Raw genomic sequence first — 72,089 nt, 5'->3', positions numbered from 1 at the left:
GGGAACCAAACTTACTTTTATTTCCCGGGTAATGGGAAACCTTTTTGGTTAATTACTGTTTATACGGATTGCAACTAACGGCACTAAACGAAACTCTATCACTCAAGTCCCTACTACAAATACCGATTAGTCGCCGGGTTAGGCGAACGGGTTATTAGTTGATAGCGCTATTTAGGTGTTTACCAGCCTCACACCGTGCCCTGGTTTGGGACGGTCGTGAACTAATGTACTCAGATATTCGTCAATGATGATAGAACATTGACATCGGGGCATCCTGCGGATACGCAACGGTTACCTAGTGTTCGGTATTGGAAAAACAGTTTAGTCGCTAATTTTTGGGGTAGCTCCCCAGGGCATGTATAAACGGATGAATTAACCGGTGAAACAAGTTTTTGGTAATTAAAACTGGACAACTAGTGAACTCACTCAGCATTATTGTTGACCCCTTACTACATGCTTTGCAGGTAACCAGTGACGAAGGAGCTTGCAGCTTGGGAATGTGTAGTGTCTGTTCACCCTTGTGTTGGGTGTTACCTTATTTTGAATCATGAACTTTGTTTTAAACTACCTTACCTATGCTTCCGCTACTTGTTACTGTTTTGAACTTAAAACTTTAAACTCTGAACTTAATATTTGCTATGCTTATGAATAGTAAGTATTACTTTTGATTTCAACTTAAATGTTCGGTATAATTGGTGGCTGGATCCTGGTCAGTCACGCCCTCGAAGCGGGTGTTATCCGCGGGTGGATTTTGGGGGTGTGACAGATTGGTATCAGAGCCATTGGTTATAGTGAACTTGGTTTTAAAAAGGGAAAAATCTTTTTGGAGAAAACCAGACTATAACCCGTGACTCGTAACGACACTACACTCCAAGTGCAAGGCTCGATACTTTTGACCTCATAGCTCGGACTAGTGTTTACTTGTTTGCTTTATGTTTCCTGATTTACTATACGTACTAGTATGCCTAAAACGGATAGATACACCTCTCTCTTCTATCTCATTCTCGCTACATTACGACATCGCACTCATACTGTGTTTTCTGGTTATGAAGACAATGAGTGGACGCGGAAGAGGAAACATTAACATGACGCAGGCTCAGTTCACTAACCTGCTCAACACAGTGGCTGCGGCTTTCGCAGCTCACCCTATAGGTAAGCTCGTTGTTTTAGGATGTTTAGATCCTACCGCCACATCGACTTTTCGCCTCTAAACCTATACGCTTCGCTTCTCACGAACAGGTCAGCATGCACCTGCGCAACCACCAGTGTGTACTTTCAAAACTTTCATGGATTGCAAGCCTCTCCCTTTCAACGGCACTGAGGGTGCCATAGGCCTTCTACATTGGATTGAGAAAATTGAAGCTGTCTTTGCTGTTTGCGAGTGTCCTCCTGCAAATTGGGTAAAGTTTGCTACTGCTACGCTTGAAGGGAGCGCGCTTTCTTGGTGGAAGGCGCAGATTCAGATGTTTGGGTTAGAAACTGCAAATGCTACTGCGTGGGAGGATTTCAAGGATATGATTAAGGATGAATACTGTCACCGGGATGACATCCACAAGCTTGAGAACGAGTACTATGAGCTCAAGATGGTTGGGTCGGAGATTGAGACCTACACCAAACTGTCTAATGACTATGCTGCTCTTTGCCCAAATATGTCTCGACCTATGTACCGAAGGATCGAGCTGTACATCAAGGGTTTGGCTCCAGAAATTCGAAGCCATGTAACTTCAGCCAACCACACTACCATTCAGCCGATCGTTCGGCTTGCTCACAAACTTACTGATCAGGCCGTAGAGGAGGGCAGGTTGCCCAAAAGGATCAGTGCTACTATTGGAACTTCTAGTGACAGCAAGCGTAAGTGGGAAGGAAGTCAAAGCAAGGATGCTAACCCCACTCAGGCCCCAGCGCAACAAAGGAAAACTGAAAACAACAAAGGCACTCAGCAACAGGGTGGCTACCGGGGAAGCTACCCTAAGTGCAACAAGTGTAACAAGCACCATAATGGGGCATGTAACAAGGGCCAGTGTCAGCGATGCCACAAGATGGGGCACGAAGCCAAGGATTGTAGAAGTCAGTTCCCAGCTAGACAGAATCAGCAACAACCCCAACAGCAACAGCAGCAGGGAAACAACCGGGCATGTTTTAAGTGTGGAGCTGAAGGGCACTTTAAGAAGGATTGCCCTGAACTGAATCAGAACCGTAACAACAATCAGGGAGCTGGGAACAACAATCAGAACAACAATGCTGGGAATGGTGCTAGAGGAAGGGCTTTCGTGATTGGAGCTGGTGAAGCAAGGAATGACCCCAATGTCGTGGCGGGTAAGTTCCTACTCGATGATCGTTATGTTTCTGTGTTATTTGATTCCGGTGCCGATGCTAGTTATGTATCCCTACGTATTAGTAAGAAGCTTAAGCGTCCGCTTTCGTTACTAAGTTCTCCTCATATCGTCGAGTTAGCTAATGGTAGAAACATCGAGGCCTCACATGTTGTCAAAGGCTGCAAACTAGAGTTGTCTGGTCAGACATTTAGTATCGATCTTTTCCCTGTTACTCTTGGAAGCTTCGACGTCGTTATCGGTATGGATTGGTTATCCAAGCATCGCGCTGAGATCCTCTGTCAAGAGAAAGCAGTTCGTATACCTCGCCGTTCTGGCAAACCCCTCATTGTACAAGGTGGCAAAAGTGGAGAAGTCTCCGGCGTTATCTCGTTCTTGAAGGCCCAGAAGTGTTTACGGAAAGGACACACCGCTATCCTAGCACTTGTTACCAACACGCAGGAAAAGGAAAAGAGGATTGAAGACTTTCCAGTAGTGCGCGACTATCCCGAAGTATTTCCTGAGGAATTACCTGGACTCCCTCCCCACCGTCAGGTCGAATTCCAAATCGAGCTAGCTCCCGGAGCAGCGCCTATAGCTCGTGCACCTTATCGACTAGCCCCCGCAGAATTGAAGGAACTCTCTACTCAACTACAGGAACTTTTGGATAAAGGATTTATCCGTCCTAGTTCGTCACCCTGGGGAGCACCGGTACTCTTTGTTAAGAAGAAGGATGGCACGTTCCGAATGTGCATCGATTATCGTGAGTTGAACAAGGTCACCATCAAGAATCGTTACCCTCTCCCTCGAATCGACGATTTGTTTGATCAACTGCAAGGATCGAGCTACTATTCTAAGATTGACTTGCGATCAGGCTACCATCAGCTAAGGGTCCGTAATGAAGACATTTCTAAGACTGCATTCAGAACTCGTTATGGTCATTATGAATTCCTCGTTATGCCCTTTGGAATGACCAACGCCCCTGCGGTGTTCATGGATCTCATGAACCGGGTATGCAAACCCTACCTCGACAAGTTCGTGATTGTGTTTATAGACGACATCTTGATCTACTCGAAAAGTCAGGAAGAGCATGAACAGCACCTACGCCTTATCCTCGAACTCCTTCGCAATGAGCAACTGTATGCCAAGTTCTCGAAATGCGACTTCTGGCTTCGAGAAGTCCATTTCCTTGGGCATGTGGTTAACAAGGATGGAATCCACGTCGACCCTGCAAAGATCGACTCTATAAAGAATTGGCCTACCCCTAAGACTCCCACTGAAGTTCGCCAATTCTTGGGATTGGCAGGTTACTACCGCAGATTCATTCAGGGATTCTCAAAGATCGCTCAGCCTCTCACTACGCTCACACAGAAAGGCGTCACCTACAAGTGGAAAGAAGCACAGGAATCTGCTTTTCAGAGGCTTAAGGATAACCTCTGCAGTGCTCCTATTCTCTCGTTACCTGAAGGAACGGACGACTTTGTGGTGTACTGCGATGCGTCTATTCATGGACTCGGTTGCGTGTTGATGCAACGCGAGAAAGTTATTGCTTACGCCTCTCGACAACTTAAGACACACGAAAGGAACTACACAACGCATGATTTGGAACTGGGAGCAGTGATATTTGCGCTTAAGATATGGAGACATTACCTGTACGGTACCAAGTGCACCATTTACACCGATCACAGGAGTCTCGAGCATATCTTCAAGCAGAAGGAATTAAACATGCGACAACGCCGATGGGTCGAACTTCTGAATGATTATGAATGCGCCATTAAGTATCATCCGGGCAAGGCCAATGTTGTGGCGGATGCCCTCAGCCGGAAGGACACTATACCAAGGCGCGTGCGAGCATTACAACTTACCATCCAGTCTAGTCTTCCTACCCAGATCCGAAATGCTCAGATTGAAGCTCTGAAACCGGAAAACATCAGGGCTGAGTCCCTGCGAGGATCGAGACAGCAACTAGAACAGAAAGAAGACGGCGCCTACTATGTGGCAGGGCGCATTTGGGTCCCACTTTACGGAGATCTACGAGAGCTTGTGATGGACGAAGCTCATAAGTCCCGTTATTCAGTACATCCAGGTGCAGATAAGATGTATCACGACTTAAAAACCACTTACTGGTGGCCTGGCATGAAAGCCCACATAGCAGCCTACGTTGGCAAATGTTTGACCTGCGCAAGAGTCAAGGTCGAGTATCAAAAACCAGCAGGCTTACTCCAGCAACCCGAAATCCCGAAATGGAAATGGGAGCAAATTTCCATGGATTTTGTCACAGGATTACCTAGATCTCAACGCGGGAATGATACTATTTGGGTGATAGTAGATCGATTGACTAAGTCTGCACACTTTCTGGCCATTAAGGAAACAGACAAGTTTTCTACCTTAGCAGAAATCTATTTGAAGGAAGTAGTCTCCAGGCACGGGGTGCCAACTTCTATTATTTCCGACCGAGACGCTCGTTTTACTTCCGAGTTGTGGCAAGCTATGCACAAATCCTTTGGCTCACGTTTGGACATGAGCACCGCTTACCACCCGCAAACGGATGGGCAGTCTGAACGCACCATCCAAACCCTGGAAGACATGCTTAGAGCATGTGTGATCGATTTTGGCAAGAACTGGGAGAAGCATCTACCGCTGGTGGAATTCTCCTACAATAACAGCTATCACACTAGTATTCAGGCGGCACCTTTTGAGGCATTGTACGGTCGTAAATGCCGATCACCCCTCTGCTGGGCGGAAGTCGGTGATAGTCAACTCACAGGCCCAGAACTAGTGGTAGATACAACGGAAAAGATTTCCCAAATCAGGCAACGCATGGCGGCAGCTCGTGACCGTCAGAAAAGCTACGCTGACAAGCGTAGGAAACCGTTAGAATTCCAGGTCGGGGACCGGGTTCTACTTAAAGTCTCACCCTGGAAGGGTGTGGTCCGTTTCGGTAAACGAGGCAAGCTGAATCCACGGTATGTTGGACCATTCGAAATTACCGAGAAAATCGGTAAGGCTGCTTATAGGTTGAACCTGCCTGCAGAGCTGAGTGCAGTGCACAACGTTTTTCACGTATCTAACCTGAAGAAGTGTTTGTCGGATGAAACACTTGTGATTCCTTTTAAGGAACTGACGATTGATGAACAGCTACACTTTACTGAGGAACCGATTGAGATCACGGATCGAGAGATCAAAACCCTCAAACGTAGCCAGATACCCCTTGTGCGAGTTCGTTGGAACTCACGACGCGGCCCAGAGTTTACCTGGGAGCGGGAGGACCAGATGAAGTCCAAGTATCCCCAGTTATTCCCAAACGAAAACCCCAGCACTGAAGCTACAACCGAATTTCGGGACGAAATTCCAAACTAACGGGGGGATGATGTGACACCCCGTTGAAACACGCTAGCTTGGCAGTGGCTGCTTCAACTTTCGGGACGAAAGTTCTTAAAACTTGGGGATAATGTGACACTCGAGGTTTTTCCATTCGAACACCTTGTAATATTTCGTGTGTATATAAATATTATTAAATGGAAACGTGATTTTTTTTGCATGATATGTGATGTATGTATGTAATATATATATATATGAGAGCCGAAACCACGACCCGAGACCATGACTCGCAACCGGGCGGTTGCGAGTGGGCCACTCGGTCTCGAGTGGGCCGTTGAGCCGAAACCGGTTTGGGCCGAAACCCCCCCCCAAGCCCAACTCGTGACCCCCCCCTTGATATATATCCCACCCTTTTCCCCACTTGCTTCATTTTACACACCAACACTTCTTCTAGTCTCTCTCACTAAGAAAACCCTCTACAAACACTACTTCTCTTCTACAAAAATCGGTTCAAGCTTGGAGCAATCGGTAGGAATCTCGGTCAAGAAATCTCGGATCATTCGGACACTTCATCTCCTCGGCTTCTTCCTTTATTTCGGCTCATTCTTCTCCTTCTCAACCGGTTAGTCACCATTATGTGCATAGGACTTATGTTGTGTATATGAACTAAGAAAGGGTTGGTTAGTAGTTTATGCATGATTATTAGGTTGTTTTGTGAATATGTGTTAACATGACTAAAATGACTTGATATTGGTAGTTTACAAGTGTTCATAGCCAACTACACTATGCTTTAAAGTTTCTTGCAAATATGATGTTGATAAACATAAGATTTCGGCTATAGAGTGTAGGTTTCTTTGTTCTTGCATGATGATCTTGTTGATATATGTATTTTTGGTTCATAAAAGTATGATTTTGTTATGGTGAAAACCCTAGAAATTATGAACATAAGAAGAACTTGTTTGAATATGGTTTGAAGGTTCTAAAATGGCAAAGTTTGATCTATATTTACCAATGGGCAGATGAGGAAAAGTGTTAGTGAAATATTATTGGTTGTTTCCTATTATGGGCCTGAATTCTTGGTACAATTTGGACTGTCATATCTGCATCATCACGTGTACATGAAAGTGACAGATTACGACTCGCAATCACGGCTTTCCGACTCGAAACCACACCGTTGCGACTCGCAACCAAAGCATGACAAGTCGAAACCACGAGATTTCGACTCGAGACTACGACGGTTGCGACTCGCAACCAACACGTGACAACTCGAGACCACGGTTGCGACTCGCAACCATAACGTGACAAGCCGAGACCACCTGGTTGCGACTCGAGACCAGCTGGTTGCGAGTGGGCTGTCCATTCTGGTTATTGGGCCAATACGTGTTTAACTTGGGCTAATTGTTGACTGGATTGTATGTTGCTGTATTCTGTTTGACCGTGTTACTGTTAGGGCCGGCCCAATAACCCCATGACTATTTACTTGTATGCTTGATACGTGTTAGTTATGTGTAAGTTTTTACGTGAATGCTTGTATACCGAACCTGACCTATACCGGTAACCATGTTAGGACGTGGTGACCAACGTGATTGACAAGTAACCTAAACCTACCGAGCAACCCAAGGTGAGTTCACAACTTAAAAGCATGCGTCCCGGTGGTTTGGGACACGAGACTAACAACTCTATCCCCTGGTAAAAGGGGATACCATTTACATACCTTCCCTAGTTATTGGGAACCAAACTTACTTTTATTTCCCGGGTAATGGGAAACCTTTTTGGTTAATTACTGTTTATACGGATTGCAACTAACGGCACTAAACGAAACTCTATCACTCAAGTCCCTACTACAAATACCGATTAGTCGCCGGGTTAGGCGAACGGGTTATTAGTTGATAGCGCTATTTAGGTGTTTACCAGCCTCACACCGTGCCCTGGTTTGGGACGGTCGTGAACTAATGTACTCAGATATTCGTCAATGATGATAGAACATTGACATCGGGGCATCCTGCGGATACGCAACGGTTACCTAGTGTTCGGTATTGGAAAAACAGTTTAGTCGCTAATTTTTGGGGTAGCTCCCCAGGGCATGTATAAACGGATGAATTAACCGGTGAAACAAGTTTTTGGTAATTAAAACTGGACAACTAGTGAACTCACTCAGCATTATTGTTGACCCCTTACTGCATGCTTTGCAGGTAACCAGTGACGAAGGAGCTTGCAGCTTGGGAATGTGTAGTGTCTGTTCACCCTTGTGTTGGGTGTTACCTTATTTTGAATCATGAACTTTGTTTTAAACTACCTTACCTATGCTTCCGCTACTTGTTACTGTTTTGAACTTAAAACTTTAAACTCTGAACTTAATATTTGCTATGCTTATGAATAGTAAGTATTACTTTTGATTTCAACTTAAATGTTCGGTATAATTGGTGGCTGGATCCTGGTCAGTCACGCCCTCGAAGCGGGTGTTATCCGCGGGTGGATTTTGGGGGTGTGACAAAATATTTGACACCACGTACCATAAGAGTGCCGAAAGTAAAAAAAATATCAGTATCACTCATGTTTGTGTCAGAAATTACCAACCGTCGGGATCTTACGGCTCTATTTTCAGTAACTGATACTTGGGCACGAGGCGTGTTGAGTGGGCACGGACCCGTGTTCAGCTACTGTCTGACTTAAAACAGGATTGCCAGTACCAAAGATTGGGCACGGGGCGTGTTCAGCGGGCACGGCCCGTGCTGAGTTCGGCAGAAGCTGAAAATTTAAGAAAAATCCTAAAAAAATAGAAAAAAATAAGAAAAACGACTAGGCCGTTGATTCCTAACTTTCTTAAAATCCTTGTGTCCCCTGCAACGGCGCCAAAAACGTGATGTACGTGTGGTGTTATAGGTTTTTATGTATATTTTTAGCCCTTTTTACACGTTAGTGAACTTTTTAAATTTATTAAACAAGATATTTTACTAACACCAAACAGACATATGTGCACCCATCGTGAGCGTAGTATGGTGTTGGTAAGATACCGAGGTCGTCCAAGGACACAAGAGCTTTTAATACCGGTTTATCCTCAACGTCTAATCAAATCAAAAGTTTAGAAAAAGGTTTTAAACAAGAAAATAAAAACTAAAAATGCTGAAAAATAAAAATAAAAGTAAAAACAGATAGACAAGATGAATCACTTGGATCCGACTCGTGTTTAGTGTAACCTTTGATTATTTCCGCACTTTTGCACTTTTTAAGAGATTATCTTAGTTATTGTAGTAGGCCCCTCTTTTGAAGGTGACGTTACCCTCAACCCAGTAGTTTGAGTCAGCAAGGATATAATCCTAAAGGGTTGGATTATTGAAAGATAATTAATTAAGTTATTAATGCGTAATGTGGTAGGCCCCTCTTTTGACGGTGACGTTACCCTCGGCTAAGTAGTCTGAGTCAGTAGGGATATGGTCCTAAATAGCCGGGTTAATCTTTTAATAGTAGTTTACATATGAGGGGATCAAGGAGTTCGGACCCCCGCCATCCAATACCAGTGGGTGTTGAAGGAGGTCCTACTAAAGTTGACCCAAGTCCTTGCAGGATCTATACACTGAACAAGGCAAGACTCTTACCAAACCATTCACTTAACCCCCGACCAGGTAGCCAACATATCTCCATATAGACCGTGGAGATATGAATGGTGAAAATCTTTTATTTTATATAGACAGTAAAATAATGCCAAGACACCAGGGACAAATGATAAGGAGGATTTTGTAATGAGGAAGATCTACTTCAATCCACGTCCTTTCTCCGAGTGTGTCGTTGTTTCAGGTGATGAGGAAGATGTTTGTAAAGATGATGGTGAGCGACGGCCGACGACGGCGTAGACCGTCGGAGCTCCGACTCAGCAGCAGTGGTTATTGCTATTCTTCTTTAGGCATAGTCTAGTTCAAGTTTTGGGATTTCCAGTTCAGTTTTCGCGATTCGGCTTAACTCGGTTTAGTTACGGTTCAAATGGGTCAACACAGTCAGACCCGGTCAACTCACTAGACAACTCGGTCAAATCCGAGTTAACTCGGGTCAACATAGACGACTCAGTTTGACTCAGTGTATTTTGGTTCGACTCAGTCCAACTCGGTCAACTCAGCGAGTCAACTCAGCCGGTCAACTCAGTTTTTCGACACGAGATTTTGGTAAAGTCTTGGCGCGATAAATAATTATGTTATTTTTATAATTTTAATATTACGTGAAAACGAGCTCGAACCGACATGATTATAGTTTACGTTTTATGAAATATTTGGCGAATTTGATATGTTGTTTGAATCTTGATTGAATTTTTAAAAAAATAACGACAACTTGTGTTGTCGGGGGCGTCCAAAAACAGAGGAAACTCTGCCCGTTTTTCGAGAAAATCTGTAAAAATAACGCGTTTTATTATAAAATAAACTATCGGATTCAATTAACCTTTTAGAAAAACAAATACAAACATATAGTTTCTGTCGACGACACTTTACAACTTACGAAAACTACTATTCGGAATTTATTTTAAAGCAAATAAATACAGTTATTATATTTATTTTAAAGCTTGAAAATTCTACAAATCTTTTATAAAAATCAATATAATTACTTATATTGTTTTAGACGACGATAACTTGAATTCGTTATTACAAATAAATATAGTTTATACATTTATTTCGAAAATCAAACAAAACGAAGGCTCTTTTGTAAACTTGAATATAGTTTACATACTATTTCAAATACCAAACGACACGAATTCGTTTTATAAAAATAAATATAGTTTATATATTTATTTCCAATATCGTACAAAACGAATCCTTTTATAAATAAATATAGATGTATATTTATTTCCGACACAAACAAGTCGAATTCTTTTATAAAATAAATATAGTCATATTTATTTTCGAATACGACAACTCGACGATTCTTTTATAAAATAAATATAAATTTTCATATTTATTTTATACGCCTAAATGGTATATACGAATATTTTGACAAAGATCATACGAAACGCGATATATAATACGAGTTTGTTATATATTATTTTCGTGTAAATATTCTTTTATACACGTACGACTTCTCGGGACGACAAGCGATCTTAACGATATATTTATATATTTTGATATAAATATTTATTTACTTTACAATATCTCGAGAATCAAGTCTTTTCAAGACTTGTTAGTTAATATCAACGATAAGCGATAGTTATCAAATATGACCTAATCGTTTCCATTGATTTAACAACTTAATCGTCGAATCGTTCGGTTACGATTCGGTAGAGCTCGATGACACGTAGTTTAGTTACTGCGTTTATTTAGAAACTTATAAGATATTCCGTGTTAGGACTATTGTAGAATGCACGCTAGCGAGTCTCGTCTTGGAAACGACATCACGAAGTCGTAATTAGACTAGCTTCGCACAAGGCAATTCAGGTGAGTTCATAACCCCACCTTTTTTATGGTTTTACATTTTTACAAATGTTTTCGGAGTGGAAAGACATGCACGTTTTGTAGAAACATACAAAGTTTTTTCGATGAGCAAGATGGCATATTTTAGACATAGCACGTTTTGCAAGAACATACGAGGTTTTTGAATGAAAGAAAACTCATATTTCTAAATCACATTATGAATGGATTTCAAGGAACTCAAATGGTTTACAGTTTTATAACTTCAGGGGTGAAATACATGTTACAATTGTTTACAAACGTATTATACATGGTATGGTTAGCTAAGGAAGGTTACTGCTTGATCATGTGAGTGGTGGGTACAACACTTAAGGCCATTAATCCTCGTCGTAGGACCGAGGGACATGAGTGATAGATCTATTTGGGTGTAGCGAGCCCACATCCATGAGGACCAGGGTGGCCCATGAGGTAAGTATATCCACATACTGAAGTCGTGGCAAAATCCACTAGGTTTGAGTTTTCCTGCATCACATCACACATATCAATGGCCTTGCAAACCATTGGTGATCTGTTTTTCCTTGTTTGCTTTCATTCCTGGGTTTTACAAATTACATACCATGTTTTATACAAATTCAAAACATAGGATTATGCGGGCATGAAGTCAAAGTCAGGGTGGGCATTGACGGTTATACAAACTTTACAAATACAAGAGTTTACAAATACATGGTTCTAAGACTCGAATATGGTCTCTAACCGTTGCCGAAAAACAAATAGTCAAAATTTTGTTTTCAAACATACGCTATTGTGGTGTTTCATACACGGTACATAAAACAATTACATACAGTACACAAAATTCTGAGAGTTTAGGAAACATGCATTTAGGACCTTTGGAAGACTTATGTTGAAGTTCATTAAAGGTCATCACGTAGGAACCGCGAATATTAACTCGGGCACACACTATTATCCATATTGTCTATGATATTTTAACTTCCCGAGCAGGCAGCCTACGCATAACAAAACGCTAGTGCACGAGGATACATGGAACTCAAATTTTACGTCAACGGATGTCGGAGTACATCACATCCAACGCGGAACGAAACGCTAGTGCACAGGTATACGTGAAACTTAAGCTATACATCAACGGAGGTTGAAGTACGTCACATACGACCTTCGAGGTGAAGTCACCGAGAAGATACTGTGGAGCGTTTCAGCGATGATGCTAATCCTGTCAGCGCGAAAACTATCGATCAGGAAGCGGCAGTTTGGCGAGCGGTCCTGCAAACGACACGAGTCACGCTAAGGAGAAAACGCATGTCTTCGTATTCACCCCCTTTCTCAGTAACGACGAATACGCTGTGTTCGACATTCCATGGTAATGTCACCTAACAACCGGTCATCACACGCAACCCCAGGTAAAGTCCTCAAATTTCTTTTATTGAAATTTCGACTTTCACATTTACTGAGTAGATTTTCGTATCTCTACTCCTCTTAATGGTCATTGTATCATGATCATTTCTTTCAGTATAGCGAATATTCATTTGCTTCATTTCTTGGAAAACTTATATGTTACACATGCATCGGTTTGTTACGCATGTGGTTTCGTTTCGAATAAGCATTTCATCAAAGTTCAAATATTATTTTGCTAAATCTAATTAATGATTTGTGATTCGAATGACCCGCATTATTGTAATTGTTGGCTCCTTTGTTATCAAGTCAACACATTTTCTTGAAATTTTTTTTCTTTTCAAATTACATATATGGTTTTTTCGTCGTAACCATGCCGAAATTTCCTTTTTGATACATATATATTTATTGTCGGATTGCGCTGAAACCAAGTTCAATTGTTTGAACTTGTCCATTACACATATTTAATTCAAAGCATCAAATGATTTATTGGGAGCATCATATTCAAAATTCGTTTTAACAAGTGTTTCATTTGTTCCGAGTCGAAGTAAACTTGTTTGGCATTCGACTCCATTAAATTGTTTGTTGATTTCGATACCTTGTGGTGGTACTTACACTAATTTGAAGCTTGTGCTAATCTCGTTTACACCTCTCATGCGCGGATTTATTTATTTAACTATCTATTTATTTGTTTTAAATCCGCTTTGATTTATCATAATTAAAGGCGTCTTAACACAATCGTGTGATAAGACAATGGTAGACCAATTCATTTCATATTCTGATGTACCTACTAACGGTTCTTTCATTATCGATCGAATGTTTTGCGATATTCATTGCTTCTTCATCTTTGATCGAAAACAATATTTCCTTGGTGTTCCATCTTCAATTGAAAATCCTTTGATGTTTGGTTGGAACAAACATTCAAATTTGCTTCCTTGGACCTTCAGTTGAATTCAAACACGGTGAAGTTGTTTGATCACCGTTATTATTGAATTACCTCTATCACTACGACACCTTGTGGTGTCGATGTAAACTTGTAGCTTGGGCTAATCATGATCGAGCGTTTCATGCAAAACACAGGTGATACTTGTTCGATCACCTCTATATTCGAATTTTTTCATTCACTACGACACCTTGTGGCGTCGGTATAACTTGCAGCTTGTGCTGATCACGATCGAGCGTTTCATGCAAACTATTACATTTGAGATTGTTGATTCTAAGTTCATCTAGTGGATGTTATTGCTTCTAGAAGTCATTTGCATATTGTGAACGTTCATTTGGAATTCGATTGGTCGAAATTCCTATTTTATTGGACCACTGTTAACTTAGTCACACTAGTGACTGCATCTGTACGTCTCGTTTCCGTTGACATCAAATTCTGAGACGCATTCCTTTTAGCTGTTGGGTTCTTATTGTTGAGGTACGTCCTTGAATTCACATCCTCCAAATAAGTCTGGATTTGATATCATCTTCATTCACTTTGGTATTATTTGTACATATCTACGCATAACATAACTCTAAGGAGTTAACGTAGTCTAAATTTCGAGAACAAAATTTCATTAACAGGGGGAGAATGTGACAACCGATGATTTACGGCACTTAATTTCACGATTAACAGATGTTTAAAACGAAAATAAATAGTGTTTAAGACGCAAATTAACTTAGTTAGGCCTTTGGAGTGCCTAGGAACGCTTATCGGACGCTACAGTGCACATATGGTGATTTTCGGAACAACTGCGCAACGATAAAGATAACGAAGTGACGCCGTACAAAATACTGGCAACACCGTCGATCACGAAGTTTATACATATAACATATACTTATGGATTTCAAACAACACAAACCGCAAACGCGAACGAAAAACGCGAAAACAGTAACGCATCGACAATCAACGGCGAAACGAAAGCAACGGACACGCGTATCACCTTCAGAACTGAAATTTTACGATATAATTAACTTTGTAATTAAATATTATTAACCATAGTCGAAACCGGATTGAAAAACAGTTCAGAAACGACGACCTATGTAATTTACGCGTTTTTAGCGTAACTAACGAGCGTACACGCCTAACAACAATAAAAGACATGATTTTAAGTATTTTTGACCCTAAAACTTCCACAAAGATCGGGCTCAAAAGCGGGTTTCAAGAAAGGATCGGGCCACTAAAAACGCAAGAATTGGGCTCGTGGGCCTTGGGCCCAAGCCCAAAAACCCACAAGCCGAAACTATATATATATATGACTTTAGGGTCATTTAGCTCTCATTCTCAACAAACAGACCAAACAACACACCCTCGTTCTCTCTCACTTTCCGACGGACGCACACCGGCGGCGACTGCCGGTCGGCACGGCGGAGCTCCGGTGAGGTCTTTTTTGGCGCGTGATGGTGCGTAAACCCCCTCCGACACCTGACAAACGCAAACACACACCCTGAACACCCCCCTTTTTTCTGATTATCGGCTGCCACCACCAGATGGTGGTAGAGTACGACGGCGCTACACAGAGAAAAACGGGAGAGAGAGACCGAGTGACGAAGAGAGAGAGAGAACCAGCGGTCGGAGACTCGGACCACCGGTCAGTTCAATTACCTGGCGGTCCCTGTTATTATCTGACGGGTTTTAAACCCCGAGGAGGATGATGATGATTAACGACAACAGACAAGTCCCGGCGAAGGAACTCCGGCGACCGTCAGCAGCGGCGGCGGAGGTGGTGCTCTGTTTCCGACAAAATATTCCGGTAATCGTATCTACTCCTTCCTCTTTCACCTTTTTCTGTTCAGATCTACTTCGATCCACGTCCTTTCTCCGGGTGTGTCGTTGTTTCAGGTGATAAGGAAGATGTTTGCAAAGATGATGGTGAGCGACGGCCGACGACGGCGGAGACCGTCGGAGCTCCGACTTAGTAGCAGTGGTTATTGCTATTCTTCTTTGGGCATAGTCTAGTTCAAGTTTTGGGATTTCCAGTTTAGTTTTCGCGATTCGGTTTGACTCGGTTTAGTTACGGTTCAAATGAGTCAACACAGTCAGACCCGGTCAACTCACTAGACAACTCGGTCAAACCCGAGTTAACTCAGGTCAACATAGACGACTCAGTTCGACTCAGTGTATTTTGGTTCGACGTAGTCCAACTGGGTCAACTCAGCCGATCAACTCAGTTGATTTGGTCAACTCAGTTTTTTGACACGAGATTTTGGTAAAGTCTTGGCGCGATAAATAATTATGTTATTTTTATAATTTTAATATTACGTGAGGTACGTCCTTTTAGCTGTTGGGTTCTTATTGTTGAGGTACGTCCTTGAATTCACATCCTCCAAATAAGTCTGGATTTGATATCATGTTCATTCACTTTGGTACTATTTGTACATATCTACGCATAACATAACTCTAAGGAGTTAACGTAGTCTAAATTTCGAGAACAAAATTTCATTAACAGGGGGAGAATGTGACAACCGGTGATTTATGGCACTTAATTGCACAATTAACAGATGTTTAAAACGAAAATAAATAGTGTTTAAGACGCAGATTAACTTAATTAGGCCTTTGGAGTGCCTAGGAACGCTTATCGGACGCTACAGTGCACATATGGTGATTTTCGGAACAACTGCGCAACGATAAACGATAACGAACTGACACCGTACAAAATACTGGAACACCGTCGATTACGAAGTTTATACATATAACATATACTTATGGATTTCGTATTTCGAAACTATTATGCTTTCAAACAACACAAACCGCAAACGCGAACGAAAAACGCGGAAACAGTAACGCATCGACAATCAACGGCGAAACGAAAGCAACGGAGACGCGTATCACCTTCAAAACTGAAATTTTACGATATAATTAACTTTGTAATTAAATATTATTAACCATAGTCGAAACCGGATTGAAAAACGGTTCAGAAACGACGACCTATGTAATTTACGCGTTTTTAGCGTAACTAACGAGCGTACACGCCTAACAACAATAAAAGACATGATTTTAAGTATTTTTGACCCTAAAACTTTACTATACAATGTTCCACAAAGATCGGGCTCAAAAGCGGGTTTCAAGAAAGGATCGGGCCACTAACAACGCAAGAATTGGACTCGTGGGCCTTGGGCCCAAGCCCAAAAACCCACAAGCCGAAACCAGCATATATATATATATATATGACTTTAGGGTCATTTAGCTCTCATTCTCAACAAACAGACCAAACAACACACCCTCATTCTCTCTCACTTTCCGGCGGACACACACCGGCGGCGACTGCCGGTCGGCACGGCGGAGCTCCGGTGAGGTCTTTTTTGGCGCGTGATGGTGCGTAAACCCCCTCCGACACCCGATAAACGCAAACACACACCCTGAACACCCCCCCTTTTTTCTGATTATCGGCTGCCACCACCAGATGGTGGTAGAGTACGGCGGCGCTACACAGAGAAAAACGGGAGAGGGAGACCGAGTGACGAAGAGAGAGAGAGAGAACCGGCGGTCGGAGACTCGGACCGCCGGTCGGTTTAATTACCTGGCGGTCCCTGTTATTATCTGACGGGTTTTAAACCCCGAGGAGGATGATGATGATTAACGACAACAAACAAGTCCCGGCGAAGGAACTCCGGCGACCGTCAGCAGCGGCGGCGGAGGTGGTGCTCTGTTTCCGACAAAATATTCCGGTAATCGTATCTACTCCTTCCTCTTTCACCTTTTTCTGTTCAGATCTACTTCGATCCACGTCCTTTCTCCGGGTGTGTCGTTGTTTCAGATGATAAGGAAGATGTTTGTAAAGATGATGGTGAGCGACGGCCGACGACGGCGGAGACCGTCGGAGCTCTGACTCAGTAGCAGTGGTTATTGCTATTCTTCTTTGGGCATAGTCTAGTTCAAGTTTTGGGATTTCCGGTTCAGTTTTCGCGATTCGGCTTGACTCGGTTTAGTTACGGTTCAAATGGGTCAACACACTCAGACCCGGTCAACTCACTAGACAACTCGGTCAAACCCGAGTTAACTCAGGTCAACATAGACGACTCAGTTCGACTCAGTGTATTTTGGTTCGACGTAGTCCAACTGGGTCAACTCAGCCGATCAACTCAGTTGATTTGGTCAACTCAATTTTTTGACACGAGATTTTGGTAAAGTCTTGGCGCGATAAATAATTATGTTATTTTTATAATTTTAATATTACGTGATAACGAGCTCGAACCGACATGATTATAGTTTACGTTTTATGAAATATTTGGCGAATTTGATATGTTGTTTGAATCTTGATTGAATTTTAAAAAAAAATAACGACAACTTGTGTTGTCGGGGGCGTCCAAAAACAGAGGAAACTCTGCCCGTTTTTCGAGAAAATCTGTAAAAATAACGCGTCTTATTATAAAATAAACTATCGGATTCAATTAACCTTTTAGAAAAACAAATACAAACATATAGTTTCTGTCGAAGACACTTTACAACTTACGAAAACGACTATTCGGAAATTATTTTAAAGCAAATAAATATAGTTATTATATTTATTTTAAAGCTTGAAAATTCTACAAATCTTTTATAAAAATCTATATAATTACTTATATTGTTTTAGACGACGATAACTTGAATTCGTTATTACAAATAAATATAGTTTATACATTTATCTCGAACATCAAACAAAATGAAGGCTCTTTTGTAAACTTGAATATAGTTTACATATTATTTCAAATACCAAACGACACGAATTCGTTTTATAAAAATAAATATAGTTTATATATATATTTCCAATATCGTACAAAACGAATCCTTTTATAAATAAATATAGCTGTATATTTATTTCTACACAAACAAGTCGAATTCTTTTATAAAATAAATATAGTCATATTTATTTTTGAACACGACAACTCGACGATTCTTTTATAAAATAAATATAACTTTTCATATTTATTTTATACGCCTAAACGGCATATACGAATATTTTGACAAAGAACATACGAAACGCGATATATAATACGAGTTTGTTATATATTATTTTCGTGTAAATATTCTTTTATACACGTACGACTTCTCGGGACGACAAGCGATCTTAACGATATATTTATATATTTTGATATAAATATTTATTTACTTTCAAATATCTCGAGAATCAAGTCTTTTCAAGACTTGTTAGTTATTATGAACGATAAGCGATACTTGTCAAATATGACCTAATCGTTTCCATTGACTTAACAACTTAACCGTCGAATCGTTCGGTTAACGATTTGGTAGAGCTCGATGACACGTAGTTTTGTTACTGCGTTTATTAAAAACTTACAAGATATTCCGTGTTAGGAATATTGTAGAATGCACGCTAGCGAGTCTCGTCTTGGAAACGACATCACGAAGTCGTAATTAGACTAGCTTCGCACAAGGCAATTCAGGTGAGTTCATAACCCAACCTTTTTTATGGTTTTACATTTTTACAAATGTTTTCGGAGTGGAAAGACATGCACGTTTTGTAGAAACATACAAAGTTTTTTCGATGAACAAAGATGGCATATTTTAGACAAAGCAAGTTTTGCAAGAACATACGAGGTTTTTGAATGAACGAAAACTCATATTTCTAAATCACGTTATGAATGGATTTCAAGGAACTCAAACGGTTTACGAATGGTTCATACTAAGGATACCGGTTTTACAAAACAAATGCGTATTTTCGAAATGTGTATGATTTTCATGAGTAAGGACGGGATCGTCCTAGTTTTAGTACGGGGCTGGGTTGGTCTGCGTATGTACAACGAGACAACCCAGTGAGTTTCATGTCCCCCTTTTCTTTTAACTGTTTTCAATTTTATAACTTCGGGGGTGAAATACATGTTACAATTGTTTACAAATGTATTATACATGGTATGGTTGGCTAAGGAAGGTTACTGCTTGATCATGTGAGTGGTGGGTACAACACTTAAGGCCATTAATCCTCGTCGTAGGACCGAGTGACATGAGTGATAGATCTATTTGGGTGTAGCGAGCCTACACCCATGAGGACCAGGGTGGCCCATGAGGTGACTATGTCCACATACTGAAGCCGTGGCAAAATCCGCTAGGTTTGAGTTTTCCTGCATCACGTCACACATATCAATGGCCTTGCAAACCATTGGTGATCTGTTTTTCCTTGTTTGCTTTCATACCAGGGTTTTACAAATTACATACCATGTTTTATACAAATTCAAAGCATAGGATTATGCGGGCATGAAGTCAAAGTCAGGGTGGGCATTGACAGTTATACAAACTTTACAAATACAAGAGTTTACAAATACATGGTTCTACGAACATAATGCGTTACAAATACAAAGTTTCCATATAACTTGACAAGAAAATGATTTGTAAATTCGTTTTCTCAATAATATATCACAAACCGGTGATTTAAACATATTTATTTTAAATCTTTTCCAAAACAAACTATGAACTCGCTCAACTTTATGTTGATTTTTCGCATGTTTCTTTCTCAGGTTACTTTTCGAAGTTATGGCATGGTTGGAATAGGAGAACCATTGGAGATACGAGTACTTAGTGGGCGTTCAATCTTTAGAAGTCTTAGCTTATTTGCTTTCGCTGTGCAATGAAGATACCAGTCCAGTCACGCCAGCTCTGATAATTTCGGGGTGTGACAGATTGGTATCAGAGCTATAGGTTACAGCGAATTAGGTTTCTGTAGAGATACCTAGGCTCTAACCTCACTTTCCTCTGGGACTTAGATTATTAAAACCTGAATACATACAGAAAGCCTAAGACTCAAATATGGTCTCTAACCGTTGCCGAAAAACAAACAGTCAAAATTTTGTTTTCAAACATACGCTATTGTGGTGTTTCATACACGGTACATAAAACAATAACATACAGTACACAAAACTCTGAGAGTTTAGGAAACATGCATTTAGGACCTTTGGAAGACTTATGTTGAAGTTCATTAAAGGTCATCACGTAGGAACCGCGAATATTAACTCGGGAACACACTATTATCCATAGTGTATATGATATTTTAACTTCCCGAGCAGGCAGCCTACGCATAACAAAACGCTAGTGCACGAGGATAGATGGAACTCAAATTTTACGTCAACGGATGTTGGAGTACATCAGATCCAACGCGGAACGAAACGCTAGTGCACAGGTATACGTGAAACTTAAGCTATACATCAACGGAGGTTGAAGTACGTCACATACGACCTTCGAGGTGAAGTCACCGAGAAGACACTGTGGAGTGTTTCAGCGATGATGCTAATCCTGTCAGCGCGAAAACTATCGATCAGGAAGCGGCGGTTTGGCACGCGGTCCTGCAAACGACACGAGTCACGCTAAGGAGAAAACGCATGTCTTTGTATTCCCCCCTTTCTCAGTAGCGATGAATACGCTGTGTTCGACATTCCACGGTAATGTCACCTAACAACCAGTCATCACACGCAACCCCAGGTAAAGTCCTCAAATTTCTTATATTGAAATTTCGACTTTCACATTTACTGAGTAGATTTTCGTATCTCTACTCCTCTTAATGGTCATTGTATCACGATCATTTCTTTCAGTATAGCGAATATTCATTTGCTTCATTTCTTGGAAAATTCATATGTTACACATGCATCGGTTTGTTACGCATGTGGTTTCGTTTCGAATAAGCGGGCATGAGGTCAAAGTCAGGGTGGGCATTGACGGTTATACAAACTTTACAAATACAAGAGTTTAAAAATACATGGTTCTACGAACATAATGCGTTACGAATACAAAGTTTCCATATAACTTGACAAGAAAATGATTTTTAAATTCGTTTTCTCAATAATATATCATAAACCGGTTATTCAAAAAGATTTATTTTAAATCTTTTCCAAAACAAACTATGAACTCGCTCAACTTTATGTTGATTTTTCGCATGTTTCTTTCTCAGATTACTTTTCGAAGTTATGGCACGGTTGGAATAGGAGAACCATTGGAGATACGAGTACTTAGTGGGCGTTCAATCTTTAGAAGTCTTAGCTTATTTGCTTCCGCTGTGCAATGAAGATACCAGTCCAGTCACGCCAGCTCTGATAATTTCGGGGTGTGACAAATTGGTATCAGAGCTATAGGTTACAGTGAATTAGGTTTCTGTAGAGGTACCTAGGCTCTAACCTCACTTTCCTCTGGGGACTTAGATTATTAAAACCTGAATACATACAGAACGCCTAAGACTCGAATATGGTCTCCAACCGTTGCCTAAAAACAAACAGTCAAAATTTTGTTTTCAAACATACGCTATTGTGGTGTTTCATACACGGTACATAAAACAATTACATACATTACACAAAACTCTGAGAGTTTTGGAAACATGCATTTAGGACCTTTGGAAGACTTATGTTGAAGTTCATTAAAGGTCATCACATAGGAACCACGAATATTAACTCGAGCACACACTATTATCCATACTGTATATGATATTTTAACTTCCCGAGCAGGCAGCCTACGCATAACAAAATGCTAGTGCACGAGGATACATGGAACTCAAATTTTACGTCAACGGATGTCGGAGTACATCACATCCAACGCGGAACGAAACGCTAGTGCACAGGTATACGTGAAACTTAAGCTATACATCAACAGAGGTTGAAGTACGTCACATACGACCTTCAAGGTGAAGTCACCGAGAAGACACTGTGGAGCATTTCAGCGATGATGCTAATCCTGTCAGCGCGAAAACTATCGATCAGGAAGCGGCGGTTTGGCACGCGGTCCTGCAAACGACACGAGTCACGCTATGGAGAAAACGCATGTCTTCGTATCCCCCCCTTCTCAGTAACAACGAATACGCTGTGTTCGACATTCCATGGTAATGTCACCTAACAACCGGTTATCACACGCAACCCCTGGTAAAGTCCTCAAATTTCTTTTATTGAAATTTCGACTTTCACATTTACTGAGTAGATTTTCGTATATCTACTCCTCTTAATGGTCATTGTATCACGATCATTTCTTTCAGTATAGCGAATATTCATTTGCTTCATTTCTTGGAAAATTCATATGTTACACATGCATCGGTTTGTTACGCATGTGGTTTCGTTTCGAATAAGCGGGCATGAAGTCAAAGTCAGGGTGGGAATTGACGGTTATACAAACTTTACAAATACAAGAGTTTACAAATACACGGTTCTACGAACATAATGCGTTACAAATACAAAGTTTCCATATAACTTGACAAGAAAATGATTTTTAAATTCGTTTTCTCAATAATATATCACAAACCGGTTATTCAAAAAGATTTATTTTAAATCTTTTCCAAAACAAACTATGAACTCGCTCAACTTTATGTTGATTTTTCGCATGTTTCTTTCTCAGGTTACTTTTCGAAGTTATGGCACGGTTGGAATAGGAGAACCATTGGAGATATGAATACTTAGTGGGCGTTCAATCTTTAGAAGTCTTAGCTTATTTGCTTCCGCTGTGCAATGAAAATACCAGTCCAGTCACGCCAGCTCAGATAATTTCGGGGTGTGACAGACTGGTATCAGAGCTATAGGTTACAGTGAATTAGGTTTCTGTAGAGATACCTAGGCTCTAACCTCACTTTCCTCTGGGGACTTAGATTATTAAAACCTGAATACATACAGAACACCTAAGACTCGAATATGGTCTCCAACCGTTGCCGAAAAACAAACAGTCAAAATTTTGTTTTCAAACATACGCTATTGTGGTGTTTCATACACGGTACATAAAACAATTACATACAGTACACAAAACTCTGAGAGTTTAGGAAACATGCATTTAGGACCTTTGGAAGACTTATGTTGAAGTTCATTAAAGGTCATCACGTAGGAACCGCAAATATTAACTCGGGCACACACTATTATCCATACTGTATATGATATTTTAACTTCCCGAGCAGGCAGCCTACGCATAACAAAACGCTAGTGCACGAGGATACATGGAACTCAAATTTTACGTCAACGGATGTCGGAGTACATCACATCCAACACGGAACGAAACGCTAGTGCACAGGTATACGTGAAACTTAAGCTATAAATCAACGGAGGTTGAAGTACGTCACATACGACCTTCAAGGTGAAGTCACCGAGAAGACACTGTGGAGCGTTTCAGCGATGATGCTAATCCTGTCAGCGTGAAAACTATCGATCGGGAATTTGGCACACGGTCCTACAAACGACACGAGTCACGCTATGGAGAAAACGCATGTCTTCGTATCCCTCCCCCCCTTCTCAGTAACAACGAATACGCTGTGTTTGACATTCCATGGTAATGTCACCTAACAACCGGTCATCACACGCAACCCCAGGTAAAGTCCTCAAATTTCTTTTATTGAAATTTCGACTTTCACATTTACTGAGTAGATTTTCGTATCTCTACTCCTCTTAATGGTCATTGTATCACGTTCATTTCTTTCAGTATAGCGAATATTCATTTGCTTCATTTCTTGGAAAATTCATATGTTACACATGCATCGGTTTGTTACGCATGTGGTTTCGTTTCGAATAAGCGGGCATGAAGTCAAAGTCAGGGTGGGCATTGACGGTTATACAAACTTTACAAATACAAGAGTTTACAAATACATGGTTCTACGAACATAATGCGTTACAAATACAAAGTTTCCATATAACTTGACAAGAAAATGATTTTTAAATTCGTTTTCTCAATAATATATCACAAACCGGTTATTCAAAAAGATTTATTTTAAATCTTTTCCAAAACAAACTATGAACTCGCTCAACTTTATGTTGATTTTTCGAATGTTTCTTTCTCAGGTTACTTTTCGAAGTTATGGCACGGTTGGAATAGGAGAACCATTAGAGATACGAGTACTTAGTGGGCGTTCAATCTTTAGAAGTCTTAGCTTATTTGCTTCCGCTGTGCAATGAAGATACCGGTCCAGTCACGCCAGCTCTGATAATTTCGGGGTGTGACAGATTCACCTTCAACATAAGAAACTAGTTATTAAAGTCATTAATACATAACCAAATAAAAAGTGCGAAAAGATTAAAAATAAAAAGTATTACACTAGACACTTGTCTTCACCAAGTGATGTAAGAGACTTAGGCAAACATGGCCTTTGATTTTCAAGAACTCTTACGATCAATCTTGGATCCCGTGACTACTCACACACTCTATGATGGATGATGGATGATGGTGGTGGATGTGGGTTGTGATGGTGGTGGTGGGTGAGTGAAGTGTGAAAGAGGTGGTTTGCCAAGGGATGGTTTGCAAATGAGCCAAACACCCCTATTTATAGCCTGCACAGAAGCCCGGACACGGCCCCGTGTCCACCCATCTTCTCTTTCTTCATTAAATGCAGTTTGTCTGCATTAGTTGACCACGCCCCTGTGTCTGCTGGGCACGACCCCGTGTGCAGAAGCGTATCTGTACTATCAAGATTTTCCTAGATTCTGCGAATCTTAGAGTTGACCACGGCCCCGTGTCCGTTGGACACGCCCCGATGGTGGGTGATAGAAGCTTCTACAACTTTGTCTTTTCTGCAGACACTTGGGCACGCCCCCGTGCTTATTGAGCACGGGGCGTGTTCAGCCTTCTGTTCTCTTGTTTTTGCTTAGGAAGATGCTGTCGAGGGGTCGGGCATGCCACGTTTATTCCTTTTCTTGTATTTATGTTAGATTTAGCTGCCTTTTTGTTTCTTTTGTTCATTTGAGCTCATTTAATCCTAAAAATACAAAAGGAAGACAAAAACACACTTTTTTCCAACATTAGTACTAAAAAAGGGTTAGTTTGATGCCACATTTGATGTCATTTATATGTTGCATTTTGCACACATCAGTCCACCTCGTAACCATTTCAGTCCCTGTACTTAACAGAATAAATGGATTGAAATGGTTACGAAAGTGAAACTATAGGGACTAAAATGGTTACGAAAGTGAAACCACAGGGATTGAAATCGCAATTTTTAAACTAATGGACTGAAATAGTGATTTTTGACAAACCACGGGGACGAAAACAATAAATAACTCTAGTATAAAATTTAGTCAATTGAAAATTCAGCGGCACATGTCGGAAACTCTTCTCATATTACGAAATAAAAGCTAACGTTATGGGTAAAAAAAATATGAAGAGTAAATTGTCATTTTATTCCTTGAAGTTTGACCAAAATTATCACTTTAGTCCAAATAGTTTTTTGGGTAAATTACTTTTTGAGTCCCTGTGTTTTATGGGTTTTAACTAGTTGAGTCCAAAAGCAAAAAGTTTAACGACCTGAGTCCCCATAAGCATTTTCTTTAATCATTTGAGTCCAAATTTCTAACCCATTTAGAATTTTGTTGTTAAGTTTTGTTAAAAGACCAAATTACCCCTATAATTAAAAAACTTAAAATAAAAACTAATTGGGTAAATCTATAAACGAACTGGTCCATCACAGATTACCCCTTATCTATCTCTCTAAATCTACATCTCTTTCTTTCTCTCTCTAAACTACCTCCATCCCCACCACCGAACCACCATTGCACTACCATCATCCCTACCGCACCATTATCAGCACCACCACACCACCATCATCTTCACCATCGCACGACCATCCCCACCATCGTCCCCACAATCCACCATCGTCCCCACCGCAACACCACCCTCCCGGCCATCGCACCACCATCATCATCCCAGAAACATCATCTGCCAAGCGAAACTCAAAAGTTTACAACCCTCCTCTATCACTCCACGAACCCCTATCAACTGCTGAAACGCTCGTTGGAAAGCCTGCAACTTCGTCGGAAGTTCGAACTCGTCGGACCTCACTTTATCTCTCTTCTCCTTCATATACGAACGGTATAACTTCTCTCAATTTATTGCGTTTGTTAGTGGAGATCAAGACCTTGAAGTTTTTACTGAAATCGTTGACTGGTGTGGGGAATTAATGGGTTAGAGTTTCAGGTTGGGTTATGAGATGAAGAAGATGAGTTTTTGTTCGAGCAGTGGTAACAGGTTCTTGAACAGGATCTTGAATTAGGGTTTTTGTTCAAAACAAGAAAAAATGGGGGGTTTTGTTCGATTCAGGGCCAGGGTTTCGATTTAGTTGCAGGCGCCGTTGCAGGCAGCGTTAGGGTCCGTCGGGGCTTTGGTGGTAGTACGTTGCAGGTGGGTGGTTCAGCGGTGTTGCAGGTGGGTGGCGGCCAGGTGGTTCGGTTGTCGTGACTTTGGTGGTGATTTTGTGGTGGATGATTGTTGCCGGATGCTGACTCCAGAGGTTGGTCTATAAGGTTGGTCAGTTTTAATTGAGTGGTCGGAGGATTGGTGGTCGGAGAATGGGGATGATTAAAAGGATACAGGGGATGGGGTTTTTATAGAGAAGATGTAGAGGGTAATTTGGTCTTTTAACAAAACTTAACAACAAAATTCTAACTGGGTTAGAAATTTGGACTCAAATGGTTAAAGAAAATGCTTATGGGGACTCAGGTCGTTAAACTTTTTGCTTTTGGACTCAACTAGTTAAAACCCATAAAACATAGGGACTCAAAAAGTAATTTACCCTAGTTTTTTTCTTGTCATTTTAGTCTAAATAGTTTTCTTTTCTGCCATTTTAGTTCCTGACTTTTGTCATTTTCATCCAACTCACTAACTACATTCAAAAAAATTAGTTAACTTAGGTGAATTTTGGTCAAAAAATGACAAAAATCAGAGACTAAAATGGCAAAAAAAAACTATTTGGACTAAAATGGCAAGAAAAAAACTATTTTGACTAAAGTGTCATTTTTGGTTAAACCTCAGGGACTAAAATGGCAATTTACTAAAAATGTGAAATATATAGAAAGTTTAATTATCACTAATCATTGGGTTGCGGCACAGCTTGTTGTCAGTTTACCGAAATGAACTGAACCAAAACCGACCAAACATCGGTATCGGTACCTGTAGTTTTTTATTGTTTTTGTTTCCGATAAACTGACATCGTATTACTACCATACACTACCGAACAACATCGGTATTGGTACCTATATTCATTTTTATGCTTTCCGATTTCGATAACGTTTGTTTATAAAATTTTGTCTACAATGATGAACGAATACCGTGGCGATATGAACCATCTATACGAGTCAAACAACATCGGTGTCGGTACCAGTGTTCGTTCTTATCATTTTGATCAGTCAATCTAAAACAAGTGTAGATCTCTATACCAAGTGCATGTGTCGCACCAGTTAATGAACCGAACCGAACCGAACCGAACCAATGTCAATCCGATGCCCGCAATAACATACCGTCACAACTTGCGCTCAAATAATCTGGTATAACATGAATATATCACTAGTTAGTTTTCTACTAGTTTTCTGTATAGTTAGGTAACTAAAAATATGAAAATGTTACAGAATTACAAGTAGGTTACAAAACATGTCGGTGTGAACTACTTGGATTTTATTTTTATGTCATGCAAGAAATGACAATATCTTCAACAATAAATATTCATCCATCTTAATTTCCACAACATCGTACAAGATATAAAGGCTCAATCATATATTTGATTGCGTACGTAGTAGAGCAAAGTTATTAGTAGATCTAAATTGCGAGTCTCTTCTTGCTAGATGTATTTTAGTAAATTTATCCGCCGTTAAAAAAATCTAGATCTACACTCAATATCCCCTCTTTATATCTATGTTACCAGCAGTTCAAAAAAAAAAAATCTATGTTACCAACATTAGAAAGTGCAATCATATGTTCAAATAGATTTAGACCGTCCGATCATAAATGAATGACTGGAATAAATAGAATGCTTTTAAGAACCTAATGATTGTAGTAATAAATCCACAAACTTTTGCATTAATATTCTTAACTAGTGGGAGCCACCCTGTTTTTAGATCCAGAGCCAGCTTTGCGGTTGATACAAGAGACAACCAAAGTTTCCACCATTTACAAAATTAGTTTGCCAAAACATTAATCTTTTTGTTAACAGTAAACTGCCAAAATGGTCCATGAGGTTTGGACACTTTTGTTACTTTAGTACAAAATTCAAACATTTTGAATCTAGGTCCCTGTGGTTTCAATTTTGTTGCCAATTTCATTCAAAAGCAAAATCTGGTCAGATTTTTCAGTTAACATCCAATTTTTTTATCTTTTCCCTCCCTTTTAATGAAGGACAAAATGGTTAGATTTTTTTTAATTTGTTGAAATAAAACATTAAAAGACCACTTTGCTCTTCATTAAAAGAGGAGTAAACTGCCATTTTGGTCCCTGTGGTTTGGTCACTTTTGCCACTTTAGTCCAAAACTCAAACTTTTTGCATCTGGGTCCCTGTGGTTTCAGTTTTATTGCCATTTTGGTCCAAAAATGAAACCAGATCATATTTGTCTTATAAAATCATGCAATTTTGTCATTTTCCTCAGAGGCAAATCAGGTCATATTTGTCTTATAAAATATGGTATTTATTTATAAAAAAGAAATGATCATTTTGCGCATGTGGAAAATGATAAAATAGCAGAATTTTATAAGACAAATATGACCTGGTTTCATTTTTGGACCAAAATGGCAATAAAACTGAAACCACAGGGACCCAGATGCAAAAAAATTGAGTTTTGGACTAAAGTGGCAAAAGTGACCAAACCACAGGGACCAAAATGGCAGTTTACTCTTAAAAGAGAGAAAAGACAAAAGAGCTGGATGTTAGCTGAAAAGTCTGACCAGATTTTGATTTTGGATGAAAAGGTCAACAAAATTGAAACCACATGGACCCAGATTCAAAAGGTTTGAGTTTCGGACTAAAGTGACAAAAGTGAACAAAGCTCAAGGACCATTTTGGCACTTTACTCTTTTGTTAACATAGATGTTTCATTCTTTTTTTTATATTCCCCACATTGGTTACGTATGAAACGTGGTTAATTCTTAGGTATAATTATGAGTTATACTATTTTTGTCACTTGTATCACTGTCTTAAACTAATAAGAATCACAAACAAATTATTTATACAAAGGTTTTTGGATTTATCATAGTAATCACTTGGGTTGTGGTTAATAGTTAAATATGAGAGGTTGTTTGAAAAAGTGAGTATAACACGAGTTGAGTTGGCTTCCCTTGAGGAGGTTGTTTGAAAAAGTAAGCATAACACGAGTTGAGTTGTCTTGACTTGTAATCGTGAGAAAGAACAGAAAAGTGACGTTTTCGACCGGGGAGGTTGGTTCGGGGGGTCGGGCCACCCTGCCCTGCCCCCCCCCCCCCCCGGCCCCCTTTAAAGCTACGACATTGCTGTTTGTATTAAACTTATGTGAGTTGGCTTGTTTATTTTAAGTAATTTTGTATGTAAATAAAAGGTTAGAGGTAGGATCAAATACAAAGTCTTAAAAAAAGTCATAAGGGTATCAGACGGACTCCGATTACCTCATTCAAGCGGCATTGGAATCGTCTTATCGAAATTTATGATATGAGATTTTAGGTTTCGTTTTGGGATGTTTAGTTTTGTAGATTTTAGAATTTTTGTTCAGATCATTGTGTCATTTTATTCATCATTATGTTTTTTCTATATTTGCGTTATTGTGTATTTTTTTCTCGACATTGTATTATATTTTGTGATCTATTATATCTTTGTATACTTAGATTTATAAGATTTTATAGGATAACTTTACCGTAAAAAGTTAATATTAAATTTGTAAAAGTCATAAAAAATTAAAAAGATAAATGATCAAACTACCAATATATAAAGAAACACGAAGGATGTAATTATATCTTAGTAAGCTCAAGCGAACTACCCACAAGTTATATGAAAGTACAAGCAAGCTTTTACAAGTAGGGTTGGTTGATCATGAGCTGATCCGAGCCGAGTTGGGGCAAGCTTGGGTTCGGGTTGGCTTTAAACCGAGATAGCTCGCTTCGGCATGGTTTGGCTCGATTTGAAAAAGAAAATTTAATACATAGCTCTAAAAATTCGGTAGTCTAAAATATTATACAATCCTTCGAAAGAACATATCCAAAATAAGTTCAACATGATACATTACAAGCCAAAATCAAGTTCAACAACACAATGTAAGTTTTAAATATCAACGAAATACAATATTAGTTCATTAGCATGGTAATCAACCTATAAATATGCGATATATATCAAATTACAAGCATAGATACATGTAAAAATAATAAGTTTTTTTTTTGTAATATATTATAATGTATATAAAAATAAAATATATTATAAGTAAAATTAGGGATGTGCATGGGTCGGGTTGGGTCGGTTTTGACTAAAAACGATGTCGGTTATTGGATAACCATAATCATAACCGATCGGTTATGGTGGTTATGGTTATTCGGTTTTGATGGTTATAGCGGGTCGGTTATGGGTGGTTAATCATGTATTTAGCTTAGCTAAAAATAGCTTAATTTTTTTTAACATGGAATAAATTGTTATTGCATATTTGTATATATTAGTATATTACATATTATTAAAAAATACATATAATCTATAATATTAATACCAATTATTATCGAAGATTCAAATAAAGTTATATGATACATTCCATAAATTCAAATAAACATTCAATTAAAACCACAAAATGATATGAAAAACTCATAAGTACTATAAATCTTCAGTCAAAAACATCAAATATTAAAAATATGGTGAAAAGTCCTAAATCCTACTAAGATTTATTACATATCGGTTCGGTTCAGTTATGGTGGGTATGGAAAAAATGATAACCATAACCGACCCGCTACTTTCGGTTTTCAAAAAAACCATTAACCGACCCACCGGTTTTTTATTTGGTTCGGTTTTTTCGGTTCAGTTTTGTCGGTTAATTCGGTTATGGTTCGGTTAATTCGGTTTTTTGCACACCCCTAAGTAAAAATAATCCGAGCTATGAAGCGAGCCAATCCGGCTCGTTACGAGCCAAGTTAGGCTCACTTTCTAACCGGGCCATATCGAGCAAGCTTTTTTCCGAACTAAATTCGAGCGAGCTCCGAGCCACGAGCTTTTTAGACAGCCCTATTTAAAAGTTAGTTACAAACGAGTTATGAAACATAAGTTAGTTGGACATGTAGTTAAAAACATATTAAAACTGAAACATTTATTTTCCTCTATCATAGAATTGCTTGATATTTACTCCTTACACAATGTGTTTGTTGGAGGAAAAAATAGAAGGGCTTTTTTAAGTGAAGTGCCAGAAGTAATAATATGTATGTGTGGGGCTAAACGCTAACGTTATTATTTTAAAGTTGCATGTCTAAATAGAAATTTTGGTAAAGTTTATGATCATTATTATAACTTTTAAACCGTTGGGTACAAAAAAGGAAATCATTGATAGTTGATAGTTGGGCTAACAATATGTGGGTGACCTTGTAGCAGAAATACACCAAATTGTCGGTGGCAGAACTACATATACTATCCTCATAAATAAAATATTTAAAACGTGGTCCTGTAAATTGTGAAAATTATTATTGGTGCAATTACACAAGGTTTTATGAAAAAAAGGTGGTCCTGTAATCTGTAAAAATTGATAATAATTATCTAAGATTTCTTATGATACACGCTTATAACTGATTAGGCCTACAATATCTAAATTGGTAATTACATGGAGTATAATAATATAACGATAATTACATAATAAGATTATTAGATTATATTGTCTTCAGCATAATCTTTATTATCTCTTTATTGGTATGTAAAACTTGTCTTTTCTTTACAAGTTTGGTAATATCGGTCTCTTATAATTTATCAACACCTCATTAACTTTTTAGAAACAAAAACAATATTAAATATATCATTCGTGACAGAAAAGTTTGGTTTTGGGTGGCCAGAGTGACCACTAACATCCCCATGCCTTTTTTGTACTTTAAATCTAGTGCACATACATGTTTTGTTTGCCTTTCATTTAATTTTAACAAACGTAGGTTATTTAATTTATTTTTTTGTTTTTAAAGTTAAGCAAAACAAGATAAGTTAAGATCGGTATCTTACAATATTAAGGTTAAGATGGAGATCGTACAATCCTAATGTCAAGACCAAGATCTTGTAAATGATACACTTTAAACTCCAAACATCTTTTAAAATATTTTAGACAACAAATTGCATATTGTACAAAGTTTTTCAAATACTTATACGATTTTATTTATTCGCTAAAGTATTTTCAAGGGATTTATCTTAATAATGTTTAATGATTTTCACTAGAATACTGTATACATCCATGCAAACTTGCGTTTTTTATGTCATGCACATGTATACATGTGACGTGGCTTACCTTCTTTATTTTTCTAATCTCAAATATACTATATCGACATGTTTAATTTATCTTGTTGTGAAACTAGCCTAATAGCAAACAATAAGAGAAAGGGATGTAGGGAGAAAGGTATATTTCATTGATAGAGATATCCTACAAGAGATACAATGGGAAGTATATATAGGAAAAGAAAACTTGGAGAAGAAGCTAATCTATTTTTTGGTGTTGATAATCATAATATTAATAATATATTTATAACACTCCCCCTTGGTTATCAACTTGATACGCTTGGAGATGCTGCCTCGTTAAAAACCTTGCAAGGAAAACCCAGTGGGACAAAACCTTAGCTAAGGGAAAAAAGAGTGCAGCGCGTATCGTCTCCCCCTGATACTTCTGGATCATGTACGTTGCCTCATTAAAAACCTTACTAAGAAAACCCAATGAGATAAAACTTAGTGAAGGGGAAAAGAGTGCAACTTGTATAATACTCCCCCTCATTTGAACATGTATTCTTCAAGTGACTAGTGCCCATTTTTCTTGAAAGTTGCTCAAAGTTTTTGTAGTCAATGATTTGCCGCTTGATCCCTTAATGTGCAATTCTTTATGTTCGCAATGTTGTATATCTTCATATGAGTCTTCTAGTGCCTCTTCTTTTAAATAAATATCATAAGATCCACAACTGTGATTTGTTACATTCTCTGCATTTACAAAACTAACCAAACTTGTTTTGATAGGTTAGTAAAATATAAATTCATATCTTACATACCTTAGATGTATTGAAATAGATGTTTTCCCATTTCAATATTTCGTCGTTTAACACATGCTATATCAAATCGATAAATACAATAAAGATATATAAAATCATCAACAGATAGCAAGAATTACTAATGCACAATTGCACTTAAAGATGGTACCTCTAGACCAAAAATTTCAATTTCTTTCATATGAAGCTATAACATCCATTTTATATATCAAGTAATTGAACAACCTTTAACGTAGTTAAAGGATAAGCTTTGTCCATAGTAAAACGTGTCAACCTCTTATAGATATAGTTTGATTGATTACACATATACTCGAACTACAGGTCGAGCAATAATTACAATGTCAAGGTCATTCAAAAATTCCCCCTCTAAAAGCTCGACAGTTTTTCTCGATGGTGCCTAGACATCATCACTGTAAACTACGATTATAGTGAACTTTTAGGAGAGGACTTTTGATAAAGATGGATGATATTATCAAACTCATATTACTCTTTATAAGAATATCTCATGAGTTGTATAACACTCAATCCAACTATTATATCCATACTATCTTTTTAAGTTTATAAAGATACATTCATGAGGTTTTGAAATCAATGTTTCAGGCATTTACAATCATTCACTTACTTCTTTCCACTTTGAAAACAATGTATGTGCATACACTCTTTAGGAGTTCTGTAACATAAACCTCCTCATTGATTTCTATATCATATGCAAGGATGTCTTGAACACTTGCTTCATTTGTATAATACATATTGTACCATGCTTATACACTGTACATTGAGATACCATAATCACCAAGTACAGGTTTTCTATGTATGTTTATTGGTGCACAAGAATTACATCCATAAGATGCTTCCACTTAACCTTATAAGCACTTAAATGCTTTAGGATACTCATCAAGAGTTCCAATTATATTCAACGTATACAAATTTGAATCTATATACAACGATCATATCGTTCTCGAGAACTTATTTTACATGATTTTGATAAATTAAATCCTTGATGGACTTTCATGTAAACGTTTAATATCCAGTGATTCATAACTTTCATAAGACACATATCAATTCTCTTCTTATATTACCAGACTAATTAAATATTGGAAAGCCAATACATCCACCACCGGAGAATACGTCTCCTCATAATCAGTCATAGGTCTTTGCGAAAATACTTGTGCCACCAATTTTGCCTTATAACACTTTATTCAATTTTCACATGATTCGCATAAAAGACCCATTTGTATCCAACATATTTTACAACTTCAGTTGTATGGACTGTTGGTCCAGAAACTTTCCATGTTATTAGAGAATTCAACTCTGCCTTATTTGTGTCTTTCCATTTTGGCCAATCATTTATATGTTTTCATTCATAGGCAGATCTTAAATCTTGATCCTCGTCACTTCATCATTTCAAGCGCTATATTATATACAAAAGTATAACGACGTCGATTTTATTTCGATTCCATGTACTTTTAGACATAATACAATTTAATGAGATATCTTTACTTTCAGGTACCTGAGGTCCTTCTTGAACCTTTATGTCTAATGTCTCTTCATGAGACCTTTTTAATATAACCTCGACTTGACCATCTTAATTTGTTGCTCCAACTTTCGAGGAATTTTATTATTGGAATCGACTGGTCTACCACGTTTCAAACGTGCAATAGATTCATTACAAACATGTGGTTGTCCTTCTGGGACACTCATCTTAATTGGAGCATTAGCAGTTGGTATATGTGACATAGTCACCTTTTTAAAGTCAGTGAATGCGTCTGATAATAGATTCGCTAATCTTTATAAATGAGTTATTCTTTGTACTTCTGGTTCACACCTTGAGTTTTGAGGACCAATGATAATTCATACCAACTCATTTCTTTTCCAACTGTTTTTTATCTCCCCCTGATATTGGGAATGTTAATCCATTGAGATGGATATCAATTAATTGAGTCGTAAATAAATATCTCATGAACGGCTCTATTCGTTATCATATATTCCCAACCATCTTTTAAGGTCCCATCATTGTGCGTAGTGGTGGATCATTTTCAACATATACCGCACAACCAAAATCTTAGAAGGGACATTATTGGTTCCTGACCAAAAACCAACTATAATGGGGAGAAATTATTACAACATGTTGGCTTGATGTGAGTTAATGTTATTGCATGTAAAATTACATATACTAAAATAGAAACATGAACTTTTTCTCTCATGATCATTGTTTAGAGATCGTCTTCAACAAAAAACACTTATTTTAGTGATCTTAATAACTTGAAAATAAATTTCACAGTTATAACCGAAATAAATATGCCAATCTGGAACAATGTACTTGCTATATCATTAGCCAAGCCATAAATCACACAATCCTTAGTTGTGTATTCGATAACCATTTAGACGATGCATCGATTTTAAACACTAAATGGTATCATGTTAGGATATGCGTATCCTTTAATCCTTTCCAGAATATTTAGGCATACACACCCTCCTTTATATGGCAAAATATAAACTTTCCCTTGAGAGCAAACGTTACATGTTAATTACCAGCTTGAAGAATCTTTTAGCTCTTCACTATGTTTCACATCATCACTGACTCGGTGTGGTCTAACCGGTCATGCCAGCTAAGTAAATAATCATGATACATAAACTTCTAGTTTATGATCGTATGTGTATTAGTTGCATTATGCGAGAGAACAACGCATTATCATTGCAAACTATCATGTTATATAACTTTTATCCTTTCACATTTTGTTCTCATATAATCACTCCTTTAATTTGCTATTTCTAGTGGTCTATCTCATTATGACCATTATTACAATTCTAATAGTCGGTCTCATTATTAACTTGGCTATCATAACATTCTGATGGTCAATCTCATTATCAACTTGGTTATTATAGCACTTCTGATGATCGATTTCATTATTAACATGACCATCATTACAAAATTTCTTAACTATGTCCATGATCACGACATTTTCCATGATCGTTATATAATATCATTCACTTTTGGGAATGGAATAACAAGAACAAGCTTCATAGCTTTTCATTATTTATTTTCTTAGACATACGAATATAAAGTCATAAAGTCACTTCAAACGTTTCATACCCTTTTAATAATATTGCTACTTCAAGAGCATATTTGAGGTGTGACAACCGAAAATATTTATCCGAGTTTCCCTTGTAATAATCTTCTCTTTGCAATTTTCATAACACCAATAGAGAAGTAATTAGATAGCCGAGTCATATAAGATTTATCAATCTAGCATCTTACGACCTTCTACAACCTGATAATGAGATTCAGGGAGTATGACAATTTAGGTGTTATATCTAGACATATTAACACTCATTCATGATAGTGATAATAAGTCATAACTTTGGTTTAGTTGTTCTCTCAATACTATCTTCATAAATAAATGATATCCTACTAAATATAAGGCATACCATAAAATTATATTATACGATACATGATGATATAACATGTCACCATATAAACGAATTATGATAAAACATTATGAATTTTTTTTCGTGTCAAATTACAAACAAACATATGTAATTTATGTATTAACATATCACAGTCTAATCAATCACAAGTATACTATAAGTTCAAATATAAACACATATAAAAACCAACATAAACGTTGTCTGGTCCGTTCTATTGATAAGAGAAATTTATTCCATATATGTTTAATATTAATATTAGATAAACAACACTTAGTTATCTAAATGGATAGATTTTGAATCATATTTTGATACTCCGTACATATTTAAAAATATTTAAAATCAATATTTTCATATGCACTAATAAAATATTGCATAACGATAACATGTAATAATAAAATATTGTATAACAATAACAAACTATAATTTATGGATTTAAAATATTATTTCCATGTAAATTTTATTTGATAACAATTATTGCTCACAATACCAATATAATCACAAATATTAATATACTGCATGGAGTACATTTTCTTTTCAATCGGTAGTTTATAAATCCAACTTTATGGAAATATTAATTTTATCTATGGATTTAAAATACCTTCTGTTAATTTTAAAAACCACGCATTTATCATAATCTTGGCAAATTCATAATGTGAAAAAGCACTAAACACATCCAACTTTGTACCAACGTTTCCAATCATCCATCATATCTAACATAATCAAACCAAAATTTGATTTGTTGAAAAATAGATATTTTATGAATCTTGATTTAACCCAATATCCTATGTATTTTAGGATTATATTGAAATAATAATTATAAATCTTGATTTAACTCAATATTATATGAATTACACATTATTTTTAGATTTTTTTTTTAGGGAAATTTGACAGCAAATAGTGAAACAAATCTTTAACTAAAACTAAAATTATACAATTACAAAATGGATACTTAATTCAAATTTTAACAAAACTGAAACTTAATTCACATCGTAACTCTAAATTTATAAAACATAGATTATATATAAAATTTACATTAACCCATTCATATTTATTTAACTAATAAGTTAATTAACGTAAAATAAAATTACTTGAAACCTATAATTTAGTTTCGCATTTATTTTAAGGGATGGGTTAGTTTAAGGGAAAAAATATATCATATATATCTTTTTCATAGGGTTTTCCCCTTCCCTTTTATGGCTTTACCCACAACTGCAAGATACCAATAAGAACCTAAACAACGTGATCCACTTTGTTTCTAATCTGCGTATTCATCTGGTGACAAACAAATTAATACATATATAACATCAGAAGTGTGTGATCTTACCTGGATGGATGGAATACTAACCTTAGGGTTTTGCGTTTGGAGTCACCAATAGGGTTGTGTTATGGTATGGTGGCTTATTTGATCCAACTTCAAAAGCAAGTCGTGCTGATAACGTGTTGTGAAACTAGCCTAATAGCAAACAATAAGAGAAAGGGATGTAGGGAGAAAGGTATATTTCATTGATAGAGATATCCTACAAGAGATACAATGGGAAGTATATATAGGAAAAGAAAACTTGGAGAAGAAGCTAATCTATTTTTTGGTGTTGATAACCATAATATTAATAATATATTTATAACATATCTATAAAATTCCAAGTATGTATTTTTGAAACGTGCCTATCCTTATCAATGTATATTACTCAAGACCAAGTTCCGAATAGAAATATACAAGTTATGGAAGCATAAATGTATGTGTCATCAAAGTTGTTTCGGATTTAGTTTTTTATATAAAGTGATGCCATTTACCATTTCGTTTTCTACCAATATAATGTTTACAAAAGTTGAAATGCATCGCTGCGACATGTTATTTTTATCTACAATTCGATAGAAGTTGTACGGGTTAAATATGGTTGATTTGTTTGTACTTCACCATTATGAAGCGAACCTGCCATTGGTACCGGTGTTGTATTTGTTTACGATTTTCTTGACGTGGCGGTATAAAATTCATTGAAAACAGAGGTGTATTCACAAGAGTGTTTTTTTTAATATCATAAGCTATAATATGTGTTGGTACAATAATTGTGGGATGACAAGAGTTCGTTTTTATTGTTTTCAATCAAAGTAAAACATATAAAGTAAAACATATGTTAATATCTTCTAGAGCATATCTGTTTCGGTTACTATACTGGGTGACAATATTGTAAACAAACAATAAAAAGTTAGCCTGGGTATTTATTTTATAAGATTAACATTCAATAACTCAGAAAAAAAATCAATTAAAAGATGGGCCTAACCGGAGAGGGAATGGCCAACCCAATCTAACCTAATGAAGTGGTATCAAGTAGGAACGTTTACGGCCAAACTCGGCTGGTTTAACAAAATTATAGGCCGAACCACTAATTACGGTTTCATATGACAAACCAAACCATTCGGTTTTAACGGCAAATATGGTTGATGAACATAATGCACGGAATAACTGCTTATTTAAATATATATAAGGTTAAATTGCCGTTCCAAAATTCCAAACCGTTACCACCAAAATCACACCGGGGTTTAGTCATATGAATAGTCTATACTCCATAGATTATGTGCCAAAATCAATGCCAACAGTAAATCGAAATACAATGGTTGGAAAAATAATTTCAGAATGATAAAAGGGCAGAAGGAACACTCTGTTACATACAATGTGAGTAAAGCAAGGATGAGAATATGAGCAAAGATTCATCAATGTGGTTTCAAATTCAACCCTATTAAACTACAAAAAAAAATAAAAAACTTGTTGGCAAGTGACAAGCGACGATACACATGAATTGTGAAAATTGTATCCTCTATGGAACAAAAACAACATAAAACGTTGCAAAACACTATTTGCAAAACTAGAATGCAGCTAGAGGATCAAATAATAAGAATAAATAAATTTGAAAAAAAAAATCAGGATCTCTTGACAACGGCAGTTGCAAAGTGGGAATGGTGGTTGAATTCAAAAGAAACCTTAAGTGACGGATCAAGAGACCCTAATCGACTTACAAGATTAAGAGCGATACCGTTGTGTTCGGCAACCTGCTCCAAATGCCGAAGCTCCGCCAACTTGTTTGTGTCATTAGAGAAACTACTCCTCAACTCCTTTGCAATCCTTTGGGCTTCTTTAAAGTAATTACACATAACGAGAGTCTGTGAAATGAATCATTACTGCCTTAATTTATAAATAAAGTTAAATATTTAAAAAATTGTATTTGCAAGCCAACCCCACCTGAACCTCGGGATGGCAATGGGCCAGGTATGGGACCAGTTTTAGACTTTTAGAGCATTCGCATTGGATTCTATCCATATCCATATATTTACAATAAAATCACTACTTTTTCTCTCTTCTTTTCAATTAAATAATATTTTTTCTACCTTTATTATTATTATCTTTCTCTCCTCCACTCACAACCACCTTTAAAAATATTAAAATAATTATAAGGGGTGAACAATGTTTCCCATAGATCTACAGATGACCAGTAACACTCCCATATATTTTCTCTCTCATCCACTCACAACCAGTCCTTATAATATAAGTTCTCACTCGCATAAATATAAGAGATCCATTGTGAATGCTCTTAGTAATACTAGTCCCATACCTCCTTCGCATACCCATTATTAGACCATTACTTGATAGCCATTGGGCTCACGGGTATAGCCGCTTATGACCTTATGTGGTTAAAAGTTAACTATTGAGATGCCCATTACCTAAACCCGATTTTAAACTCACCTAAAAAGCACACTTCTAATGATTCAAAAACTTTCAAAATTTTCAAGTTTCTAACAACTTCCGACACTGTTTATTATACTTTTTAAAGTTAATATAATATAATATACTAATATACTTGATGATGATGATGACTGTGGGTAAATGGATTCGAGTAATTAGACATGTATCACCTAATAATACCACACACATCCCGGAACCGTAAAAAATTTTAACACTAATCCTACACGGTATTATACCTAAATACCTCTCCCAAATGTTTCGGATTCGGGTTTTTTTGCCATAAATACCTGAATGTACTAGGAAATAACGGCTTCTAAACCGACCCCTTTTTAACCGTCCCAATTGGCCCATCTTGCCACCTAAGCAATAAACATTTCCTTTTAACAAGTAATCCTTACATTAAATTGTGCATTGTCAGTGTATTCTCTAAACGAGTAGTATGAAACATGATCAGGAATGCAAGCTTTTTGTAGGTGCTCAAAATGCTGAATGAATCTCTGAGAGAAAAAAAAAAAAAAAAAAAGATAACGAATTCATATTTGTTCATTAAAAACTAAGAGTGAATTTACAAACACTACTTTGCGGTAAACTTAAGAAGCATTCAAAAGAGTGAGTTACCTCTTGCTCAGTATTGAATGGTCCCCGACACTGAAAAACTCCATGTTCATTTCTTAAAGCAGCAATCATCTACAAAAGGGTATTATATTTATGTGACAAAAAGCTGACCGTGTCTCAGAAATTAATATCAGCGAAGTAATAGAATACTACCATTGTCAGGCCTTCAGCAAGATATATATGGCACTGCAGTAACAAAACTGCAGGTGGGATCGATAGATCCTTTGACACATCCTTCATGGATTCCTTTTTCTTCTTTCCCTTTCGCTTACCTGGCAAACATGCTTTAATTGAGATAATTTGTTAAAAATATTGGAAGTTAATCCTAATTAGGTCAATACGTGAAAGTTGAGGATAAACAGTAAGAACGTTGAAAGATAGGTTTAGTTTATTTTGGTATGGTAAAAATATCGGTTCTGATATTATCGGCAGTACTGACCGATATTCACTGATACTTGACCAATATTGACCGTTATTTTGGATGCCTTGGTTGATGTGGACTCGGAGGAAGATGATAGGAACTGAAAATATGATTACATTGAAACAAGAACTAACACGATAGTCGGCCCGATTCGAGATGGGCTAGTCTCCTAAATTATGATTGGAAATCACAATACAAATAAAATATCTAAAAACTAAACAAAACCTAAATATAAAGACTAAATCTAATGGCAGTTATGCCCCACTTCCCTCAATTTCTGGATCATCCAAACTTCCTGAATTTTTGAATACTTTCCCTCCAACCCGTTCAATAACTCTGACCCAACAACTCTGGGTTTGTATCAGAAGATTTCTTGGCTTACAATCAGATCATGTTTCAAATTTTGGCACTTTCGAGTTTTGACTTTTGATATTACTATTAATAATTTCTATGTTTTACGTTTTATATATGTATATATATAAATTCTGCATGATATAAAAATTACCAATATCGCACCGCGATAACCTATATCTCAAATATCTGCCCTTGACCGATATTTGATTTTGGACCGCATTAACTGCGCCACACCCAGTATAATCCCACCTATAGCGAAGCTATTGATTGATAGGGTCTGGGGAGGGTAGGGTGTAGGCAAGCCTTACCTCTATCCTAGGGGATAGAGAGGCTGCTTCCAGTGAGTCCCCCCGGCTCCAAAAACCATAACCAAGACATAAGCTTCTGGAAAAACATATATAAGCACACAACTACTAAAAAAGGTGGAAAGAAAAATAATAAAAATAAACACATAAATAAATAAGTATTTGTCAGTAAAACTACGGCACCGGGAATAGGTGAAAACTTATAAAAAGCTATATCACACCTCATAGAAACTGAAAAATTAAACTCATAAGACAAGAACCTAAACCAAAAACCCGGCCAAACTCTTAAAAGTCCTTAACCTTAATCCTATGTCTCCACGAAGTTTTGTCCTCAACCATGTCCTCAAAGAGGTGCAAATCTAGCAAATCTTGCCTAATCCGCTCATCCCAAGTCATTTTCGGCCTGCCTCTACTCCTCCTTCCATCTACAGTGAGTGTTTCAACTATTCTAATCGGGTCTGTCGTTTGCCTCCTCTTGACATGCCAAACCATCTCAATCTCCCCTCCCTTATCTTGTCTGAAATACTAACAACTCCTGATCTTTCCCTAAAAACCTCATTTCTTATCTTGTCCAACCTAGTATGCCTACACATCCATCTTAGCATCCTCATCTCTGCTACCTCTAGCTTTCGTGCATGAATTTTCTTGATGACCCAACAATCTGTTCTGTATAACATAAAAGGTCTAATTGCAACCCTATAAAATTTCCCTTTTAATTTATCAGGGAACCTCTTGTCGCACAATACCCCTGTGGTTGCTCTCCACCTACACCATCCAACCTGGTTACGGTGAGCTACGTCACTGTCTATCTCTCTGTTACTCTGAACAAACGATCCTAAATACTTGAACTTAGTTGCCTGTGGAACCACCTGGCCCTCAATGGTGATCCGAGTGTCATGCTCATCGCCTGCTCCACTAAAATCACAGTAAAGGTGGTCTTAGAGCGACTTATCCTCAAACCTTTGCATTCTAAGGCTACATGCCATTCTTCTAACCTCGCATTCAAGCTCTGTTTACTTTCTTCTATCAGCACAATATCGTCTGCAAAAAGCAAGCACCACGGAACTGACTCCTGAACTATGTTGTCAGAGGCGCAAGGCGCACTCAAGGCGCATAGGCCTCGCCTGGAGCCTAGGCGCAAGGCACTTAAAAAGCGAGGGTTTTTTTAAGTGAGGCGCATAGTATACAAATACCATTTTTAGGGGTTCTAGACATCTTTAAACTTGTTTAGGGCTAGTTTAATATTAAGCATTGACAATTATTACATTAATATTGTTGTACATATATAACAAAATCTATATTTATATAATACATATATATAGGAAAAGTAAAAGTTGTTAAAAAATAAGACAACAAAATCTAAACAAGTCAAAATTTGAAAGTAAATAATAATAAATTATAGCAAAACAGTATATTATGGATATAGGAAATGAAATCGTATATTTAATGTATTAAAAAGAAAGAGCAAAGAAAAAGAAAAGCAGTAAGTCAAATGTAACAAAAATAGAAAAAGGAAACCCAATAAGTTAAAAGAAAACTCAAATAACAAAACCCTAAGAGGGTATCAGTCAAATAAAAAGAGCGCCCTTCTTATAAAATAGAAGAAAGAAGAACATGAGAAGGAGGAAGAAGGCAGTGTTTCAGTTCGATAGGTTTGTCACTTGTTTTTATCTTCTTTATTGCGCCTGCGCCTACACCTTTTTCACATGCGAGTTGCGACTGGCTCTGGGCGCTCGCCTAAGTAGCGCTTCTACAAAAAAAGCGCAGAATCTCGCCTTAGCTACCATCAGGCGCTATACCCTCGCCTCGTTGGGCCTGAGCGCCTAGGCGCGCGCCTCACACGCTTTTGAAAACATAGCTCCTTAATCGACTTTGACAACTCATCTAGGACAATCGCAAATATAGGACTCAACGTTGACCCTTGGTTGAGTCCTACTTCCACAGGAAAGAAATCAGTATCCCCTACCGGTGCACGAACACTAGTTTTAGTCTTAACATGCATATCCTTAATTAAGTCTACATACATACTAGGTACCCCTCTATCCTCTAAATTGTCCCATATCAATCTACGTGGCACATTGTCATACGCCTTTTCTAAATCAATGAACACCATATGTAAATCTCAATTTTTATATGGTTTATTTTGTTTACTAATTTAAGTCTAATTAGGTATCTTGGTGAGCAACTTAGAGTTTTAGTACAAATAGATGGTTAGGGATTATGTAATTTGTGTGCAAAGTTTATCCAATAAAGATAGAGTCGTGATCTAGGTTTGATCACAAAAACTGATTGTTCATGTGTGTTGTTTTTGGGGACCGGTTTCCAACAAAAGAAAAAGAGGAAAGTAAGAAAAAATGGACATATTGAAGGCATAGACATACCAGTTTCACCGCTTGTGATCATTCTTTGATGCATTTTTTCACCAAGTTTGATCAAGATAACGTAGATATACCAATACACCATGCAGTACTCACTAGGGGAATAAAGCTCCAGTTCGAAACCTAAGATGAGAAAACGAAAAGCTATCCAAAATGTTTGTTCCTCAATCCAGATAAGAATGTGTTTATACATCTTCAATAATAAGTTCTGCAAAATACATGTATATATGAGAGAAACTCAAGTGACCAAAAAGAGTCTACTTTCAAATCAATTCTTGTAAATAAATAGAAAATATAAAAGGTAGAAAAACCAATAGATAGTGCATACCTCATCGATTGAAGTGCATGAGCTTTCTTCAAACTCCTTTCTAAGAGCAAGCTCTAGCTATCGAACCAAAAAAAAAAACTATTTACATCTAAGAGTAACTTACAAAAAAAAAAAAAATTAAAAAGAAAATAGCACATACCTGCATGTGTAAGATACGCCAGTCTTGTAAGACTTTGCCAAGTTGACGCCTTTGCCATGCAGCATTTGTACACAAGATTTTAAGTAAAGTTATCGCCAACTTTATCATGCAGGGTTATAAAAAAAACACATGTTAGGATAATTAAGTTAAACACGTGAAAAAAGATCAATCTTACTAAAACATAATGACTTTCACTTATGGTTTACCTGACCAAGATGTACAAAAGATTCATTTTTCTGTATATCGTCGTTCTTTATAACTTCTGGTACTGCAGCTGCTCTACAAATAACCGCAAACATCGGATCACGCCCGTAGAATTTCCCGTCTTGAACTAGTAGAAGCTGCACATTACTTTGAGCGTGAGAACCAAAAAGTAAAGACGGAAAATATTTCCCTTTGATTATCTAAAAAATAAAGATAACACTAAACCTACTTGTAAATGAGATCGAGCAACCAAATCAGGTTGTAACTTCTGAAACTCAACAACAAACCGCAAAACTCCTTCAAAAGATGAGTCTGTTGGATGTGAACAAACAACATCCAGATCACGAAGCAGCTTTTCGAAATATTCGACTGCCTGTAAAAAGTTATGTATTTAGGCACTGTAAAAATAAAGTAACAGTTTTTTTATTGCAAAACTGTTACCTTCTTCCAGCAGAAAAGTTTGATTGCACGGGGAGGTGTTGGAGCGGATAATCTAGTGTTCAAAGTGGAATCAAACCCGACTGGCTGACAACCAGAAGCAGTTGTAATATCTTCCGTTGTATTTTCACACATTCCATATTTACGGTTTGACCTAAGAAAACCTTCAGTTTTAAGAATGTTACCGAGCTCCATTAAGCAGGAGGCTATATGTTTTCTCGCTAAATCCAAACCTCTTCCTTGAGGTCGCCTTAGACATACCAGAACATGGTAAAGATGCTGAACGGAAATAAAAACCGAACTAACGTTACTAAAAACAGCACATCGTAATCGTAATCGCAATTGAGAATATATGATACTTATAATATAACGATCATATCATATCATATGCCCATGACATAAACTTATATAGTATGAAATAAAATTATAAAACACAGGGTAAGACCTTACGAAAGCGCAAACGACATAACACAGCTTTGCAATACCCTTCTTCCAAATCAAGATTTGTTTGTAACGGCTCTATGTCTGCAATTCAACAGGTAACTTCTTCATTCATGTAACAACTAATAAAAAAATAAATAAAAAAAGAAGACACCTTCTATTGATCTCTTCTTATGTGAGGGGGATTTGCAAGCATTTAATTGGCGAGTAACAGTTTCTTCTATAACATTTAGCATGGATAAACATTTTTCATCACCATCTTTTTTCAATGGTAGGCCAGATGTAATAGTAAACAAATCTTCTTCCTGAAATAATTGTAATGAAATGCTTGTATAAACAATAGTTTAACATACTTAGTACCAAACCATATTTAGAAAAGATGAAATAATAGAATATACAAAATCAATATGCTCTACCTCATGTGTACGTGTGTCAGAAACGACTGAAACAACTGCATTGCATGTTGCACGAACTACCGTGCAATAAGAACTCAACAAAGGATGTGACGATGTTCTATCAGGTCTCAAGAGATAGATGCAAGAAAAAATAGTTTGTGCCAGTGAATGACCCTTGTGCCAAGTTGCCTGTCAATCAAAAACTATTGTTAATTATAATTCAGGTCAAAAAAATCTGCATTAAATATAATCAATTAAATTCTACCGAAAGTACCTCACAACAAAGCAGATGATCCATGACATCGATTATATAGTGAACATCGGCAGTCTTATTCGGACTCAACGGGATTGGTGCTGCACCATCCTCAATGGCTTCATCAACAGAATAATATTTACAAACAATGCCTGAATCCATCTTTGGGTCCATTATCTAACGGATATAGATTAAAGCATGTATATTTAGCAAAGCAAGAACACAGATAAAACCAAAGCAACAAGGAGAACTCAGCACAGAAGTTGTTTACATATTATACCACACCATTCGTTCATTACCTCCAAAGCAGACATGGCTGCAAAAAGATTGAAATTCTCTCCACATATGAGCTCCCCATCTTGCAGATCTGTAGATGCTTACATTAGCCTTTTTCAGTCTTTATTTTTAGAAACAAAACATATACTTTTAATTTACACCTACTATAACTTTAAAGAAGCATTATGATTAATAGGTCCTGTTGTAGAAATGGTTTCACTTCTCATTGTACACAGAGGTATGGTTATAATTATAAATTGTAAGGTTGAAGACTTAAGACAGTTCTATAAAAAGGGTTTTCAACTGTACAAATATTTTAAACTAGTTTTAAATGTTCATGATCGTTAAGGTGCATATCCAACAAAAAAAAAACGTTTAAACCAAATATATATTTCACAATTGCCTGTTGTAGTGTTGATTTACCACATTAACACTAAGAACATGTTTCCCTTCAACGATCAGCTGTGATATAAATAACAGAATACCCTCCTTGTCAGATGAAAATAAATTCCCTAATAAACTTGTAATCATCAATAGGACAAAAAGACCACAACCACAAAACATTTCGTTTCACCAATTAGCTCACATCATAACATTCTATTTCTATATCAACAAACATTAGACCATGCGTAGTCGTTGGCGTGAATAATGCCCCACCCTTGGGCGTTGTGCGCCATGTGGCAGCCCAGTCAGCAATGGGGCGTTTTCCTAAAATGGGTGTACTGGGGATGTGGGCATTATGTTAAAAAAGGGGGTGTAAATAGATTTAAATAAAAAAACATCAAAAAACTTTATTGGACAAGAAAAAGTAGAACATCACTGATTGGCCAAAAACTTTTGAACATGGGCGTGGAAAATACAACGCCAAACACCAAAAATATAAAAAAAAAACGCCCCGGGGCGTGTTTGGGTGTTTTCGAGCACAAGAACGCCCCAAAATGGAGCCACTACGCACGGTCTTATGAGCAGTATTCAACTGAACTGAAAATAAATAAATAAGTTCCAAAATCCAGCAAGTTCTTATTCTTGCAAATATGACAGAAAGTATATAAATCAATCAATGCTTAAAATTGCACAATTGCTAAACTTAATGAAAAGTGAAAATAGATATAATTCATCAACAATGCATCAAATCAATGAACTGAACAAATGTAACCTAACAAAACACATATCAATCAAAATAAATGACCATCGGTAACTGTGCACCCTACGTTTTCACCAATTCATCATATCAAAGACCTAAAACCGAGTGAATCAAATTGATACCGTTACGAGCAGATTCGAGAAGATTGGAAACGTCGGCCCACACAGTCTGTTCACCGGACGGTATTGTTGGATTGAGAAGATTGGAATCCTGTTGTTGTTCAACTCCATTGTTGGTGCTCTGTTGTTGTTCCATTAATTACAGACGAAAAGGGGAACAAATCGAGAGCTAGTTGTGTGTTGGTGGGGGAGTGCAGAGTGGTTTCAAACGTGAATGGTTGCAGATCGGCTCGGGTAGGGCTTGGGAATATGGGTCGGGTCAGCGACTGGACTTAAAGGCCATGTCAAACTAGGGTTACATGCATATTAGGACGCTTTTATGTATCATATTTCACGATCAATATTTTGTTGGCTTTGTTCACAAAGAGTTCACTTATTTGTTTCTATTGCTCAAGCGGAGACTTCGCATGATACTACTGATATCTTAGCACGCTTAAGTGTGGAGTTCTCCTCTCATCCACTACCATTAAGCTAAAAACACGTTGGTGATTTAAAAGGCACCACATTCCTTATGAACCCATGAGCATATCCCATGTGTGACAAATGAACATCTTTTATCCAGTTTTTTCTTTAAAGACAATCTTCTTTTCATATATTATAAATTGAGAAATCGTTACATGACCGAGTCATGTAGTATTATCGGTCTATAAATCTTATGGCCTTTTATAAATTAATAATCAAATTCAAAGGGTATGACACTTCTAATGTCATATTTAAGCATATTTATACTTTTTTATAGCATATAAACCACAAATTTGGTTTTGTTGTTTTATTCAACAATATTTACATGATGCATGATGGCATATAAAATCAAAGTATAATGTAGAGTCAACTTACATAATACACTACGTTATAACATATCGCAGTAGAAAACAAGTTATAGAAAAACTTTATAAAATAAGATATATGTCTTTTCATCACTTGCAAGAAAATGTATGTAATTTATGCATAAATGTAACATGATATAGCCAATCACAAGTATATCATATATACACATATTTGTCACTGCAATGGCTCCTTCATTGCCAGAGAATTCTATTAGTTTGCAAAACCAGAATTCTTTGTAAGAACAACCATATGACATGGTTCTTCTTCTTTTTGGAATAGGTAATTGAAGTAGCGATCCATTATTCACGCTGTGACTGGGTTCAGTAGGTGGTCGTTTACTTCCACTATTAGTTTTATTATTTTCTGTTTCTTTAACAGTCTTGATAATATACGGCATAGCGTCTATAATTCCTTGTGCTACTATGTGTTGGATGGCACTGTTATCTACTTGGTTTCCATTATTGTCATTATTCTGTTTTTCCTGATTTACTTCGTTGTTCATCTGGATTACAAACATTTATCAGGTATTAATATTACAGAATAAGATTTACTGTAAACAATCACGCAAACAAATTGATCAAAAACGTCGAGCATTGCGACTTTTACTCTTTTCATATATATATATATATATATATATATATATATATATATATATTACAATCTACAACGGGAATTTAAACACACTACTAGTTATGCATCGATAGATATTAGGTTATCTATTTTAGTGGATTTTTTTTTCAACTACACACATTTATATATATATATATATGTTTGTATTTTATTATTATTATTATTATTAGGGGTCGTTCCTCCAGAACTGCATTTCTCGCTCGTCATATTTCCACACGAGCTTTTCTCCTAATTGTCGTATCCTCTCTCCTTTTCTCCACTAATTCCTCACCAAATGTGCGGAGTTCCTGCACATTCTCTTCACTCATGGATGGCAGTGGTGTGGGTATTGGGTCAGGGTACTGAGGTATAGGTTCTCCATATGGGTACGGGTTGTTTAACATATTTTGAATATACTGGTCGGCATTCTAATACGGATCTAAAGGATTAAGGTCGGTATACTGTGCTATGGGATTTGGTATCGGTTCTCCCTGTGGATAAAGTTCCTGATATTCCCTATGGTCATCTTCCCATGGATCATATGCTAAAGGATTAGGTGCTGGGATTCTAGGTATCTCGTTAGGGTCAAAAGCTGGTATGGGAAATTGGTTTCTTGGTTAAGTTCTATCTCCATTGGTTGGGTTGGGAATAGTGGCAGTGGTTGTGGTGCAATTATCTGATCAAGGTTTGGATCTGCTGCAGTGGTGGCTAGTATATGAAAGTTTGCCAACCGTCTATTAACTGCTTCTTGTGTTTGGGCATTTACTTCCTTATTGGTTGCTGCTAACGCTCTTTGTTGTTGTAACTTTCTCACTCGCTTTCTCCTCTCATGTGCTCCCTACTAAACCATCCTCTTTTTTTCGAATGGAATGGTTCCTCGGATTGCGCCTTAAAAATGAAGATTCCTTCTTCAGTGTCAGCGGAATACCCCGAAGGAGTAGGCTGTGATGAAGTTCCTTCACTTTTGGGAGAACTAGTGATGGAGAGTGCAAAACAAGAGCGTTAAGTGTGTTAAATTACGTATCTTATTGTGTTCTAAGCGATTACGCATTTCGAATATGATAACTACGAGCTTTTGTGGTGTTACAGGTTAATCGGCATAATTCGGAGAAATTAAGGTGCTTAGAAGCGAAGAGGAACAAGCAACGATGATTATATGGCTTGGATTCATGAGAAATACGAAAGAACAAAGTCTAGGGGGCGGCTGGTACTTAAATGAAAGTTGTATTATAGTTGTTCGTGGAATTGAGATTTACGCCGTGGCCTACGGTTTCTAAATCGTAGGTTACGATTTACATGTGTTGGAAACAAAAGTGAACAGAATCTTCGAACCGTAACCCGAGCTTCAAACCGTAGCTTACGGTTAGAAATTAAAGTCAACATCACATTTGTTATGTTTGAAGATTAAATGGGTTTGAAACTTAGTGCACATGCAAGACTTTTATGTGTGAGGGGATCACGTGAAGGTGGGGGCATCAACATCAATGAAGGGAACATTAATTTCAATCATCACATCACCATACATTATCCTCACGGCAGTAGAGAAAGGGAGCCGCCATATTCACATGCAAGGAGATATCATCATCACGTGTAGATTTGGATTATTTGGATTGGGCCAATCATTGATGAAAGAGGAGACACGCATATACTTGGACGTGGACTTCCCTTTTGGGCCATATAAGTGGGCGGCTGATTTGATAGTGGGCCGATTAAATGAGGGCAATTTGGGGGCGGCAACATCATCAACACACATCCTCGACGGCAGACAACAGGAACGAGAGAAAACCCGGTATCAAGCGAGTGAAGATCATTCAACCGAGATGAGCGGCTAAATCTATCGTGGACACTTTGGGTGAATGATTCTTGTGAGACACTTTTAATTCTAGTTTCTGTTTTGTATTGAGATTTTGGATTTGTAGTCGGGTGACAGCCGACTATTTACATGATTATATTATTGTGTGACAGACAAATCCTGAGTGACAGTCAGAGTTATAATTATGTTTTGAATCCAACCATGCTTTTGTTGATTGAATGATTTCTATGTATGTTTGTTTTAATATTTCTCTGATCAATTAATGTTAAGATTTTGAACTGCATAGGTAATTGGTAGATGTGAAAGATTTACTATTCAATCAATAGCATCCAATAAAATCAGAACTAGGTTATTAGTAATTACAGAATCAAAATCCCAGAGTGACCACCTTTTCTCATCATTGTTTATTATAACTCAATTTTTTTCTCAATTTTTATTCGTTAATTTAGATAATTTTTATAATCAATCACACCGATTTTCCAATTCAGTAGTAATTAATTAATACTTTTCATTCGACACTTTCCACAATCCTCATCTGGTTCGATATCCGACTTACTCTAGCTACCTAGTTTATTTCGGTTTTTGCATGTCACTAACGACAGACATCAAAATGGCGCCGTTGCCGGGGAGGCGTGCGCAAAGTGTTTAGTGTTAAGTTTTAGTTTAAAAAAAAAACCCTAAAAGAATTTTTGTTTTTATTTTGTTATCTTATTTGTTCGTGATTTACGTGGGTAGTTGAGCTGTGTTTGTGCAGGATGACAGATCTTACTATATTTTGCGGCTCTTCTACATGCATTTTGTGCGGGGAACCACTTCACCCGTGTATCGGTTGACACGAGGCCCGATTTAGACGGGAAAGAGCGAAATTGGAAGAATCACCGATGCCTTGCTATGATAATCCTTCCCCTCCACCATATTTCTATGATTCTGATACAACGGTGGAGGATGGTTATTACTCTGACGGATGGGATCGGGACGAGGATGCTTATTATGAACCAAGGATGGATGGACAATGTTTCTGTTGCGGTCGTAATCATACTTCTGTTTATGATGATGTGTGCATAGTGTATTTGTAAAATCCAGAGTATTGGAATAAAAAAATGATGGATGCATACATCTCAAGACCGTATCAGGGATACCGACAGTATCATCCCGAGGAATATTCTAAGCCCGAGAGTGTTTATACTTATCAGACATAGGAGGAGAAAGAGCTTGCTATGTTGGAAGTGACTTTGTCCAAACTCGAGCAACATTTATCAGCACCCAACCTTTCCGATGAAGATCGAATCAGCTGTTTAGTTTCTAAGTGTCAGAATTTAAAAATGAAGATAGAAATAGAACAACGCCTTTCACCATTACCTGATGATATTAGAGATTATTCTCACATGAAGGAGGAGATTGTGGAGGATAATACCACACCAATGAGTCCTTTATCTGATGAAGAGTCACTGGTGGATCAGATGGTGTGTGTGCATATGATGAGGCAGAACAGTCTGAGGAGATGAATATGTGTACCGAACCTCTCCCCATATCAATCATTCAAATTAATAAGTGTGGGGAAGAGGGTTCGAGGAAGAAGATGAGAAGGGTGAAACAACAAGACATCAAGGTATATCTCGTGAAGTGGATTAGCGAAACCCGCAAGTGCAGTCTGAACATGCCAATTATACTTACAAACCTATGGAGATGGCATGTAAATTTCCGGGCATTTGTTGGAAATGTTTTGGGTAAGTGTGCATTGAAACCACCATAGCGCCTATCAGGTACGATCTGGCTGAAGATCTAAAACTTAGCGCTCTCGGGAGGCAGCCCGAGGATGTAGATTATTGTATTTTGGTTTTGTTTCGTTTTGGTGTGTTTGTGTTTTGACAGGTTTCTACGTTCCATCTTCACGGATGCAATGAATCAAGTGTGGGGATGTTTGGCAACATCCCCGGTGAGATATCAGAGAATCCCTGGATGCGTATTCTCCGGTTTTGAGCGCAACAGCTACACCAATACAAACACTCACTTGTTTTCTGATCAGGTGCATGTGTTTATCTATCCTGTGTTTTATTTGTTTTTGTGTACTTGGTGGTGTGAAATTTTTGTGTTGGGAGTGGTTTCTTTGTGTTGAGTTGTCTAGGTATTAGCCGTTGATGGTTTGTTAGGTGGTATCTCTTGAGTTTAGAGTATAAATTGCACCATACATTGGGGACAATGTATCCCAAGTGTGGGGATGCGGTAACTCGAGAGAGGGTTGGTATGATTGTTGATCTTAAATGCTTGATAGGGTTGAATTTGCTAAAAAATGAAAAATTTTGAAAATTTTGTCTCAAGTATTGTCACACCCCGACCACGTGAGACAACGAAATGTGGCGGAATCGTCCGGGAGTGTTGTAACAGAATTAATTGTTTCAAATCCATGGCAATTAAAGTTATATTTTATTTATCAAACCAGAGAGTTACATTGTCTTTAAACAAGAACAAAGAGTACATAACATAAAATAACTAGTTCTTGCTTCGTTTTAAGTCACTAAGGCACAGGTCCGCCTAAGTATTTCTCGATAAGTCCTATGCATCAACTCCTGAAAACACATGTGAAAATAGGTAAGTCAGCATAAAAATGCCTGTGAGATACATAGGTTTTGTGAAAATAGGATTCATGACTTGTAAGTTTAAGAAAATGTTTAATAAGGTTTAGTCATGAACCTTGTAAATTGATTTGTTTTGTAAATCGTTTGAAAAACAATAAGTTCAGGTGATATGTATAAATAAGAGAATAATGTATGGTTAAATGAATAACCATGTAAAATGAGTTTGTATAAGATAAGTTGTTTGTAAAACAATGTCTTGTGAAAAGTATGTTATTTGTATAAAACGTTATATGTCTCAAATTGAAATGATTCAAATAACGCTACGATGTGTAATACCATACAAACACTTATATATAGGAAGTACCAGCGGCGTATCCACCATGCTTGTATCATATTACACACGCCTCGTTACTTAAATCACTTACTCAAACCAAACCATCAACATGTAATGTTTAACAATTGTAGAAATGTTTAGGCATAGTCAAATATCTATTGTCAAATGGTTCACATGGTTCAATAGATACAAATGGTTCACATAATGTAATATAATGTGTTCATATGCTGGATGAGTATATGTAACAAAATGTAATGTAAAACAATGTACTCAGTATGCACACAACGGACATACACAGCATGAGATGTAATGTAAAACAATGTACTAAGTATGCACACAATGGACATACATAGCATGAAATGTAAATTATGTAATGTAAAACGATGTACTAAGTATGCATACAATGGACATACATAGCATGAAATGTAATGTAAAACAATGTACTAAGTATGCACACAACGGACATACATAGCATGAGATGTAATGTAAAACAATGTATTAAGTATGCACACGATGGACATACATAGCATGAAATGTAATGTAAAACGATATACTAAGTATGCACACAATAGACATACATAGCATGAAATGTAATGTAAAACAATGTACTAAGTATGCACACAATGGACATACATAGCATGAAATGTAATGTAAAACAATGTACTAAGTATGCACACAATGGACATTGATGTGCGTGAAGTGTGTTATATTTTTGATGTATATTTAAGCCCTTTTTTTTACACTTTTAGCCAAGTTTTAAATTTATAAAACACGATATTTACTAACACTAAACACACATATGGGCAAGTGCACCCATCGTGGACGTAGTATAGTGTTGGTAAGATACCGAGGTCGTCCAAGGACACAAGAGCTTTTAATACCGGTTTATCTTCAACGTCTAATCAAATCAAAAAGTGAGAAAAATGTTTTTAACTAAGAAAATAAAAACTAACTAAATGCTGAAAAATAAAAATAAAATAAAAACAGATAGACAAGATGAATCACTTGGATCCGACACGTGTATTAGTATAACCTTTGATTATTTTCGCACTTTTGCACTTGTTTAAGAGATTATCTTAGTTATTGTAGTAGGCCCCTCTTTTGAAGGCGACGTTACCTCAACCCAGTAGTTTGAGTCAGCAAGGATACAATCCTAAAGGGTCAGATTATTGAAAGATAATGAATTAAGTTATTAATGCAAATTGTGGTAGGCCCCGCTTTCGGCGGTGACGTTACCCTCGGCTAAGTAGCCTGAGTCAGCAGGGATACAGTCCTAAATAGCTGGGTTATAGTATTAATAGTAGTTAACTTATGAGGGGTCAAAGAGTTTGGATCCCCGCCATCCAATACCTATGGGCATTGAAGGAGATCCTACTAAATTTGACCCAGGTCCCAAGCAGGACCTCTAAACGCTGAACAAGGGCAAGACCCTTACCAAACCGTTCCCTTAACCCCCGACCAGGTAGCCAACATACCTCCATATAGACCGTGGAGATATGAATGGTGAAAATCTTTTATTTTATATAGACAGTAAAATAATGCCAAGACACCACGGACAAACGATAAGGAAGGATCACCTTCAACATAAGCAACTAGTTATTAAAGTCATTAATACAAAACCAAATAAAAAGTGCAAAAGATTAAAAATAAAAAGTATTATACTAAACACTTGTCTTCACCAAGTGATGTAAGAGACTTAGGCAAACATGGCCTTGATTGTCAAGAACTCTTACGATCAATCTTGGATCCCGAGACGACTCACACACTCTATGATGGACAATGGATGATGGTGGTGGATGATGGTGTTATGGTGGTGGTGGGTGGTGGATGAAGTGTGAGAGAGGTGGTGTGCCAAGGGATGAGATGGAATGAAACCAAGCACTCCTATTTATAGGCTGAACAGAAGGCTGGGCACGGCCCCGTGTCCGCTGGACACGCCCCCGTGCCCGTCTGACACTCTCTCTCCTCATTAATTGTAATTCGCAATTACAATTAATGCGTCTGTTGTACTTTCACCACGCCCCCGTGCCCGCTGGACACGGCCCCGTGGTGGGCAATGGAAGCTTCTATAAGTTTATCTTTTATGCTGCTTCTTGGGCACGGCCCCATGCTGGCTGAGCACGGGGCGTGTTCAGACTTCTGCTTTCTCTTCTTTGCTTTGGAGGATGCCGTTGAGGGTCCGGGCAGTCTACTTTTATTCCTTTTCTTGTATTTATGCTAGAATTAGTTGTCTTTTTGCTTCTTTTGTGAATTTGAGCTCATTTCATCCTGAAAATATAAAAGAAAGACAAAAACACTCTTTTTCCAACATTAGTACTTAAAAAGGGTTAGTTTTATGCCTTAATTGATGTGATTTATATGTTGTATTTTACACACATCAAATACTCCCACACTTGAACTTTTGCTTGTCCTCAAGCAAAACTCTTTAAATGTGGCTTACACTCCCAAATGGAATAGGTAGAAGAGAAAGTTTTTGGCTTGTCATAGAGTGTCGGGAATCCAAGATCTTTGTAAGTTTTATTTTTATTTATTTACAATCCTATTCGTTATGATTTATTTAGAACGTTTCACAAGATAAATTACTTATTCGGGCATAGCATGCCTTGTTAAAATTCCATTTATATACAAGTTCACATACCTCACGGGAGATCACTCAACACTCGGCCGAAGGTGTAATTTTTTTTTTTTGTGAATCACTCGAGAGCGGCATGGAACTTACGCCTTCCATAGGCTTGCCAAGCAATCAATCCTCCTCCTTTTTAACTTTTTACCTTTGTAAATATCAAGAGGACTTTTTGGGTGAAGGGTTAGGCTTGGGTTAAAGGTGGGTGGTTGGGTTAGTGGTTAGTAAAAGGGCGAAAATCGTAAAAAACGTCGGTTTTCGTGACACACCTTGTTTTTAGTGACTTTTTATTTTGAAGTATTTCTCCAAACAAGCTTTTATATAGCTTTTGTTTGTTTTTGACTTCATCATTTTTTTTTTTTGATCAGTCACATAAAATAGCGAGCTTACGAAAAACCGAGCTTGTTACTAAAATAAAGGGTGAAAAATAAAAAAGGGTTTTTGGTGGGTAAAAAGGGTTTTAGGGTAATGAAATGAAAGGTTTAGGCTCAAAGGGGCTAACTAGGGGGATTTTGGGTAGGTGGTAAAAAAATGAAAAATAATGGTGTAGAAAGAAAAATATGGTTAGTCCTAATGCCTCCATCACTTACTTACTTGGGTTTAAGTTGGTAAGGACCGGGATTGTATCGTCGTGGCAAGTTCTAGAGTTGTAAGAACCAAGCGGCTATTTACACAAGAAACGAAAATGAGCATTTAGTCTAAAGATGTATATTTGTATGCTCAATAAAGGCTCAAAACTCACTTTTGTGGGAATGGGTTTTTAATGCGATCAAGTATATATAATCGAATTTTTAACTAGACTTGTTATGCCGTTTCGTAATTTTCTTATGTTGGTTCTTTGTTATCACGACGCTATCGGTTGTAAATTTGTAAAAATATAACCTTTTTAGAACTTGTTATTCCCAAATTAAACCAAGACAAGTAAAAAAACGAGAAGTTTTTGAAAAAAATTGGGGTGTTTAGCGGTTCCAATAGAGTTTTGTGTAAGGCTTGTAATTAGGATTTGCAAAATTCAAGGTTTTACCATCCCCCCCCCCCACACTTAAATTACACATTGTCCTCAATATGTCCCAAAAATAAGATTTTCGGTTGATTAGAATGTGTAAAAGTGGGTTAAAAAGCAAAGATTTATGTTACTGGCAGCCTGGACACGGCCCCGTGTCCACTGGACACGGCCCCGTGGCGAACTGCCAGTAATGAAAACTTACAGAAGATGAACACGGGGGCGTGTCCACTGGACACTGCCTCGTGTCTGGCAAATAACTGCAGGTCAGTAACCAATCAGTAGGTCTGGGAGATGAACACGGGGGCGTGTCGGCTGGACACGTCCCCGTGTGGACAGTCTGTGAGCCTGAAAAACAGGTTTTGTCTCCCGGTTTCTCCATTTTGGGGCTGCAAGTGCTAAGGTTTAGCACTCTAACCCTTGCATTGTACCTGTTTAATCACTCAATATCACACCAAGCAAACATAAACCATCCTAATTTACCAACGTTAATTGTCTCCAAGCATAAAGTGAAAATAAAACGAAAAAAAAAAAGAAAGTAAATTGTTCAACAAGCGGCACGCAGGCCGTAAATTGTTCGATAGAGAAGGGTACTTAAACCTGTGGGCTCATCACCAACCTGCCCCTTGTTCCTTCAAACGTCCATGTCTTCACCGCTATCATCACCTCCATCCCCATGCCCCGCCATGTACTCCCGGATGCTACCGATATCATCTTGTATATCGTTGATGTTGCGCTCAATAGCTCCAACCCGGTGGTATGTGTTGTTGGCGAGGTTGTAGGTGTTCCTGGTACACATGAGGTTTTCCTGCAAAAGATCATGTAAGCTTTGAAAGTTAGGAAAACCGCCTCCTTGTGAGGAGGATTGACTCGGATCGCCATGGGGTTGGTACTGGTAGTGGGGAGGTGGTGCGTGGAGAACTAGGGCCTCTTGTGGGTTCCATGCATAGCCTTGTGTCCTTTGGAAGCTCACCGTCCCGTCTTCCGCCTCATAAAGTAAGTTCATGGCTCGGCAAATGTGGTAGTCAACTCGTCCCGACCATGGACTCCTTTCAAAGGACCTTGGGATTCTCGTGAAATGCTTGAAAAGACGGTACACCCATCCCCCGAAGAAGATAGGCGTAGGAGCGTGAGCAAGGCGATTGAGGTGCATGTTTCGTAACAAGAGATATGGAACATCGAGAGGCTTCTGGTTGTGGATGCATTGAAGGACAACCAAATCTTTCAACCCTACAACGCCACTACTGTCGTGACGCTGGTTCAGCGAGTAGGTGAGGAGCCTGTGAATGTAGCGGTAAAGCGGGTCCCTCAGTTTGGTACTCTTGGTGCTGCTAGGGTTGTAGATTCCTTCACCGATCTGAGCCCATGCGGCTTGACGTTCAGTTGCATCCAAGTCTCGTAATCCCCCGGTATTCTCCTCATTCCCCGATTCTTCTTCCCCGTACAGTCCTATTATAGCTCCAAACTGTGCCACGGAGATCGAGTACCTTGTCCCGGCACACCGAAATGCAACCCCTTCATTGTCAAACGGGTCACACCTCGAGGTGAAATTGAAAGTACTGTAGAACTCCATGGTGCATTGATGCACCGACCGAAGCTGAGTGTTCAATGCAACTGCTAGTGGCCCTGTCACGATGTTGTTGAATCGGTCAAGTTGATTCACCATGGTTAACAAGTCGGTACATGCCCGCCTAGGGTACTCCTCGGGTCTTGTTTGGAGTGTCTCATATCGTGCCCTAGCATCGAGTTCGCTTGCGTTGAACCTTGTGAACTTTGACATCTGAAAGAATACACCAAAAGTTAGTACGAAACAAAGATATTTGGGGTGAAACTGCAAACAGTGGGCTGGACACGTCCCCGTGTTCAGCGGACACGGCCCTGTGTCCAGGCGTCTGTAACCCAAAAACTTCATTTTTCGTCCCGGTTTCGAAAACCTGAAAATTTTTAGCCCAATAGTAGCGGTTTCCCCCGAAAATGAAACCCTAAGTGTCGTTTTTCCCAAAACAAACCGTTTACCCTTCCAATTTCGTGTTTTTCGGTTTAAAAACAAGGGTTTGGGGTTTTAGTGGGAAATCGAACGAATCTATCAACAATACATGTTTATTTACTTTCTACTACACTAATCTAAACTAATACTAACAGATTTCATCAAAAATTTGAAGTCCGATCCGGATGAACACGAAGAACCCTAGATTTTTCCCCAATTTTTGATGTTTTAACTACATGCAAGTAACTAATCTAACTACTAGAGATGATAGAATCATACCTTGATGTTGTTAAACGTGGTAGTGACGTCGGAAATCTGCGGAAAATCGCCTGGAACCAGAGTGTTTTCGGCGAAACGGGGCGTGTGGAATGAGGTAACTGTTGTGAAAAGAGGGTTTTATCCCGACAGTTGCCTCGACACGGCCCCGTGTCCAGCGGACACGGCCTCGTGCCGGGCAAGGTTTCTGAATTTTTTTTTTGTGCTCGTGTGCATGCCCCTTTTTCCGAAAATGGTTAGAAGACTTACCGATTTTAAACGTACACTTACCTGTTCGTAACATGTCGGGTATGAGTTTATTCGTTAACCGTTTGAAGTGAGATCTCCTCTTCCTCATCCTCAATGGATCCTCGGTAGAGTTTTAGCCGTTGGCCATTGACTTTGAATGGTATCCCATTTAAAGTTTTAATTTCTACTGCACCGTGCGGAAAAACATGGGTGACGAAAAAAGGTCCTGACCACCTAGATTTTAGCTTGCCAAAAAATAATCGAAGTCGTGAATTAAACAATAGAACCTGATCTCCTACCCGAAATTCATTAGACTTAATATATTTATCATGTAAATTTTTCATTCTTTCTTATAAATTTCGGAGTTAGAATATGCATAATTCCTTAGCTCGTCTAATTCATTTATTTGACAAAATCGATTTTTACCGGCAGTTTCTAAATCTAAGTTCACAGTTTTTATTACCCAGTAGGCTTTGTGAGCTATTTCTACTGGCAAGTGACAACTTTTTCCATAGACAAGCTTATATGGGGTTGTGCCTATAGTGGTTTTATAAGCAGTTCGAAAAGCCCATAAAGCATCGTCTAATTTGTCGGCCCATTCTTTTTTATTTATTCCTACGGGTTTTTCAAGTATTCGTTTTAAACCTCGATTAGTCACTTCGGCTTGCCCATTTGTTTGAGGGTGATATGCTGTTGAGACCCGGTGATAGACCCCATACCTTGTTAATATTTTTTCGAGTTGATGATTGCAAAAATGGGTACCTCTATCACTTATCAAAGCCTTTGGTGTCCCGAAGCGAGAAAACAGTTTTTTCAGAAATTTTACCACTACTCTTCCATCATTTGTTGGAAGAGCCTCTGCCTCCGCCCATTTAGACAAGTAATCAACTGCCACAAGTATATATTTGTTTCCTTTTGAAGGCGGGAAAGGTCCCATGAAATCGAGCCCCCACACATCAAAGATTTCACAAACGAGAATGCCATTTTGAGGCATTTCGTGTTTGGAAGAAATATTACCTGATCTCTGGCAGGCATCACATGTCTTTACAAGGTTTTGTGCATCCTTGTAAATGGTTGGCCAGTAAAATCCTGAATCAAATACCTTTCGTGCGGTACTTGCGGCACCATGATGTCCTCCGTATGGACCTTCATGACAATGACGGAGAATTCTTCGTGCTTCATTACCATGGACACACCTTCGGATGAGTTGGTCGGCACACATTTTGAAAAGATAGGGGTCTTCCCAAAAGTAATGCTTTACATCAGCAAAGAATTTCTTTCTTTGATGATGTGGCCATCCCTTGGTGACTATACCGCTAGCTAGGAAATTAGCGTAGTCGGCATACCATGGCTCTTGTCTACTCTCCATCATTTCCAAGGATTCTGTGGGAAATTTCTCGTTGATTTGCTCATCTCTGGTCGTTTCCAAAGCTGGGTCTTCTAAGCGTGAGAGATGATCTGCAGCAGTGTTTTCTGCTCCTCTTTTGTCCTTGATTTCAATGTCGAATTCTTGGAGGAGTAGAATCCATCTGATCAAACGGGGTTTTGCGTCTTGTTTCTTGAAGAAGTACCTGATGGCTGCATGGTCTGTATAGACTACAGTTTTAGAAAGAACAAGATAAGAACGAAATTTATCAAAAGCAAACACCACTGCTAGTAATTCTTTTTCTGTAGTTGTATAATTTTCTTGTGCATCATTAAGAGTTTTACTAGCATAATAGATTGGGTGGAAATGCTTTTCTTTTCTTTGTCCCAAGACTGCTCCAACAGCAAAGTCACTTGCATCACACATGATTTCGAAAGGAAATTTCCAATCTGGTGCTATCATGATAGGTGCATTGACTAGCATTTCCTTGAGTGTTAGTACATTAATGTCTATCGCCTCCGTCATCTCAGTTCGTAGCAGAAACAGAAGAACTTTGTGTTTACAATGTAATATCTTGTTACTAAAAGGCAAGGTGGCATTATTGTAAATAAGGAAAGTTTCCTTATCACCTTTGGCCTATAAATAGAAGCCTTAGGCTTTTAGTTAAAGACTTTTGCCATTTTTGATCTTTGGAGCTTAGAGGTTAGAGAGAGAAGCTAGAGAGAGAAAGTAGAGAGAGAAAGGCAAAAGGTGATTCACGGTTCTTGTATCTTTTCAGATCTATCAAAGAATCACGTTAATAGTACGTCTCGTGTGTTTCGGTTATTCACGTTCACGGTTTCCGCACGTCGAACGTGTCATACGTAATCGTTTCGGAGTCAAACCGGTCCTAACAAGTGGTATCAGAGCAGGAGCTCGATTGCACAGATCAAACGCACGAATTCGCACAGAAATCCTTCAGATTCAGAGTCGAATTTACTCAGATTTGTCAAATTTCTTCATACTTTCTTGTTCTTCACGTTTTTATCTGAAAATCGCAAAATTAACAGTGTTTTTACGGTTGAAATTGGATGAAATTTTGATATGATGTGCGCATATATCTGATCTATGATCCTACAAATTTTCAGGTCAAAATTCCAAGCCGTTTGGGAGAAATCGTTGATTTTGTGTTCGTTTTTGCTGAAAATGTTCGTGAAATTGTTCATCAGGTCCAACTCGATCGAGTAGGCCAACCGTTCGGTTAGGCTAGTCGAACGGCTAGCAAAGTGCTAACCGTTCGAACAGAAAAATCTCACTCGAACAGCATACTTTTCTATTCGATCGGACAGCTCCTTTGTTTTGGATCGAACAGCTTATTGTGCCAACCGATCGGCTAGCAAAGTGCTAATCGATCGGCTAGCAACTCTTGGATCGAACAGCATATTAGTGCACTCCAATCGAACAGTTGACTATTTGACCCTGTTCGATCGAATTGTAGCTTTTATTGTTCGGCTAGTGTAGCCGATCGAATAGCCATTCCTATTCGTTCCACCGTTATGTGCAACCAATCGAACAGCAGTTAATACGTTGACCCTGGTTGACCTAGCCGAACGGCTAGCAAGTGCTAACCGAACGGCCAGCATTTGTCCCTAACCGAGCAACTAACAATTTCCCAACCGAGTGAACACTACTTCCTACTCAATCGAACAGACTTTGTGTGTTATACACTATTTCTACTCGATCGAACAGAAGGTTGTGTGAATCGAGTAGGTAACTCGATCGAACAGAAGGTTGTGTGAATAGAGTAGGTAACTCGATCGAACAGCTGTTCGATCGGCTAGAAAGTCATTCACTCGAACTGCAGCATTCATTAAAAGCCATTGACTTTTGACTTTGTTCGATCGAGTAGCAGCATAACATTCATTAAACACTTTGACTTTTTGACTCTGTTCGATCGAACAGCAGCAGGTGTAGCATTTCTAGCCGAACGGCTAGCACCACCGCTACAACTAACCAATCGAACAGCATAAAAAGTTGAACCTTTGACCTGACCGATCGAACAGAAGCATCACTGACATCACTCTCAAACGTTGACTTGTTGACCTAGCCGAACGACTAGGACTCACCTCCTTAGTCAACCGATCGAACAGAAATGATTTGGCTCGAATAGTTGTTCGATCGAATAGCAGGTCTTTGAGAAGTGTTAAAGCTTTTAGTAATAATCATAACCGATCGGCTAGCAAGTGCTAACCGAACGGCCAACATACCTTTGAATCGAACAGTTGTTCGATCGATTGGCCTAATCGAACGGCTAGCTTCCTACTCGATCGGTTAGCATAGTACCCCTACTCGATCGGCTAGCATCCTATCCCTACTCGATCGGCTAGCATCCCTCCCTACTCGATCGGCTAGCATCCATTACTACTCGATCGGCTAGTAACCATCCCCATCCATTCGGTTGACAAAAATCAAATTGAATAAATATTTTAGAATTGATTTGAATCATAAAAATTTTTAATCATATCAAATCAATTAACTTTCAAAATTAAGTTTGTTAAAAATCTTTGAACTAATCGATTGTTTACGTAATTCATTCAGGTGTTTATTCAAAGTTCAAAACTATGGCTGAGGAATTTTATAACACGTTTTTCAACGCATTCACATCTGAATCATCCGAAGTTACAACTGTTACACCAAAAACCATCACAAAGGCAATCAATGAGAACATCAAGCATGATAACTTTTACGGAACGCATTCTAAACCACCAACGCTTGAAAGCATTGAAGATTACACTTGGTGGAAAGAAAGATTTATTAATTGGGCAAAAGCGTATGCACATGAAAGTTGGTTTTGTCTAGAATACGGATACGAAAAGCCAAAAGATGATAAAGGTGAAGATTTACAGTTCAAAAAATTCTCCAGAGACGACAGAGCAGAATTTGCCGCCGAACAAAGGATGATCGCATTGATACAGTCAGCAATTAGAAACGATATATTTGCATTACTAAATCATAGCGGGACATCCAAATCAGTTTGGGAAGCTTTACGTATTAAAGCTGAGGGTGGTAAACAAATTAAAAAGAACAAAATCGCGCTAATTAAAAAGGAATTTGATCTTTTTGATAGTTTAAAAGGAGAATCGGTGAGACAAATGATAGAAAGATTTTGTCACCTAAAAATCGAACTCGAAAGATTTGAAATTGCTAAAACAAGAGAAGAAATCATCGATAAAGTGATTGAAGCGTTACCACGAGTTGATCAGTGGCAAACGTTTGTGTTTATTTTGAAAAATGATGATTCATATGATACAATTTCTCTTGATACATTATTTGAAAAGATTGAGAGTCATGATCTAGAGCTGCAGAAACAAAGCAAGATGACAGAGTCTTCACGTCAACAGAATGTTGGCTTGTATTACAAAAGTAGTGTACTTTCAGAGAAGGGCGTTGGTTCACCAAAGACAGCATTCATTGGTGAAAAGATGAATGAATCTCAAACAACGTCAACAAGTCATCAGTCTGGATATCATTCATCTTCAAAAACAAATTCTGAAGACACAGATGAAATTTTGTGCAACATTGCTCTTAAACTGAAGAATTCTCCAGCAATGAGTATCAATGCAGCGAAGCAGCAAATGAGCTTTCTTGCATCTGTCCTGGAATCATATGAAGGTCTGGTAGCTGGAAAAATCGGTAATTCTGAACTGACGAAAGAAGACTACGACCAGATTGATCCAGAGGAGATGGAGCTTATTGATATTCGTTGGTGTTTAGCAAGCTGCATTAGGAGAGCTCAAAGATACATGGAAATTACTGGGAAACAATCTCTTGGTGGTCCGTCAACAAAGCTCGGTTTTGACAAGTCAAAAGTGACCTGTTTCAAATGCAAGCAAAAGGGTCATTTCAAAAGAGAGTGTAAGAATGCAGAAGTTGATGAAAGAAATGAACGTCCTTTCAATGATGATTATTATCAAAAGGCGATCTACCATCGAAGCAGAGAAGAGCCAAAGTTGATTGAAGATAGACCAAAAACAACTTCAAGAGCTTGTCCTGTCATATATCCTGATGAAGGATATGATTGGTCTCAAATTTGTCCAGAAGAAGATCGAAATGACATTGTTCGCAAAACAGCTCATGGGAAAGCTACGACAGCACCAAGAAAGTTTGCGAATGTTGCTGAAATTAAAGAAGAAAAAGAACCTGCTAAAAACCATGAAGAAAAGATTGAGAACAAAGAGAAAACTCGAGAAGAGATCTTGAGTGAGAAAACACATAAAGAAAGAGATGTGGTTTACAGAAGAATGGATGAGATGCAGGAAGAATATGAGAATGCTGTCAGCAACAAACGATGGGACAAGAAGAGAGAGTGTTATTACAACAGAGAAGGAGAACCAGTTGTTCCAAAGAAAGATATAATCTTTGATGATGTTCTTCTTGCTGTTCCGTTGAGAGCTGAATATTACAGAAGAGTGACGAAAGATGATGCATACGTTAAACAATACGAAAGAGATATTCGATATGCTATGCTGTCATGCTTGAGAAAAAGGGATGAAGAGAAAATGAAGAAGAATGTTGAAGAAATGGTGGTTAATCTGAAGAAGGTTGCTGAAGAAGTTGAAACAGAAGCTATAGAAGCTGAAGTGGTGAAAGAAGTTGAAGAACAGCAAATTGAAGAAGAAGAAAAGAAAAATGAAAAATCTGATGTTGGCGAAGAAGTCAGTGTTGAACAAAAGCTGAATGATGCTGAGATGAAGCAGCCAGAGGAAGCTGAAAACACCGAAGTGCCAAACACTGAGGTACATTCTGATTCTGAATTCTTAAAACCAGCTGAACAGTGCAAGAAATGCATGGAACAGTGCAGAGCTTGTACTGAAAAAGATGAGCAATTCAGAACAAAAGAACTTGAATTCACAAAAATCGAAAACATTTTCAAAAATAAATGCAAAGAAATGTTAGAAAAAGAAAAGGTTTTTAAAGAAAATGATGAAAAACTTTCTGAAAGATGTAACAAATTGGAAAAAGAAAATAAAGTTTTGAAAGAAAACGTTTTGAAAATAACAAATGAATGTGAACAAAAAGAAATTGCTTGTCAAGAAATGAAAAAGGAATATGATTCAATGAAATTATCATATGAGGTTATAAAAGAGTCATATGAAAAGGTGAAAGATGAAATGAAATATGCTCAATCAAGAATGAATTATATGTCTGAAACAACAAAAGAGCTTAAACGAATGTATGCTATAAAACAAGATGTTGTTAATTCCTATATTGAGGATGTTGCTAAGCTAAAGCAACAGATTGTTGATTTAGAACAGGAAAACAACAAGTTAAAAAGTTACCATGTGTCGTCATATGTGCTTGAACGAATTTTCAATATAAAACCGGGTGATGGTGAGTCTGAGCAGAACAAGAAAGGCATTGGCTCAGAGTTTCATCAAGTTCCACCACCGGAAAAGTTTGCATTTTATGATAAAGAAAAGGTCGAAAAAGCTTTCAACATGGTAGACCAATTGCCAGACAACATTGATATAATCTATTCCAAATCTGATGATTCTCATGATTCAGAGGTGGTAGGTAAAGTCGTTGAAAGCGTCTTGAACGAAGAGTCGGTTCATACAGGTAAATCTGAATCACATGATGAAGATGAAGGAAATCTTCATGATGCATATCTGAAGAACACAAAATCTGAGAAAAGTTTGAATGATGATTCAAAGGGATTGGTTTATACCATGATTGGATCGGACAAATTATTCTTAGACGTTGTATTCCCGATTCAGAATGTGATTTCAGAAAAGATTGACAAAGTTTTCAAGATGGTTGAGATTGAAAAATCTGAAATTCCAAAATTTGTTGGTAAGGGTCACAAAACTTTTTATAACAAACCTGGTTACAAGAAGAAAAACATGAAGGCTGGGTTGGGTTATAAGAAGAAACAAAATTGGAATAAAAATAAAACTCCGAATTTTCAGGCAAAAATGAACTTCGTTCACGGAACAAGTTCAGAAGAAGAGAAAGAACTCAAATTTAGACAACAGTCAAATGAAGAGTTTCAGGCCCAGAAAAAGCAACAACAACAGGTCAAAGATGTTTCAAAGAGAACATGCTTTAAATGTGATCAAACAGGACATCTTGCTCGCAAATGTCCAAATCTGAAACCTGTTGGTGTTGAGACGAAAAAGAAGTCTGTTTATGTTCAAAAACAGAAATATGAAGTTGTGAATCAAAAGTCAACCAAGTTTGAATCAAAGCAAACTTGGAAGCCAAAATTGTCAAAGGCTGACTCACAACAAACTTGGAAACCAGTGACACCCGAACTTAGAACAACACAAAGTTGGAAAACAACTGTTGATGCAACAAAACCAAACCAATTTTGGAAACCAAAAGATGTTGTTCAGAGTCCAAATGTTCAAAAAGAGTCACATTTTTACAAACGTGGGACTCCAAAAGGTCAAACATGGAGTGTTAAGAAACATGTTGATTTGATTAAAAATGAGAAACAAAAACAAATCTGGAAATCGAAAACAGAAACAGAAAGTTCAACTTATGAGGTGAAAAAGGCTGAGGAGTCAATTTCGATTGATTATGATGCAAATTTTCCACCACTTAAGGCTGAAAACTTTAAAATTCAGATTGCTAGAGTCAAGGTTACACCCAAGGCTGGTAAGGCTTGGGTGGATAAAATGTTTGATTGAACAATTTGATTTGCCGGAGCTTCCTTTATCGCGAAGCATGAATCGGCATCCATCTTTAATGAAAAGAAAATTATTGGGTCGTATTTGATAAAATTTGAATGTGCAGGTGTTTCTGAAGAAAACTGAATGTCAACCAAAGGAGAAACGAAGCAGCCTGGCACCGGAGGCTGCTGATCCCTGCAACGGTTAAACAGGGAGTTTGTTTGATTTCTGTACATAAATAAACAATATTTTCAAAAACTCTAAAAATTAAAAAAAAAATTTAAAAAAAAAACAAAAATATGTTTTCATTTTGTCAAAAATTTGAAAATCAAAAATATGTTTGTCTCTAAATTTTAAAAAAAAAAATAAATAAAAAAATTCAAAAATATGTTATTTGAATTTGCCGGAACTCCCAGGTTGGTAATTGAGGAGTAGGAATCGGCATCTTTCTTGAGAAATGTTTTATCAAGGACATTAAGTTGTACTTGATTTAACTTTCGAATTCGTTGATGAAAGAACAAGGTGATGAATAAACCCCGTGTGTGAATTAAACAAAACTTATTTTCGGAAAAACCATTTTGATTAAAACAAACTTAAGTGTTTTGAAATCATAATGGGAAAATAGTTTGTTATCAGGGGAAGTTCTGATTGAATACGCCGAAACCCTCACGGCTGAACAAACATGATTAATTTCACTAGATTGAAAAACGGTTTTCAAACTGTAAAAGATCAATGTGTTGTAAATCATGGGGGTACATCTGCAAATCTATGCATGAGATGCAGAAAATGGATGGCGAGACAAAGCTATCAGTATCAGGTTGTCAAATTTTCTTTAAATGGTTTTGAATTTTAGGGGGAGTAAGAGATATTATTGTCAGAAAATCCAAAAACATTAGAAAATTTGAAAATGCCAAAAACATGATAAAATTCAAAAAATTTGAGTTTTTGTTGATAAAAGAGGAAATGATAGTACATCAGTGGACTATCACAGCACGCTAAAGAAATGTAATGTCAAATGTGATAAATGGTCTCACTGATGATGTGACGATAGGTTTTCGTACATTTAGTAGATTTATTCGGGATATAAACCTAAAATTTCAAACTTGCGAAATTTGTGGGGAACACTACTTGGATATATAGGTAACCCCTGAAATCTCGTTTGAAAGGTCTCGTATTCTGATATACTAGGTATTAATACTCTATGATGTCTGGGGTATTATTCCGGGACTTCTGCTGAACGGTAGTTCTGACCTAGTCCTTGGATAATGCTTTGCAGTAAATGCTTGAAACATAGCATTCTAGCCCTCAGTGATTAGACAATAAAATTGATAATCATCTGTTGAAGCTAAAAGATCCTCTAAAGGGGACACACCACAAAGTCGAAATTGATATCTCTCTGCTGAACGGAAGTTCTGACCTGAGATCCCTCAATTCTCGCATTAAACCCCTAATTTATGTACAGACATCATTGTAGTACTCTTGCCTGTAAGACTGAATATTGAGATTCTGGATACGGGAGTATATTCAAGAGGTGGGACACATAAATCGAGTTAAGTTCCTAAAACATCTAAAATGTATCCTGAATAGATTGAAAAGTGTGTGAAAATTTAAGAGGACAACTATATCGTCAATCAAGGTGAATCGTTTAGAACTTAAAATGATTAAAGCTTAACGGTGCTAGTGATTTGTTTCAAAAACTGATATGATCCTCTTACATGAACTCAAACAAAAATATTGTCTGTAAATATGTTTGAACATATGTCTTTACTGCTTTATACTTTAAAAAAAAAATAAAAATAAAAAATACAAAAAGATTTTGATTTCTGCTTTATTTTCGACAACCGATGTCTGAAGTGCTAAGTTTCAAGATCGAAGTATGCTAATCGTGTTTCTGGAAATAAATCAAGTTCATTAATTTGAAACTTGAAGTTTTTAAAATTAAAATCAAAATTTAAAAACAGTTTGTGATATCTCCAAGGTCATTAATTTGGACTTGGATGATCAACCGTGAAGGATTTGGATGCTCATATTGTTAAAATCTTAAAAGAGTCAGTTTTTCGATTTGGATTCTTTAACGCTGTCAAATCTATAAAGCATTTTGATAGGGGGAGAGAGTCAAGATAATCCTGGATATATTCATATTATTATATCTTAAAGCCAGAATCTTGATTTAGAAAGTTTAAAGAGCCAGATTACGATTTCTGGATAATCTCAAAACACTGTCACTTATAAACGTATGAGTGTTGCAGATGTTATTCCAGACTACGATCCGACAGCCGAGTCTGAGGGGGAGTCTGAAGACGAGCTCAATGCTAACGGAAGCGTGTAAGGAGCCAGGTATCGTTCCTGGAAGAGCTTGTAACTGGAAAGCCAGGTGTCGATCCCAAAGCACGGAAGCTTGTCGAAAGGGGGAGCCTGAAGAGTTTACCGAAAGGGGGAGCTGAAGCTGAAGACAGATCCACCGGGATTCTATTCAAGCTAAAGAGAGAGAAAGAAAAGAAAAGAAGCTACGAGTCTGAATGATTGAGATTGACTGCGGCAATATCCAAGGGGGAGATTGTTAGTACATTAATGTCTATCGCCTCCGTCATCTCAGTTCGTAGCAGAAACAGAAGAACTTTGTGTTTACAATGTAATATCTTGTTACTAAAAGGCAAGGTGGCATTATTGTAAATAAGGAAAGTTTCCTTATCACCTTTGGCCTATAAATAGAAGCCTTAGGCTTTTAGTTAAAGACTTTTGCCATTTTTGATCTTTGGAGCTTAGAGGTTAGAGAGAGAAGCTAGAGAGAGAAAGTAGAGAGAGAAAGGCAAAAGGTGATTCACGGTTCTTGTATCTTTTCAGATCTATCAAAGAATCACGTTAATAGTACGTCTCGTGTGTTTCGGTTATTCACGTTCACGGTTTCCGCACGTCGAACGTGTCATACGTAATCGTTTCGGAGTCAAACCGGTCCTAACATTGAGGGTTAGAAATGCTTGATTGCATTCCTTGTCAAAGATGAAGGGTGCATCTTTTTCAAGTAATTTTGTTAAAGGCCTTGAAATTTTTGAAAAGTCCTTGATAAACCTTCTATAAAATCCGGCATGCCCTAGGAAACTTCTGATTGCTCTGACGAAGGATGGAGGAGGTAATCGAGAAATAGTTTCTATTTTTGCTCGATCAACTTCCATTCCTTCGCTTGAGATTTTGTGACCAAGTACTATTCCCTCTGTTACCATGAAATAGCATTTTTCCCAGTTAAGGGCGAGGTTAGTTTCCTCACATCGGGATAGCATTCGTTCAAGATTATCGAGGCATTGGTCATATGAGTCTCCAAAGATGGAAAAGTCGTCCATGAAGACTTCCATTGTCTTTTCTATCATATCATGGAAAATGGCCACCATACAACGTTGGAATGTTGCAGGCGCATTACATAGACCGAATGGCATGCGTCGATATGCGAAAGTTCCGTAGGGACATGTGAAAGTTGTTTTCTCTTGGTCTTCTGGTGCTATCGGTATTTGAAAGTAACCTGAAAAACCATCTAAGAAACAATAAAATTTATGACCGGACAGTCGT

At 37.8% G+C, this 72,089-nt stretch overlaps 1 protein-coding gene across 3 annotated transcripts; it reads right to left on the bottom strand.

The window, feature by feature from the left end:
- Positions 1-39,299: 39,299 nt before the first annotated feature.
- On the bottom strand, positions 39,300-48,580 carry LOC110940777 (N-alpha-acetyltransferase 35, NatC auxiliary subunit). Of its 3 annotated transcripts, none has more exons than XM_022182340.2 (16): positions 48,236-48,577; positions 46,993-47,060; positions 46,715-46,870; positions 46,462-46,629; positions 46,200-46,350; positions 46,050-46,129; positions 45,608-45,883; positions 45,396-45,539; positions 45,169-45,303; positions 44,963-45,061; positions 44,824-44,880; positions 44,499-44,703; positions 41,191-41,321; positions 41,041-41,109; positions 40,821-40,919; positions 39,300-39,842 (listed from the first exon to the last, which is right to left on the bottom strand). In XM_022182340.2, exons 1-16 carry the CDS (start codon positions 48,366-48,368, stop codon positions 39,603-39,605), a joined length of 2,211 nt encoding a protein of 736 aa, XP_022038032.1. In that variant the 5' UTR covers positions 48,369-48,577; the 3' UTR covers positions 39,300-39,602. The 3 variants fall into 3 exon arrangements, with proteins under 3 accessions (XP_022038032.1, XP_022038033.1, XP_035846392.1); XM_022182341.2 differs by having other exon boundaries at positions 41,191-41,309; positions 48,236-48,576; XM_035990499.1 differs by lacking the exon at positions 40,821-40,919 and having other exon boundaries at positions 48,236-48,580.
- Between the last annotated feature and the right edge of the window lie 23,509 nt (positions 48,581-72,089).

The sequence above is a fragment of the Helianthus annuus genome, chromosome 5 (assembly GCF_002127325.2).
Source record: "Helianthus annuus cultivar XRQ/B chromosome 5, HanXRQr2.0-SUNRISE, whole genome shotgun sequence".
Lineage (NCBI taxonomy): Eukaryota > Viridiplantae > Streptophyta > Magnoliopsida > Asterales > Asteraceae > Helianthus > Helianthus annuus.
Note: the sequence above shows the minus strand (reverse complement) of the source record. Positions and strands in the feature narration are given on the sequence as shown.

Coding starts and splice junctions, on each gene's coding strand:
- LOC110940777 (XM_022182340.2), bottom strand. CDS start 48,368: ATGGAACAACAACAGAGCACCAACAATGGAGTTGAACAACAACAGGAT. Junction 46,630..46,714: donor ATCATCTGCTTTGTTGTGAG/GTACTTTCGGTA, acceptor TTTGATTGACAG/GCAACTTGGCACAAGGGTCA. Junction 45,884..46,049: donor GTCGTTTGCGCTTTCGTAAG/GTCTTACCCTGT, acceptor ATTTCCGTTCAG/CATCTTTACCATGTTCTGGT.